Here is a 63,191-nt window from a genome sequence, read left to right as displayed (position 1 = left end):
GAAATTTTCAGCTTGATACTTTTGCTGCATAACCTATACTGCTGCATTTAATAGCACTACATGCAGCAAATGATGGCAAATAAATTGGGCATTGATATTTTATGGGACCCATTTAGTACTCTTTGAAGTGAAGCACAAGTTTTCCAGCTTGCTAATCAATTGGGCTGTAAGCAACTGATCACAGACACATTTTCTTCTTGCATCATTTATTTAAGCAAGCGTCTCACACGTCGCACTTCCATATGCTGCAAAGCATTGGCACGGGTTTTCAGCTTCATGTCTGCAATTAGTAAGCTATGATTTAGTAACAGTTCCAAAAAATACACTTTATGACATACTCTAAGAGAGCTGAAGCATCTTTCAGTCTTTATGTCCTAAGAAAGGCAGTTGTTTCACTCATTGAGGAAACAGCTTAAAGTTTATGTTTATCTCTGGCTTGACGGCAATGAGCACTAACGATGATAATGATAACAGCAGTAGTACCTGAGGAAAAAGCGGATGGCCGCGCTGGCACTGCCAGGCAAACGGATGGGTGCTGGGGGAAGCCGCGGAGCCACCCGCTTCCCCTCTGCCGCAGCAGCGGGGCGGGCGCGAGGCCGGGCCGGGCCGGTGGGCAGCGGGGCTGCGGCGCGGGGCACAGACACCCTCTGCTGTTGCTTCAGAAAACAGCGCTCAGCGGCAGAACCGACAGCTCTTTTGGGGTGACAAGGCAGCGGGAGGAGCCGGTAGCATAGCTGGAGCTTAGGTGTGCTTCCAGTCAGTATCGGATAACGTTTAGGAGCTTTGCTACGTTTCAGTGGCTCTCTGCTCTTGCTAGACGTAACCTCTCCGCGTGGCTTGCTTCCTCAGGCACCGCCGTTCTCCCAGGGCGGTGCTCAGCCCGTTTTTTTCCATGTGTCCCTCAGACTGCCGGCTTTTGGTGCCCTTTGGCATCTTTGGGCTTCCCCCAGGGCCTCGGGTTTGAGGAACTGCCTGTCAGCTCTTAATCCTTTGCTCGCTGATGCCCAAATAAATTCAAAAAATAACAAACCCTCAAGCAATTCAGGGTTTGCTGTGAATCTGTTTGTGCTTTAAACATTCCTTCTTTTCCTTCACTCTTGCTCCTGCACAGCTTTGCCTTCTGTGCCTGACTTTTCACCATACTCATTGCTCTCAGCATCGCTCTTTGTGTACTCTTCACTCCTACAGGCTCAAGCAGGAGCTCTGTCAGCTGGGTGATGAACAGAATTCGATAGGCGGGAAGAAGGGAACTGGAGATGATTTGCCTTCCCCACTCTGTCCTGGAGTCAGCAGAGACTGGCTTAGTCGGCTGGTGCAGGCAGAGCCTCTTATTCTGAGAGCTAAACTCCCCATTTTTCATCTCATTATTTAAACAATTAATTATGTGTGACTGAAGATACCAGAGGAGGTAGGAGAGGCAAGGTTCTGGAGTTATATATGTAAAATTTGCTTTATATGCTTTGCTTCAGCTGAATCTTTGTTTTCAGACCGATTCTTTTTATTCTGGGCATTTGAAAACTGAAAAAAAACCAGCCCAAATTCTGTTGCGAAAAGGATTAAGATTTGGATATCCAGAGGGGGTTGGATATTAAGAAAACTGTCTTTTCAGTGTGGTGAGGCAGTGACACAGGCTGCCCAGGGAGTGGTGGAGTCACCATCCCCAGAGGTGTTTAAGAAACACACAGCTGCAGCACTGAGGGATATAGTTTACTGACATAGTGGGGATGGGTTGATAGTTGGACTAGATATTCTTATTGATCTTTTCTGACCATAACCGTGATTCATATAATTGATAGTAGCTCTTGCTTTGGGGAAATGAGTTATTTTTTTTCATGTTGAAAAGGCAAAAAGATGTCTCTCCAGGATCTAGAGCCAGTATTTATCTGACACAATCCAATGGCATCATCCGCAAAAAACCACCAGTTTAATCTTAGTGACTTCTGTTTATTCCCATAAAGCTTATCAATGGCATCAAGAGCTTCTCATGCCTTGCAGCCGAAGTCTGGGTTGCGTTGGCTGATCCTCATTCCCTTCACAGAGCTGTGTGCCAGCTACCAATGCTTCAACATGCCAAATGATTAACTGATAGTGATCTACACATAGGAGGTCTAATTGTGAACGATCATTGCATAAACAGTTAGATAGACTTTAAGATTTAGGGGGTTTATTTTATTTTTAATTTTGAAGTAGGAACTGAAGTACAGACATGTGTGAAATACTACAGTTATTTCTTAAGAAGAGAAACACAGGTGCAGCCTGCTCTGGACAAGCAGGAAGACAGGAAACTTCCAGTTAGGGACCTTGATTAAGCAAAACAAAAGGAAGATGTCCAAGGGGTCACAAATTTCTGCCATCTGCAATTAAGAACTGAACTATGAATCTTATGCTGAATACTTACAGTCTCTGTGACTAAAATATAGGTATGAAAGTTGTTTAGGAGGAAGCATTCTTTATGCTTTCCTGCCTCTCTTTTTCCCCTTCCTCTGCCTCTGAAAAGGATGGATGAAATGCAACATTTCCCAAGGTGTGGGCTTATGCAGCCAGACGGCATTTCTGGATAAATGCAGACAGGAGAACTTTGTTTCCCTGGCAACTGGAGCCACAGAAAAGCTCTTCCAGCATCTCTTCCCTTTGTTCGGGTTCACCATGATTGTATCCATTGGTCAATCAGGTAGGAAAAACAATTATGGACTAAAAAAAGCATTCTGATAGTCTGCTCCACTTAACTCATCTTGCCGCCCTCACAATTTCTAGAATAAAAAGAGGCCTCTTCACATGATCTCGAAGTTCACAGCTGGATTTCAAGGTCTGCCCTGCTCTGAAAATTCACCTTAAACCTGGAATGTGTCACGATCTTCAGGGAGACAGTGTTGGAAGCTCAGCAACTTTCACACGGCACCTAAAACCATGCATGCTGCTGTGGTCCCCGAGTCGTGCCAATGACTCACTGAGCTTTGTTCTTACCTCTGAGTCAGGGCTGCATTAATATTCCAGTGCATTATGATGATTTTGAAGCACTGCGCTGATGGTGGTGGCTCTTTGAGCAATAAACGATTTTAGATTTTAGAGATAAAAAACCTGAAGACAATGTGGAAGCCCTTCCCACCTGCTATTGTTAAACATCACACATATCCCTGCCCTCGGTGTTCTTTATTCATTCAAATAATTTCACTAGAATTGTAAAAGAAAACACTTTACAGATACAAAATTTCCAGTTTATGTTTTTTTCCTCTGGCTTAAATGTTGCAATATTGTGTAGTTTATCTAAGAATGAGGCACAGAACCCCTAGTGTTTTGCTGCCTGGCTATCAGACAGCTGGCTGTGGTATTTCTTTAACTCTGAGGACTGGCATTCATGACTTAAATAGTGTTTCTTAAATATCAAATTTCATGTATGGTTTTCTGTTTTTAATGAAAAATAAGTCCAATTTATTCCTCTTCTTTCTCCTAAAGTCCTGAGAATTGAATGCTGAATCTATAGTGTTGTAATAAGAAGAAAATTGTGGCATTTAAGCCACAGATGTGCACAATCAGAGCTAGAGACAGACTGTAGCTGTGTGTTTGATATCGTGCTTTTATGCCCTTATCCTTTCCCAGATTTTTCCTTGCTTTCCCTGAGAAGAGTAAGGTCTCTTATCTAATAGAGTCCCTCAGGGGAACAGGGAGTTCTGGCAGAAATTTTGGTGTGGACCGGTTGGGCTGACCTCCTGCCAACCCTTTCTTTCCCTTCCTTTGTGACTTTGGGACACTCCTGTCCTTTTCTGCAGGACTATTGGAAAGGCCCAGTGGCAACCGAACAGTTATTTGCTGGAGGAGAGGGGGGTGTGACTGAGCATGGTTCTTCCTCTGTCCTCAGGCTTCCTTTAGCCACCACTGCAGAAGTTTCTAGGATATGCAGTGAGGCCAGTTATTCCTGGTAATCCAGCTATTGAAGTTTTCCTCAGAAAAGCAAACATGCAAAAGAGAAATATTATTTGTAACAGTTTATCTGAATTTGTCTAAAATTGCAGAAGAAAAAAGGCATTTCTTTATTCCTAATGCTTTCTTTCTACTGAGTTGTAAAGACCTGCAACAAGCAATAGCTAGAATAGAGCCCCTGAAGTGGAGCACATTCAGACAGAAGGCACCAGCCGATTAAATGTTGCCCCTCATATGCCTCACCATGCAGCTAGCAGTGCCATGGCTGAGCTCCACCTCAGTCCAGCTTCATGCAGATATAATGCATACTTACACCATTAAGGGTCAGTGACTGTTGCTGTAAACACATAGAGTGTGTGTGTGTGTGTGTGTGCTGACTTTAAGATGCCTGAAGAGTTTCAGCACAGAATGTAGCTAGAGAAAGAGGAGCTTACTGTCCAGCCCCTGATGCTTGAATATTCTTTGTCTGCTATTAACTAATCTTAGTGAATTTTTCACATTATCTTTGCTTTGGATTTATGCAGAGAGCAATAGTAAGCTTTTCTTCTCCATTTCTGATCCAACTGTAGCAATAGCAGAATGATGAACTGTTGCTTCTTCCTCAGTATCTCCAGCCTAACCCTTAGTGTTCACTTAATTATTTTGCAGCTGTATGTGCTCACACTTCAGATACTTATAAAAAAAAAATACCAAAAAAGCAACAACAAAACAAACACAAACACCCACAAAAAGCAAGCAAACAAACAAAAACCAATGCAACAAACAATTGTTGATAAGAGAGAATTTAGCAACGAATGCTAAATTATTAATTACAGAATGTGGAGAAGTTCAGTGAAGGTGTTCACAAGAAGTTAAAAATCTCCAAATAAATCTATGTAGGAGGTGAAGCAGCAGTAATAATTCCCTTTGGTACAATTATGTAGGCCCATGGATTGCAAAAGGAAAAAACAGGATCAGGGGGTATGTTATGTTAGGATCTCACTTTATCTTCCAAGTAACGGTTATTGTCCCAGGCGAGTTTTCCACCTTTAAAATATATTTGGTTGAGGGGATTTACTGTCATGTGTTTGTTGCCTTGCACTTTTGATGTTCTTATCAAGGGTGAAACTTCCAGACAGCACCAAGTAGGTGACAGTGAGCAGATGCTGATGTTTTCCAGTGAGCATAGTCATGGCCATCACTATGCTAGCGTGAGCCTTGATCTTTCAGAAAGGGATTCTGTACATTTTAAAACTCCTTCTAGACTTTTGAGTCTAAGGCTGATGCCATTTCTCATCTTGATTATAGATTTGGAAAGAAAAAAATGTTTTAAAAATGGAAACCTCAGCCTATCAGAAGAACTTGGAGTAAAGTTTCATAAGGATGAAGGAAACTCACAACCCTTTCCTGACCATCTGAGCTTCAGAAAATGTCCAGAGAGGCATGACACCCTGCAGGTGCTTGCGGAGACCTGCTGTCCTGCACAGCCTGCCTGGCCTATTCTCTGCTCCTTCCAAAGGAGACGCCACTTACTCAGGGAACTCTGGTTGGGATTTGGGATTTCAAACAAAGATTAGTGTGTTTTCAGCCCCACAGGATGGAGTGTTTAAGGGATTAAGCCTGAGGAATTTGATTTCTGCACACTCCTCCTCTCCATCCCTGACCACAGCAGGATATACTTGGCTTCTCACAGTGTGGCACAGTTGAATGAAAAATAGACAGCAATCAGGCTGTTCCCAGATGTTCCTGCCTCTCTGTGCTGTGGGATCCAGTTTCTGGCATTCCTCCAGGTTGCAGGCATAAAGGAAGAGGAGCACAGCTACCCAGTGAGAAGCATTTGGGATCCACAGTTGTGAAGCTGAGGCAGGAAAAGTCTGACAGGTCAGGAAAGAAATCTAAACTGAAAAATTCTGTTTTATTCAGCATCTACCAGCCTGTAAATGCATGCAGAATTCAGAAAGGCAAAGGGGATCTTTGCTTAAGGCCTGGGAGTGTGAGGGCAATGAGAAAAGTTGATTTGGAAAAGTGTACAAAACCAAGCACCCACTCACAGCAGAAGTTATTTCTTTTATTTTGTCTGCCTCTGAGCGCAGAGGCAGAAGTCATGTGAGCTTCTGAGCTGCAGGGACAGAGGCAGAGGAGAACGCGTGCATCAGAGCAGCGTGCTGCTGGAGCCCTGACGGAGAGAGGGAAGCAGAGAGAGCCTGGGAGGGAAAAGGTAAAGTGGTAGGAGCTGGAACAGCAGCAGCTGCTGCTACTATGCCATAGCTCATGCTCAGGAGTCAGCTCTGCTGCTAGCATGCATCTCTGAGGGCTCAGGTGCCTCGGGTTCAAAAGTCCTAGAAGATCTGTGATACTCCCAGGAGCCAAGTGGATGCTTTTTTTTCCCTGTTAATATCTGCCTGAGGACTCTGCTCCTTCTCCTGGATTGAGAGGTATTTCGTGTCATTTATTTGTCTCTTGTTTAGAAGCAAGCATGAGATCTAGAAAAAGATAAGGCAGGGCTTATGCCAAAGCAGGTATACAGAGAGGTGGTAGATTTTTTTTGTTGTTTATAGTAGAGTTTAGGGAGCAAGGAGCCCCTGTCACTAGGATGCTGTTTGACTTAAAAGATGGAGGATGGGAAAGAGAGAGTTAAAGAGTGGGGGTGGATCTGAACTGCTTCCCATCTGATTTGTTTCTCTGTAATTTCTGAAAGTGGAGGGAAACTTTCCTCGTGCACCTGGAGGAGAAACACTTATTACATACGGAGATGTAAAACTTATGTTTATATATTTTGAATGTGGTTTATTTAAATCCCTGCTTGGCAAGCTACAGTTCTTGCTACAGCAGTGTTCCCCTTAACAGGTACAAATTTTATAGCTCTTTATATCCAGTGGCTGTGATAGCACCTCTGTCTCATTCCCTCTTTTTCCCTTTTCTAGCATTCTTTCTCCTGCAGCCTCCTCCCAGTCTCTCTCTTGTCTGTGGGAGCCGTGGTCTCTATGGATGCCCCTGTACAGATTTTCCGGGAGGAGCTGGACTCCACCTGCATGCCGGGGCCCTGTCGCCCTCCCAGCACCAGCAGCAGCTGGCCCCTGGGCTGGGCAGACTATGACAGCAATGCCACTGGGACCTTTGGGGACACCCAGCACAACTACACCAGCATCTCCCCCTCCATTCCCATCATCATCACCGCTGTCTACTCGGTGGTCTTCGTTGTTGGCTTGGTGGGAAACTCTCTGGTGATGTTTGTCATCATAAGGTAAGGGGCTTTACTTGATGGAAGTGCAAATGGCTGTCCTGAAATTTGGCAGCTCGGGGGGAATTTATAGAAGCTGTCTGAGTCTGCATATATCAAGAACTGAACAAAAAAAAAGGAGCCAGAATGACCCCAAATCTTTTCAGTCACAGAACCTGCATGGAAGTGCAGTTACAGAGAGAAGGGAGGAACTGGATAAAGGTGATGAATCCTGCAGCCTGTGGGAAAGGTGCTTGGTGCCCCTGAGCTGTGTTCATCGGGTGCCCTCTAGGGATGAGAGGCTGCCTTTGACTGAGAGAAAGTGGGAGATAGAAACTTTTGCAGGGTACCTTCTTTTTGTGATTTTATTTTTTTCTCTGCCTGAGAGGAATCCTCTAGACATGGCTTATGTATCCAGCTGTGTGGACACTGATATTTTGCTGCCTCGTCACCTAGTAGCTCTCTTAATGAGGTAGGAGAAAAGGAAACAGTAAGAATCACATCCGTTTAATGTAAGCTAAGGGATGCTGTTTCTCTGCTTAGTGGTGTTTAACTCCAGTTGTTGGCATTGCCTTGAAGATAACAAATGCAGAGAAGGTTCTACTTTCCCTATTGTTTTTCAGGAAACAGGAGAAAACTGTGTATCTGTGTCAAATAGTTTTTCATATTGAAATACTTAGAGAAATGCATCAATATTGGTGTATTGTTATATTTTTTTTCCTGCGCTATGCTTTCTCTCTCTTTTTGTTCTTCCCATTTGTAATTTGTAGTAATTTCTGGACAGTGCAGCTCAGCAGGGTGATAATGACTAACCAAAGAAATTGAAATCATGAAACTTTTCAGTCTCTTCCATCATATTTTATATGAATCTTGCAAAAAACTCTGTTTTTTGTTTGTTTTTTTTTTTTTTTTTTGGTGAGCCTGTGGTGTATTTGATCAATAAATGAAATCACCTTGAACATAGGAAGAAAAATGGTGGGATTGCGGGTTGATCTTGTTAACAAAGTGTGCATGATAAATGTCAAGCAGTTGCAGAATGATGAAATAACTCTGCCAGACTTGGTATGGGAGGAGTTAACTGGAATCAGTGAAGTTATTGATGATGTACTTTATGAAAGATGTCTCAGAACCAGGTGAATATCTTGAAAAATGAAAGTGAAATCTCATTTAAAAGTCAGTTCAATAAATAAAGATTCCCGTGGTCAATGCAGGGTAACGGGTTTGCTCCATCTTTGTGATGCTGCAGTTTTTATATCTCATCAAGCTATTTTACTCTTCATCCAGAGTAAATATTTAATTTATTTTTGCAAGAAGAGAGACTCCAATCTTAACATGTACAGTGCCATAGGCAGAGGTTTTCTAAGCCATCAATCTTTTAACAGTACAGTGCTGATTTGCCAGTCCAAGCAATGGAAGAAAATTCAAACTTATCCAGAACCCTGCAAGTCAGCATGGATGGATCATATTGATTTGTATGTATTTCTTTTTCTATCTTCTTCTATTACCCTCCTAAGGTTATTTTTATGAAGGTCTAGCTAGCTTTGGCTTCCTCTCCGCCAGATCCTTCTTTAGTCTTAAATACATTGTATTTACATTACAAATTTAATTGTATTCAGTATGGAACATTTAAGATTCCAAATGTTCATGCAAGAGTGTATTTTCATTTCTGTCGTAATTTTTAATTTCCTTTCTCTTTCCCACTCATCCTCTCTCTTCACAAGTGCATCTCAAGATGAGTTTTCATAACCCATTGAAAAATGCAGATTGCACTGATGCTTTATGTGGAAAGCCAAGGTCTGCAAAGACAAAGCAGGAAGGGGGTAATTGTGTCCCCGAGCCATCCCAAATTGACTTTCCTGCAGCTAACAGAAATTTTAAGATGGAGCAATGGCTTGTCTTTACCACCAGGAACACTATATTTGTAGGAGTCTTCTCTTTACTGTTTCTCATGTCTCCAAACCCCAAATACTTCCTCCTGATACCTACTGGACTGGCAGGCAGCACAGGCCTGGCTCCTACTCCCTTTGCTGTTTTGACCAACACCCACTACTGGCACATGAATTTTCAGTTGTGATAAGGAAGCAAATTGTGTAATTACGTGGCTTACTAAAGATGAAAAGAATTCTTTCAAATAGCCGAAGTATGCTTCCTATGTGATCATAACAGCTCATTTATTGGAGGGATGGGCTGTGTCACAGACCTTTGCTCTTCCCCAGATTGGAGAGCTGGTGTTCATATATCTCCAGGGATGAGGGAGGAGTGAGATTTTTGTATCAGTATATCTCCTCATTTTGTATCATATATCTCCTCAGTGATAAGGAGACAACCCTCATGGTGATGCTGCAGACTTCTTGAGACAAATGGGTGTGTTTTCAGTGAGTGCAGAAATGGAAGCAGGAAGAAAATAAAAAAAAAAAATTGGTAAGAAGAGAAAGCCATGCAGATAAGGGAGACAGAGCTAAAAAGAAAGGGATAAGTTGAGACAGAGGTAGGTACATCTTTCCAACACTTGAGTGATGTAGAGAAAGAATATGAGTTGGAGAAAATTGGAAATGGCATTGTTCTGAAATCTCTTTAATGTGTTAAGAAATTCCTGTGATAGGAAAACATTCGAGCTGAAATAGGGTAATAGAGAGATCGGTGTATTTGTCACCTCATTTTGGTGACCAGTCATTCCAGCTCTTATTGAGAGCTGTGTTGAAGGCACAGTGGGAGTAGTACATTAGTACTGTGGTGCCAGTGTGGCCTGTTAAACCATGACTCAGGAAACCTGGATTCATTCTTCCCTTGGTTTTACTGCAGGGATACAAAGCGTTGTTCTTACCTATCAAAGTGATCAAGGTCAATTTGTGGCTCTGTGGCTCAGTTTCCTCTTGTAAAGTGCATATATTGATATTTACTGTCTTTAAACAAAAAACAACAGATTTATAAACCCAAATCCCATCACTCAAAATCCTAACAGAACAAGACCAGTTCTATTGTAAGCACTCCAGACAATTCAGACACATCAAAATTTTACTTTTAATGCGCTGAAAGAGGAATGAAACCTGCATCCTTGGCTCCCTCCTTGCAGTTGATATTAGTGCTGTGGATGGTTTGCAGGAGCTCTCCCAGTGTTCAGATCAGCTGCATGGTCCATGTGTAAGTACCAAGGGTCTGTTGTCAGACGAACAGCCAGTACGGCACAAGGGATGTAATGCTCACCTAAAGCTGCTTCTTTTCATTGGGAGACAGTAGGAGAGGAACAGGGAGTTTTACTACCTGCTGCAGTGGTAGAAAGTGCAAATGTTATGTGAGAAGCACGGTACAGAGGAGAAGAGGAGGCAAGAAATGGGTTTGTAGAAATCAGATAAAATTATCTGACCTCATCTGAGTGAAGTTGTACAGCTTTGTGTATTTTGACACGGTCAAAGCCTATCTCAAGCCCTCAGAACTATTAATCTCTGGAAGTAAAATAGTTGGCCAGTGTTGATAAATAAAATTGCTTGTCCTTGGAAACATGATAGTCCTTTTCCTTTCTTCTTCTCTTTCTCCCTCTCCTCTCCTCCTGACTTTATTTCTCTAAAATTTAGTTCTAGCTTAAAATAACATGGTGCTTTCTTGTGACAGCTGGATGGGAAGAAAAGTCCTCTGAATGAAAGCTGAGTTACAGCTTTGGCAATGGATTTGCTTTTACAAAAACCATAAACATACTCTGGTAAAAACTCTGTGGGAGCCATGTGGCTGTCTCTTGCCCACTTTTGAATCACTTTTTGCATGTGCCTTACCTCCATTGTTCCTGAAGTCATTTACTGAGAACAGTTGCTATCATCTAATTCTTAAATAGCCAATCCTGTTATTTCTTTTTAAATTACCATTGACGCTTCCAGTGAACTGAATAATTTTCTGCATGCAAAAGCACTTTTAACAGGAGTTTGTGTCACTGTTATCTATATTCATTCCTAGGGGAATAGAGAAAGCTTGTAGTTTGTTGTGATATTCGTAGAACTGAGTGGCATCTTATGCAACAGAAAGAATTTATAAAGAAATGTCAGCTAAATTCAACTCCTTTCCAGATTGTTTCTAAATCTTCTCCATGATGAGAGCTGGGCAGGAAAAAACCGAATGAGGATTAACAAAAGCAAGTGTAGAGTCTTGCATCTGGGGAGGAATAATTGCATGCACCAGTACAGGTTGGGGGATGACCTGCTGGAGAGGAGCTCTGCGGAGAGGGACCTGGGTGTCCTGGTGGACGACAGGTTGGCCATGAGCCAGCAGTGTGCCCTTGTGGCCAAGAGGGCCAATGGCATCCTGGGATGCATTAAAAAGAGCGTGGCCAGCAGGTCGAGGGAGGTGATCTTCTCCCTCTACTCTGCCCTGGTGAGGGCTCATCTGGAGTACTGCGTCCAGTTCTGGGCTCCCCAGTACAAAAAAGACAGAGATCTCTTGGAAGGCATCTAGCGGAGGGCCACAGAGATGGTGAAGGGCCTGGAGCATCTCTCCTATGAGGAAAGGTTGAGTGAACTGGGTCTGTTCAGCCTTGAGAAAAGAAGACTGAGAGAGGATCTGATCCAGGTCTATAAATATCCAAAGTGTGGGGAGCAGAATGGAGAGGCCGAACTCTTTTCAGTAGTGAGTGGAGACAGGACAAGGGGAAATGGCCGGAAACTGCAGCATAGGAAGTTCCACACAAATATGTGCAAGAACTTCTTTACAGTGAGGTGACGGAGCACTGGAACAGGCTGCCCAGGGAGGTGGTGGAGTCTCCTTCTCTGGAGATGTTCAAGACCTGCCTGGATGCCTACCTGTGCGACCTGCTGTAGGGAACCTGCTTTGGCAGGGGGGTTGGACTCGATGATCTCTGGAGGTCCCTTCCAACCCCTACAATTCTGTGATTTCTGTGATTCATTCTAAACAATAATAAAAGTATTAAAATACATATATATAAAAAATGAAATAGATTCAGTATACAAGTTTAAATTAATAACTAGATTTTGGCAACACAAAGATAGCACTTTAAATTATTGTCCTAATTTTATTAAATTACATTTTGAAGTAATATTCTGAAATGAAAAATTTCAGAAGCTGCGGAAGAGTCGACCTAACTGAATTGCCTGTTCTCTATTAATTGTAGCCAGCATGATTTCATTCTTTAATGAAATTATGGAATTGGCTGCTAAAAGTAAAGACCTAGCTGCAGCATACTTTATGAACTTTGTGTCTTTTAATCTGTTTTTACCTGATGAACAGGCAACATCTTACTATTAGCACAGAAGTATCAAATGGATTGATAGCAGTTCATCATGGGACCTGAGGGAATGTCTGGCCTCACCTCTCAGAGTGAAGGTTATTTTGGTGGATTCTTCAGGATCTGGCCTAGCATGGCACCATTTTCATAAAGACTTTGATTACTAATCACTATTGCCAGGTTTTACAGATGGCACAAAGACCAGGGTAGTAGAAAGAGAACCGGTTTATAAGTGAAAATATTGGTACCTTGAAAAACATCACTTATTTAAACAAAATCTGAATGTTTTTAATTTATTTAATACTCCACTAGACAATAAGTAAGCGAGACCTGGGATTTATAAGAGACAAGAAACTCAACATGAGTTCCCAAAAAGATGCTATGATAAGAAGAGCTGATACTGAGACACTAGAGAGAACACAGGAAGGGGTTGGAAGGAATATTTATTAGAGAAAATATTAGAAGGAAGCTATTGCTTATAATGTGTAATCTGTTTGGCTTGTGGAAAGATATTTGTTATCTTTCCAGACATTTCCACTGGGCTAGCAGCCAGGTGGTCATTTATTTCAGGGAAAGGCACAACTGATATTAATGACTAGAGCAAGAAAAATTATGGGGAGTCCTTTTGAGCTGACAGAAAGTGAAAACGTACAAGCACTTGCCAATTTGGCTGCTGGTGAGACAGCAAGTTTGAGACAGATGATCAGTCCTCAGCAGGGGGAATGCAAGATGCAAGCATGTCCCTGAGAAACATGTGGTGCAGCAGGGAGACAGTGGGGACAGACTGGCTTAGTCCTTGGTGAGGAGACAGAAAAAGGAAGACTGGGGACTTTTAATTTTGTTTTTCCCCAAAGAAGATTTGGAATTTGCTGGAAGGGTGTCATGGTGGGACATCTTTAACTTAGTGACTTTGTCCTGGGATGTGCTAAGGGTAGGGAGGGATAATCTTTACTGGCTACTTACTATCTATTCAAACTGTGATTAGTTGATTTCTATCTGAAATTCTCTGACACAGGTGAGTTGTCAAGGAGAAATTTAATTTCAGTTATATATTGCTTTCCAAAGGAAAAGCAACCTGGAAGACTTTGATAAAATCTACTTCTAGGAAGATTACCTCATGTTTATCTTTTGGTCCTTCCATCTGTAAGAACCAGATAAGTCTCAAAATGCAGACCCTGTGCTCTGTTCTTGAAGGCAGACTTTGTGCTTTGATCATTGCTATGCTCTTTTGTGGAGCCTGAAAGGCATTAGGAAATATTAGTATGAATGCCATCTTGTCTTCTGGTTGGCATGAGTGCACAAACTGAATTAACTTTGGGGAAGGAGTGTGTACAGATGGATAGAGGACGTGGAAAGAGGAGTGTCTGACCAGTGCTGGCATTCTCCGACCTATAAAATAGATATAAATAAGGAATATATGAAGATGCAAAGCATTTTTATGATCCTATTGGGAAGTTTGCATGCTAGTCTGTGTATCATCTTTGAAATATTTAATTATCCTAAAGCCAGAGGGTTCAGATCTCATTAGACTCAGCTTCTAATCCCTGGAGAAGTGAAAATTAATTCTAGGAAATTTGCTATTTTCAATTTTCAAGACATTGTTTAAAATGAAAGCTCTTTTTTTTTCTGTGTGAATATTGGAGCCCAACATATTTTTCTTCAATGCATGAGTTTCTGTTAATGCGTGGCAAGAGTGCATGGAGAACCTTTCTGTTTTCTGCATCCGTCAAACCACTAGTGCAGCACACAGCACTCTGCCTGGCTGCTCTTTGCTGCAGAGGTTAGTGCTACTCTGAAGCACACTGTGAGCAAACATCTAGGGTTCCCAAACCTAGCTACCATGCACCTGGAGGACAGGGGATTTCATATTTGCTGGTTGGCTGGATAGACAAGTGCATTTCCTAGTGCATTGTCAGTAGACTATCCACAATGTTTAACATAGGGCAGTTAAGGAAGTTCTACTTGAGAAATGGTAGATGAGAACCTGCATGTTTGAATTAGTTCAATTAAGCTATTCAATCCGTTAATTTACTGTTCACATGCAGAATTTTTTACCATGCTGCCGGCTGTTGGATAGCATTGCATCTTAATCTTAGATATGGCTCTCTGAATTATTGGTTTGTAAAGGTGCACTGGAAAAGAAAAATATTTTCATGGGAGCTATCAGCCGTGATTTTCAGTTGACTGTCTTAATATTTCCTGCATTTAACTTGCCTCATCTCCTATGGAAAATATGTGCTCATAAAATCATAGAATTACAAGGTTGGAAATGACCCGCAAGATCATCTACTCCAACCATCCTCCCATTACCATTGCTACCACAAGCACTAACCCATCTCTCACAGCTCCTCATCCAGACACCTCTTGAACACTGCCAGGGATGGCGACTCCACCACCTTCCTGGGCAGCCATTCCAGTGCCTGACCAATCTCTGAGAGAAAAAGATTTTTCCTTATGTCTATCCTAAGTTTCCTCTGGTACAACTTGTGGCCATTTCCTTGGGTCCTGTTTGTCGCCTGGGAGAAGAGGCCAAACTCCTCCTCATCACAGCCTCCCTTCAGGAAGTTGTAGCATGCAATGAGGTCTCCCCTGAGCCTCCTCTTCTCCAGACTAAACAATCCTCAGCTGGTATGCACAGTATTAATTCCCAGGACCTCCCTATGTGAGGGCCTTCTGAATTCTTTCTTTATTTCTTACCTGCAGAAACTTCTACTTAGGAGAAAATGTTCAACTATACCTGACTGCTTCCAGCCAATGTCTGCATGCATAGCTGCTTATGTAGCTGGAAAGAAAGGCCCTGAAAAATCTGCTATCCCTGATATCCTTTTCCTTCTGAGTAATGAGATTTGTTCTCTTTGCCAGCCAATCTCGGACCTACAGCAGAAAATTCATTTATTAAAATCATAGAATAACAAAATCATTAAGGAATGTGGAAATTACCATAGAGATCACCAAGTCCAACCGCCAATCCATTACAACCATGCCCACTAAATTCAGTGCCATATCTGCATGTTTCTTGAACACTTCAAGGGATGCTGATTTCATCACTATCCCTGGACAGCCTGTTCCAATAATCTCCCTCTTCCACATAGAAGAAGCATTTTTCTCTGCTTTTCTCTTTAAGTTGCCCAAAAATAAACACCTAGAGGTGTTTATTAATAAACAGAATTCCAATTCAGGATGTGATTTTGAAGGCAATATATACAACTTTTTTGTAGGCTTTTTGTGATTTTGATGTTAAAGACAGGCAACATTTAAGCATGTGTGATAATAACTTTCACCTTTAATTAAAATGTTTTTCTGACGCCTTCTCCACTGCTAACATCTGACTGTCGTTCAAAAAGTAGTAATTTTTGTGTTCCTCAAATGATTTCAATCTTAACTTCATATTATCATAAATCTCTTACATTGAGTTTGAAGATCCAAAAGATGGCTGAGTCATCCTTTTGAATTAATATGTTTGGAATATATCCTCCTCCTTTTTTTCTTTCCCCTACCCCTCCCCCCCCCCACCCCGTTCTGATGCAATATGATATTAAGCATGCCCTGAATACAGAGATTTAGAGCTTTCATGAATAAGCTTTTCAGCTGCTTGATCTCCATATACATCACCCAGAGGAACCTAGTGGAACAGTGCCTGCATTCTGGTGATAGGTGGTTTTGCAATTTGCTTTTAGACATGCTTAGCATTTCATTTACATTCACTGACTCAGGTATCTGCCAAAAATATGTTTGTTATAGCTTGTATTTTTCATGCTTTTGTATTTTCATTCTGGTATTGCAGCTTGTTGTTGTAGTATACCTGTTAGACTTGCTCCCCTTCCCCCTCCCCCCCCATTTCATACCACAGGGAAAATTTGAGCCTATTACAGCTGTATTCTTCTACCAGAGTCTCCTTTTCAGCTTGTATTAATTTTGTTAACGTTATGCTGTATGTTAGCATGTACGCTCCTCCCTTCTAGTTAAGATAATGCCTTTAAAGGGCTCTTCTAGTAGGTTTACTAATGCGTTTTTATTTTTTTCTGAAAGCATGCCAATTTCTTGCTAGCATGCTTCCTCCTTCCATAACCACAGTTTCACTGATTGGAGGTGCAATTTCTTTTTCCTGTTTAGTGTCTTAAAAAGATGCGCAAAGTAAATTCTGCGCCAAGAAGAAAAGTTCAGTAGTGATGGCTGAAGTGAGAGATGGGGAAAATTTTCTCAAGGTCAAGTCTAAAGCCAGCCTCAGAGAACTTTCCACTTTTGAAAAACATGCTTAGGCTAAGTTGTGATAGTTAAGAGAAATTTTCTTGTGATATGTATGTAGATATGATTTTAATGTTGCTTCTTAAAAAACACTGTCATATGTATATCCAAAAAATTACATCTAAAGCAGTGTTTTCTTTCTCATCTTGACTATTTTCTGCAGGTTTTTCACGTATTCCCTGATTATTTAAAGCATGCAGAGGATTGAGTCCTCCTAATAGCTTAACCAGTAGTCTCAAAATCTACCAACTCGCTTAAGTCAGTGAAGGATTGTCTGCTTCTTGAAATAAGATGCTAACACCTGATTTAGCTGTGAGACCTTCCATTCTTATGTTGTATCACTCTTGTTTACTCTGCTAGAGTAATTTAAGTGCGTTACAATATATTCCCCCTAAATAACATTCAACTATTTGAATCAATAATTTTGTTTATTTTTTAAATATGATTCCCTTACTCCCTTACTTCATGACTATTTTCATCTTCTTCTTGTGCAGATTTGGGCATAGGGGGAATGCTCAAACCATAAAAAATATTGCCTTCTATATTTCAGTGCAATAGAAAAGTGTTTAGAAAAGCAGACAATTTTCTCGTCTAGAATTAGACTCAAGACTCTATCAGCGTCCACTTCAAACTGTCTGACAGCCACAGTTCTTGCTCTATTACTTTAGCTGGACTTTTGATTAAGCCAGCAAACACATATCTTCAGAGACATCTAAGCATTTAATATTTTTTGAATGTTTAATTCCAAAAATTCGAAAGAAGTTTGGATGGTTGAGTTCAGACTCTCAAAGGATTTTCTGAATTTATGAACTCCTAAATTAATGTGTGATTTAATCCATATTGCCTACAGCTTAAAAGGCTAATATCTTACTGAAGTGAAGGCCAATGCTTCAAGCTTTCCATTATTATTGTGACATAAAAGAGATTTAGGATGTCATCAGTAAAATGTGTTTGTACTTAGCATTACAGAGGTTAACCAGTGAACTTGAGTTAGGTACCCATTACTGCTTGGCTGTACCTGGAAGAATTGATTGCCTAAATAAATAAAATAAAGTATTAATTGGAGCTGTATTTATTAGTCTCCCTCCTTCTTGTTCAAAGTTTGACAGAGAAGGGGTCAGAGTCTTTCAAGTGCCTGTTCTGACTGAGAGAGAAAGGTGCAAGCAGCACCTGCCCGTGGTTTCTGAACTGGGAGGGAATTGGGCAAGGCCAACTGTCATGGGCCTGCCAGGGCAGTGAGCTATGGGGAAGCACTGGGCACTCAGGAAGTAAGGCTATCAAAGCCAGCACTATTATGTGCATGTGCCAAGGAAATGAATCAAAGCTTTCCACAGAATTTTATAAGTGGAATGGCACACTGTTTTATATAAGCATGTATGTGCATATCAATTTCATCTGCTTACATTGGAGGTCGTATAAATTCTGATGCTTGGATGACTCTGAATTTCTTAATACCTGTACATAACAAGACATCCTTGTTGTTAGATCAGTGCAGTGAGGAGTATTATTTTACTTATATGTGCATGTAATATAGAGTCTAAAAAATTAAAATTGCTCACTTTATGTTTATAATATCACACACAATGTGTATACAGAGAACACTATTCATGTTCCAGCTTCAGAATTTTGAATTTTGAAGCTAATTTAAAAATTACTTCTATTTTACAGGGGATCTTTTCTGTGCAAGAGAGCACAGGGTGCTAGGATGAGGGTGCAAGCGTGAGGGTGAGGGAAAATAAAATGTACATTGACACATAATTAAACTATGTCATACACGCACATAAGAAAAGTTTGCAAGGAACAAGAGATTTTAGAGATAAAGGCTTTCAGAGATTTGATTTTTTAACACTAATGAAATCCTCTTAGATATTTCTTATTAAAAATTTCTGGTTTTCTTTAAAGGGTAAAGATCAAGGAATTTCTTCCATTTGTGAAAGCAAATTTTTCCTATCCAAATGCTTGGGGGAATTTTTGAATATCCACAAAAGTAGTGATTCAGAAGAGCTAGCAGTAATTTCACATCTGCTTACCACAGGCTATTACATTTAATTTAAATATTCCTGTATTGAGCCTAGTAACTTGTCTTTGACTGAAGCACAGCTACTTGAAAAACTGCAGACATTGATTTGAAGGCATAAAAGAAGGAAAAATTACTCCTCTTTTTTTTGTGAAATTTATTTCCCATAATAACCACTTCAGTTTTTGAGATATATCTGTCGTTCTTTATAAGCTGAGTTTCTGTGGCTGTGACTCTTATGTATTTGTTCTGGTTATATTTTTCTTTCCAGTCTGAAAGAGCTCTTCAGACCTTGATATTTTCTCCTTGTGAAGAACTCCAGACTCTCCAATCAGGCCAGCTCTCAGTGTTCTTTTTGATCAGCTAGCTGTTTTGCGCTCTCTATGTTAAACACAGTAACAATTTTCTCCACTTAATTGACTTTTTTTTGTGGTACATTAAGGTGTGTTTTCTGTATTTTCATAATCCTCTTTTTTTTTTTTTTTTTTTTTTTTTTACTGTGAACCACGCAGTAATTCCAAATTTCAGTATTCAGTGATATCTTCAGAACTAAAATCACCATTTTACTACTCCTTTACAGTCAGCTAAAAAGATCAGTCCATTTTAGCACAGATTTGCTATCTGAGTGTTTAGTGAGTTTTTCTTCAGTCTTATAACACATCTACGTTCAGAAGTGCTTTTTCTTTTTTCCCAAGGGAGAAAATTCTTAGTCTGTTAATGTGTCTTGTATTTGTTTTTCCTCACCTTGTCTTCTCGTATTTCTGTTTCCACTGTGTCTTATGGGCTGTAATATGGCCTACAAGACAAATAAACTCCTCTACTTGAGGACATGTTTAAGGAGGTTAGTTGTAGATAAGCCCAGCTCTGACTGGTGGGTTCTTTCCCATCTTTATTCTGCCTTTGATCTTGGAGAATCTCACATGAGCGCAGAGGGAGACCAGAGTAAGGGGTAGAGCACTCACGGCTGTAGAGCACTATCCCAAGAAGCAAGTACCAAGAATCTTTGCAGTCATGTCAGCAATTGCTGCAGACTGTTGGCATCTCAGTTGGGAGGTTTTTTACCTTCTATTCCCATTCAGTTCTTGTTTCTGTGCTTTGAACCAGCAATTCTGCTTTATTTTCTCAATTAATTCTAGTAAGAGTAGCATAGAAGAATGAACGCTATTTTTCACCCTTCAAGTTGGTCATTAATTACATACTGGCCTATATTTTAATTAATATTTGACTTACTGACTAGGCATATTTTGACAGCACTTTCAAGCTCTGCTAGATATAGTTTTTTCAAATTAATTTTGATTTTACATGTCACAGTTTTAAAGACAAATAGACACATTAAACAACATGTTTTTAAGCTGAACAGATTAGATCTAATATTTCCTTTGTAAGCTCATTAACAATGAATAACAATATCTAGCTGGATGTGTTTCTGTGTGTGTTGGATGTATGCGTTTTAGTTTGGGCACACATTCAAAATATGAGAGTGAAATAATTTTGAGAAGGAAAATCTGTCATTGAATCTTGTAATAAATTGATGGCAATGAGCAAAAGTAACTTTCACTACACAGTGAAAGGGGAAAAGCATTTCAGAGAGGAGAGTTAAGTATATTCCTATGTTAATAATGGAAATGAGAGAGGCTCTCCTTCATGGTTTAGGTTAGACATAAGGAAGAACTTTTCTCTCAGAGAGTGGTCAAACATTGGAATGGCCTGCCCAGGGAGGTGGTGGAGTCACCATCCCTGGCAGTGTTCAAGAGACGTCTGGATGAGATATGGCTTAGTGCTTGTGGTAGCAATGGTAATGGGAGGACGGTTGGACTAGATGATCTTGCAAGTCGTTTCCAACCTTGTGATTCTATGATTCTCTGATTGATGCTTTGTGTCCATAGTAGAGCTGGCAGCAGTCCTCTTCACCCTGGTACAGAACCTGTGCCCACAGAGTTAAAGTTAGCATTATACAGAAGAAAGCATGGTCCTGTTTAAGATCATATTTCTCTGTGTAGGTTAAGGTTCTCGCTACATGGAAAAAACAAATGCTTCATTTTGGTGAAATTAAAGGATGCAGAGAAGTCATTGCTATGATACTTTTTTCCATTGAGATATCCTGCTTAAATAGTTATCAGCTTTTATAATAGAAGTTGTGGAAGAGTAGGCAGGGAAAATCTGGAGATGAAGGAGGGGAAATTGGAAATGTGGGAGAAAAGAAGATAAATTGCTAGAACTTGTACAAGATGGCAATCTAGCCCAGCAAAAGTAACTATTAACAGAGATTCCTACATCCATGAAATGTCTATTGCTACAACAAAACAAACAATACATTTGTAAATACTGACAGTTAGCAATAAGAAAAGGAAACACAAAACAATTTTGTCACTTGCAAATGTAACGATGATATTTGCTTGTAGATGTAGTTGAGAAGATAGCATGGAAATCATTGTTTGGATTATTAGATTAAATTTATTCATTATCTGGTTTTATGCGTACTGGATAGCTGTAACTGATCATGCAGGTTGAGGGACTGAATGAAAGGTGTTTACTGTTAATTCAAGGGTCCTGAATATGTGCACTTCTGTCACAAATTAGGAATGATAGCCAAAAAATGACTGCAGATTGTCTGAAAAACTGTTACGCATTTGAATGTCCTCAGTCATATAAACCTTACTTTTTTGTCTTTCAGATATACAAAGATGAAGACAGCAACCAACATCTACATTTTCAATCTGGCTATGGCAGATGCACTAGTTACCACGACTATGCCTTTCCAAAGCACAGAGTACCTGATGAACTCTTGGCCATTTGGGGATGTGCTGTGTAAAATAGTTATTTCGATCGACTATTATAACATGTTTACCAGCATATTCACACTGACCATGATGAGCGTTGATCGATACATTGCTGTATGTCACCCTGTGAAGGCTCTGGACTTCCGTACTCCTCTCAAGGCAAAGATAATCAACATCTGTATCTGGCTGTTGTCCTCATCTGTTGGCATATCTGCCATAGTTCTCGGAGGTACCAAAGTCAGGGAAGGTGAGTGTGAGCATGCAAAGCGGAGACTTCATTTTATTTGAATGATGTAAAACATTGCTTGGAATATTGACTAAACCTGATTGATTTTGACTTTGGTAATTTGTGCAAACTCTACACATAGAAGATCATTCACATTCCTTGTTTCAAAAAGTGTGCCTAAATTTCTGACATTTTGAAATATGGCGTATAAAGAATTTAAGCTCAGATATCCTTGCCAACTTAAAGAATCAAGTGCACTTTGAAGCACTATATGTGCTAGACTGAGACCATAAGAAAATAACAACAGACAGCAGGGGGAAGTAGTCAGGTATTTGAACATGGCTGAAAATTCAAAGACCAGATGAAACTTGAAATGTAGGCTGAGAGTTCTTTCTGTAGGCATTGTGAGAGTAGTTCTGATGAGGTTTCAAGAGCAGAAACTAGTTTGCTTCTCATTAGCATTACTATTAAAGCTTGGGAGCTTTTTGTCAGCAACCATTTCACAGAACTTAAAGATTTGGTGAAAAAAGGAAGAAAGACAGTAGCTGGAGAGAAAAAAGGTAAGCTAAATGCTAAGAAAATGACAGTGTCAGAAATTCTTATTTAAAAAGGAGTAGGACATGTATGTAGACTTGGAAAGGCTGAGAAGCATCAGCAGAGGAACCAGGAACACAGAGCATGGCAGGGAAGCAACTACAGAACATGAAGTCAATGAATGTGACCATGGAGTGCTGTAGGCTCTGTTGAAATTTGCAATCTGTGAAGGACTGCAGATTTAACCCCTATATCCAGTGACTCTTTACTATGTTCTGCTAGGGAGTTAATCTTATTCTGAAATCCTTGAAAAGAAAAGGGGTGATATGTACTTCCTACCAGCAGGTATAGCAGCAATATGGGTGCAATACTGTGTCTTCAAAACCTCTAATGTATGTCCTGGTGTTGAGGACATTCTGTTATGGATGGCTCTATGAAATACAAGGCATACATATTTATTTGGTAGTAGTGTTGTCTGGGATGTTACTTTTCTTTTGACAAATGATTAACAAATTGCTCATTTAGCTGCCTATTCCAGTAGAAAGTTTTCACTCCTCCCAGGAGAACTGGTAAACTTTACATAAGGGCACAGTTTTATCCGGGAGAGAAAATAAATGCAGTGTGTTTAACTCTTTGGCATAGATCAGTGCAAACAAAACAATGGTGTTCATTAATAAAATAGCTGCTCAAGTGCTGTTTTATTTGATTGAGGATATTCAAATTCTTTTTTTTCTGTTGGTCTTACAGTAGGTATGTGAAAGGAGAGCATCTCTGGAAACATCTTTCAGACATTTGGGAGTTCAAGTTTCCCAATTTGCAGTGCTGTAACTCTTCTTCCCTATCAAGTTCTTACAGGCTATATAAAGCCATGTGCAGCTCAGGAAAAAAACACTTCAGAACATCTGTGAGAAGAATTTTTGTCTGTCTACTTAAGAAATTCTGAAGGTTATAAAACATTGGCCAAGTGTTTTGTTTGAAGCATGCTTAACTACCAGAATGTTCTTTTCATTTTGTAATCATCATATTTGGATCAAGGGGCTGCTCTGAGGCCAGAAACGATTAAATGCCTTTTTCACACCTCGTGGCAGGTAGATATTTTTTCCTGCAGAAACACCTATTAGAAATACAGCTGGGCCAAATGAGCTTGGAAATCACTGGTAAATGTTTGTCAGTCCCTACTGTTCAGCCCTGCTTGTCTGATCTACAGTGCCTCTTGAGCGTTTATTACCAGTTATTTTTTCTGGTGTGTTCATGAATTGTGCTGTGGCAAAGGGGAGAATACTAAGATACTCCTTACAGCAGGAGCTCAGGACAGAAACTTTATTTTACATTGGTGATAATAGTTGCTGTTTATATGCTACAGGGCCTCTGTTGGGTTTGGATTTAAACAACATCAAACAGAAACTGACTATATTTAAAGCTACAAACCCATGCTCAATTAGTCCTTTTTATTCTCACAATGCAGGATTTCTCCCTGCAGTGTCCTTCCAGATGCATTTTCCTTATATCTGTATAAATTTTCACTCTCTGGACTTAATGGAGCCTTTATTGCTGAAGAAGCATTTGCTTTAGAAAAGAAAAGGCTCCAGTTTAATAACTCAGTTGAGTAGAGAGAAGTATGAATGCCTGAAGGCAGTAGGTTACTAAGACATTTAACAGAAATAGATATCCTGTACAAGGATTGAGATGAATCTTAAGCGGTAGCTTATCAAATATTTTAATATACCTTTATACAAAAGTACCATCCGAAGTGAAGTACTTTTCTTTAAGTACATTGAAATATTGGAATAGCTGGCTTCAGAGTGGGACAAGACACTGAAATTTTAAATGCTCATTTTGTGACACTGTACTCTACTTAGTTCTGAACTTCTTCAGGCAGAAAGTAGCCCAAAAGAACCCTGCATTTTATTCTTTCCTCAAACACCTGAATATGATTGTGATATTGTGTATCTCTGACAGGGATATTTGTTGGCCATCAATGTAAACCACGAAAAAGTAAATGGATTCCATATGGCATCCATGTCATTGGGAGAGACAACACTATGAATTTAGGATAAGACTTAAGTAAATTGTTATGAATCTTGAACAGCCATTACGTTTATATTCAATAATTTATTGGCTCCTGAAATACCATTGTCATTTACAAAATTATATAAAGTGTAGCAGGCATAACTGTATTTAGGGGTCATGGACCAGCATGATTTTTTTTCTGTCTTCTTCTGAAGGAGATAAAGCATTTCTTTTGAGAATTTGGATTTTGTGTTGAAGGATATGGTTTAGTGAGAACTATTGGTGATAGGTGGATGGTTGGACTGGATGATCTTGTAGGTTTTTTCCAACGTTGGTGTTTCTGTGATTCTGTGAATATTCTTATTAAAAAAGCTTCCAGAATTAAAATTGAATCAAGTATACTAATGCTTTTTTTTTTTTTTTTAACCTTCTCAGAGTATATTTATGCCTATATTTTATTTTTATTTTTGTGTATATTCAATTTAATATTGTATTAGTATTTTTAGTACTATTATTATATTATATTTAGTATTATTATATTTGTACTTATTTAGTATATTAGTATATCAATACTTATTTTAATACTAAAATATTTGCTTATATTTATAATACAATTAATTACACATTTTTTATCTCAGTAATTAAGTGCAGTTTAAATATCTTTCACTGTAAAATTAAAAGATTTTTTTCAATGAAAAGCAATGTCAAAATTATCTGTTCAAATTCACAGGATGTGAAACATTGTAAACCTTTTTTTTCCAGATGGTTTTGATTAGGATAGAATAATGTTGGCACAATAAAATTTCTAAGTCGTTTCTGATTTTTCCTTTTCTATTACTGGAAGGGCTGCCTGGATTCTGAGCCCTTTGCTGGGGGATGGTGGCTAGGCTATACTTGCTCTTCCACCTGCATCTGAAGGTTGCAGGCTTTCATTTCAGCGTGACTCCAGATGTTCAGCAACACCTACCCTCTCAGAAGTGGCAGCAAAACGCATGGATTCCTCTGGCTTTCTCAGGAAGATTTGATTTGAATAAACATCTTAATCAGCAGGAGCTTTTTCTAACCTAATAATTTGGATAAATCCCTGAAATTAGCTGTGAAGAGGGACAGTTTCAGTGAGTGAATGGATGTGGCGTAGAGCAGTCATCCCTGATCAACCACAGCTCACAATTATCTCAGCTGCACATCTTACTGGTCTAACTGTTGTACCCTCATCCTGTTTTGATTGCTGCAGCTAGGCTGTGGTCTACTACAAATAACAGTAGTAATCAATGTGGAAGTTTCCTTGAAGATCATTATTAAAGTTTCTAGAATAAAATATCAGAAGAGCAGCTTACTTTGTCAACATATAATCACAGAGGATTAAGAGAAGTTGATTGAAAGCTTCAGGCCTATGACATTATAATTGTGTTATCAGTTTATCATTCTGCGTCAGTCTTGAAAGATGTCTTTTCACTTTTCAGCTTTCAGAATCATCCATTAGTTATTATATTCTCTGAAACAAAATTTCAAAATATTTAGCTTCATTTTCAACTTCTTATTTGTTATTTTAGAATTTAACTCATCCAGTGACACCTTTCTGATATCTATCCATGGACATGTCTGTATGATACCATAAGGATAGCTTCACACGCAGGCACACGCAAACAGCCCTTCTTCACAACAATATCAGCAACATCAGCTTGGTTTGTGAAACATTTTGATAGCAAGGAAATACAGTTTGATGGATTTTTTTTCTGACTAGTCTTACGGAGACATATAAAAAAGTGATATGCAACAGTGTATTGAAGCTTTCCACCCTTTGGTCTGATTCAACATAGCCAGTAGATACCAGTTTGCAGAGGAGTGATGAATTCCCTAGGGGAAAAAACAAAACAAAAGCAAACCAAAGAATAATGCAGATTTGGCAGGAGAAAATATAAGATACAATTCAGAGTGAAATACCTTGTGTTACCTTGGCTTGTCTTCAGTGAATTTTAACTGCTGATAGTAGTTATAAATTTACCCCTTGTTTTGCTTTGCTATTTATCTTATCTCTTGTTTTGCTATGTGGTTTATATGCTGGAAGGTGGCCATGAGGTCAGAAAATGAAACCTCAAATATTTCACACCTTAGCAGCCTCCTGTCAGATGGAATATTTCTGGGACATAAAATAATGTGACAGCTCGTGACTTTGAATCCTAGCATAGGCAAGGAGAAAGGAAGTGGGATGGCACCGGTGGTTCAGATCCCACAGTTGCTGCGCAGTCTGAATTTTCAGTGATGTGATCTGCAAAAAGAGCAGCTTCCATTTGACTCTGCACACAAACTTATTTTGTTTGCTTCTATGTGACTGAAAAGAATCTGTTGCCAGGAATTAATTTTTTCTGAATGCAAGAATTTCCGTGTATTCAATTTACTCTGAAGAAAACACATGGGAAAAGATTACTACTCAATTATCGCACATTGGCAAAATCTTCCTACAATCAAAAGCTCATTGCACTGCACCATTCATAATATGAAAAATCTGCCTCCTTACGCAGACAAAATCTTGTATAGTTTGATAGTAATTATGAGTTTTCCACTCCATTAAACCTGGTATACTCTTCTTGGCTTTAAATCTCAGTGAAATTCAAATGGAAAAAAATTGTTCATCCTATTTTATAAATTTTAATTTTTCTGTCTGTGTTCTTAGCTCCTCCTGTGGGAAATTACATTTATACAATGTTATGCAGTTTAAAAAACCCATCTCTGTGTAAGTAATTTCCAGAGAAAGCTGTGTAAAACCAATTTCAGTGGTAATGTAAAGCTTTTCATTGAGTGATTTAATGATAACTTCCTTTATTAGTATCACAATGCAAGATAATCACTTTCTCTAGCTTACACCATGATAATTATATTATTTAGAATATCTAATAATAAAGCAATTTTCTTTTTCTTGCTTCTTTCTCTCCTAGATACTGCTAGCACTGAATGCTCCTTGCAGTTCCCAGACAGAGACTATGTGTGGTGGGACATCTTCATGAAAATCTGTGTCTTTGTCTTTGCATTTGTTATTCCAGTGCTCATTATAATTGTTTGCTATACTCTGATGATCCTGCGCCTTAAAAGCGTACGACTTCTCTCAGGGTCTCGAGAAAAAGATCGAAACCTGCGCCGCATCACCAGGTTGGTTCTTGTGGTTGTGGCAGTTTTTATTATCTGTTGGACTCCTATTCACATTTTTGTGCTGGTTGAAGCATTGGGGGATGTGTCCCACAGTACTGCTGCTGTATCCAGCTATTATTTCTGTATTGCTTTGGGGTACACCAACAGCAGCCTCAATCCTATCCTTTATGCCTTTTTGGATGAAAACTTCAAGAGATGTTTCAAAGACTTCTGCTTCCCCTTTAAGATGAGGATGGACAGGCAGAGTACCAGCAGAGTTCGAAACACCGTGCAAGACCCAGCTTATAGGAGGGAAGCAGATGGGACAAACAAACCTGTATGACTAGTCGTGGAAATGTCGTCTTACTGTCCGCAAGAGAGAGAAGAGTCCAATGATCTTGGACTGACGCAGGTTACCACTGCAGTTTGAACTAGACTCACACAGACATTTCTGGAACATTTAAGAAGTCCTAGTGGGTTGAACCAAGCCAATTACTAACACACAAAGACATTCGGAAAATAAGTTCAAGTGTAGAGGACCTGATTAGTGGTCAGATTTTGGCACCATAATTACGGTAGTTGACCAGGTGCTACTACACATTTCTTGGGAAAGAGGAGAAACTTATTATTGTGTTAGGTAAAGAAAGTTCTGGGTTTTCTCTTTACACTGTAAGATTATCTTAACTGACATTAAATTATAACAGTAAGTTATGCCAAAAGCATAGATTTACTCAAATATTGATTGCTTCTGAAGTATACAGGTTGACAACATGATTTGTCATATTCTTTTAAAGTGAAAAGTGTTATTTATATTTCAGCAGAACACTACCGCATTCCCCTCAACTAATGTATTTGTAACATTTGTCTGTTCTGTGAAAATGCAGCTTTAGCATGAACTGCCTACGTATCAAAATGACTTTATTATGTCTGTGTATGGTAAAGCATTGCAGTGTTTAAAAATACTGGGACTTAAGGAAAATTGTTAGTATATCTTTTGCACGTGATTAATCACCTGTATGTAATGTTTTCTGTGCGGTTTTCCAAGATGTTTGTATACATCTGGATAATATAATATTCATTTTCAGAGTGTATTTTCATCAAGAGACTAGAAAGCTTCACATTCATAACTTGTTAAAAGTCTGATGGAAAACTGTGCCACATTCTTTATATGGGAATAAATAGTTCAATTTCATTTTCAGTAAATGGAACATACATAAAAATAGAGCTGTTCTCATTTTCCTGAAGAAATTAGCAGATTCAAAATAAATATTCAAACAGCTGTTGATAGAAACTAGTGAATTAGTAAATAGATTAACTAGACTGATACAAAGGAGATGAAGACTAAATATATTGTCTGGTTTCTTATAGAGTAATAGAATCATTTGAGTTTGAAAGCTCCCTTACAGGTCATCTAGTCCAACTCCCCTGCAGTGAACGGGAGCATCTACAGCAAGAACAGGTTGCTCAAAGCCCTGTCCAGCCTGACCTTGAGTGTCTCCAGACATGGGTGCATTCACATCTCTGGGGCAACCTGTTCCAGTGCCTCACTATTCTTACTGTGACAAACTTCTTTTTAGATAGCCAATCTAAATCTCCCTCTATTAGTTTGAAACCATTTCTCCTCATCTTGTCCTATCACAACAGACCCTGCTAAAGAGTCAGTCCCATTCCTTCTTACAGCTCCCCTTTAGATACTGAAAGGCCACTACCAGGTCTCCTCAGAGCCTTGTCTTCTCCAGGTTGAACAGCCCCAGCTCTCTCAGTCTGTCCTCATAGGAGAGGTGTTCCATCCCTTGGGTCATTTGTGTGGCCCTCTTCTGGATGCACTCCAACAGGTCAATGCCTTTCCTGTACTGAGGACTCTACATCTGGATGCAGCATTCCAAGTGAGGTCTCATGAGCACAGATCAGAGGGGCAGAAACACCTCCCTCACCCTGTTGGCCATGCTTCTTTTGATGCAGACCATGCTTCTTTTGATGGTTCTCTTTTTTTAAATTTTTTGATAATTACATATTTTCTTTGATGCAGTCCTATGAAGCATTTGTTTTCCTATGAAGATGGAGAAACTAAAGCACAACAACACTAATTATCAACCTGCTGAGGATAATCTGAGGTAAAACTGAACCTAAACTTCAACTTGTAGTTTTTCATCTTGGCCACCAGATATCTTTCTGGTACCTTTAGTCCTTATGCAAAATCATGTTCGGTGTGGGTATCCTCACTGCATAGCAAATTTTCTGAGAAACACAGACTGATTTGGTCCTACTGGAGCAACCAACAAAAAATCCTTTATGCACACAGGTATAAATAATGAAATTTGTTCTTGTAGCTGACAGTATAGTGGAAATTTAATCCTCTGGATAACTTCATCATCTTTTACTATTAATTCAGTCACATATGTAACATATTTTTGTTATCAAGCAGATAAGTGTAGTGCTTCTACATTGTCAGACCAGTGCTGAACAATCACTGGCGTCTACTCCCATGCTTTTGCTCTGGGAAGCAGAGGCTTGAAATTCTGGCTCTGGAGTTTAAGTACTTGGGAACTAACTGCACTCATGCAATTATCTTTGTTAACAAAAATAGTGAAGATAATTATTTTTTGACAAGTCTAGCACTTCCTGACAGTGTATGCATAATAAGTGAATAGCTGACCTCAGGATACTTGATTTGCCCAAGGAAATGAATGATGCTCAGAAATCTGATTGTATAACTCTATCTTCCTACTCTATCTCCATCTTTTTTTTTTTTTTTTTAATTTAATTTAATTTTTTTGTATTTTTCTCTGCAACATACATACATAATAATAAATAAAGTTCTGACTTTTAAATAGTCACAAAAAAAAAGAATGCTTGCGGTAAAAATTGACAGTCAGAGGTATTTATCAAATTACCAGTAAATGTACTGTGAAAGAACTAGGGCTTAATTAATTATTTGCACTCCAAATCATGTGTTTTTTTCATATTATATTATTTTGCTGCATGCGTATATCTGTCTTACAATAGAATTATTACTCTTCACATCATGTACCCTGATCTGAATTGCAATGAAAAATCGATGTTCTTAGCGTGTAAGAAAGAAGCATTCTAACTGTTGATTTTTTAATGAGTATGTTTTGAGTAATAAGAGCATCTTCCCTATAATAGGTGGAGGAAAGAATGAGATCTTAACATTTTTTTCTGTGTTATGGATATACAAGGCTTTTACAGCCATATGATCTGTGTTCTAAAGATCTCTTTCCATGGAAGATTAACAGTCAGATTAGTCCAGATGTAGCTGAAGGGCGTCTTGGAGGATTTATTGCAAAATTAGGTGCTGTTCATTGAACAGTGAGGGAAAGTTGCCCAAGGTTTCTTCCTTTCTTTTTTTTCTTAATAGATACAATTGATGAGATTGAAGATATAATAAATAGAATAATATTATGGTTTTGCTCACTGGGCCTGTTTCCATATGATTAAATTTCCGTTTTTCATTCAGAAGTTCTCAGACTGGAATGACCAACTGACAAAAACAATTATTCTCAAAGTCATGCATGCTGACTTTGGAAACCTGTACTGAAGCCTTGTAAAATACCTTAATTTCTGTGTGATTCTGGATGAATATTTTGCCTTCACTGTTGTGTAGTCTCCTACTTCCAGTCCTTGTGGTGGGCAAGGGACAGGGCAGTGGGGAAGGGGTTTGCTGCCCCACAGCTGCTGGAGAAAAACAAGATGGGATAGATGTGCGCAGGCAGCCTGGCAATCAGCCTTTCCCACTGCAGCTGGCCTCAACTCTCTTCCTTGACAGGTTCCAAAAATTTGGTGTTGCAGATGTATAGTACAAGGTCATTTGACCTTTTAGTGGGGTCATCTCCGTATTGTCTAGAGGGAGTGTTAGGGAATCACCTTCTCTATTCCCTGATTCATTCAATTCCAGAATCTTCTACATGAGAAACAGTATTCTTCTTCAGTGCTTTTGTCAGTGCTTCAGAAAGCACAGCAGAAGAGCATTACTGCTGAGTTACTGCAGGCTAAATGTCTTCTCCATAATTTCAGACTTCTGCTGTGTAGAGGTACAGGATTAATTAGAGAATGGAGGGCTGTTTCATGTCTCTTTCCATTTCAAATTTAGCTAACTGCTTTGCACTTGCTGTTAGACAAGCCCTATGGTTAATTTTGTTCATCTTTTAATGTAGATTGAAAAGGTGTTAAAAATAACTGGAATTCTTACTCAAATGTCTCTGAACCTGGGGATTTAACTGAGTCCATGGATGTTGGTGTATTAGAGTTGCTCCTCAAGGAAAAACAGTGGTTTTATTCTTCTATTATTTATTTAAGCTGGGAAAAATACCAGTAAAATCCTTGTGCGTCAAATGTCCTTCACATTTCTTATCTTCTACACATTGAAAATGTCTCTTCAAATATGAAAGCTATTGCCTAGGTTTGACATTACCCTCTAAAAACCAAGCTGGTCCCAAGGTTTTCCCTCAGCTACAGCTCAGTAATGCATTTTTAATTACGGTACAAGACTATATTACATTATTATTACTATATACATTATTATTATTACTATATTACATCAGATTTTTTGTTTGTTTTGTTTTGTTTAATGGAAGTCATGATTTACTCATAATCAAGTGAAAAGACACAGAAAGAGAGACAAAATATGTAACTAATTTCCAAGAGAGAGACAATCTAGAAATTGGAAGAAAGTATGGTTACTGCCATGCAAATGCAGAAGATCTTACCTACAGTGATGACAACATGAAGGATGGGACGCTTGCAACATGAGAAACGATTTTGCATTGCACGTGCACACTTGTGTGTGTGGAAAATTGTTCAGTGTCACAGTGCTACATTCAGCATACATCAAACTGAAAAGAAATATTTATCACATAGTTTTCTATCTACATGGATAAATGAAATATTAGAAGAAGATTATGTATCATTACTATAAAACAAATAAAGGAGATGTTCTGATGCTGAGTGTGAAGAGAAGCAGATAACACCTCAGGCAGTTTCTGCTTCAGTTTGAGGTGATTAATGCTGAATCTTCTTTTGGATTGCGTTTTTGTTCAGCATCTGCCAAAGTACCTAACTTAAGCTGCTGCTCACACTGTCTTACATTGAAAAACCGGGCAGAGAAGGAATCTTCAGATTTGCATAGATTATGCTCTTTTCCATGTTTTTCTGTGCTGATACCAGATGGAACCAAAAGAGCAAACTTTAACATACTATGAGAATAGTATTATTTCCCGTAGTCTCAGAGAAAATGTGGTTTGTGTTGTTCACTGTCACAAATCTAAGAGAATTGACTGTTCAGTGTCCTAGGGGAAAAAAATTGTCATACAATCTACGTCCCATGGGTCAAAGAAAAGCTTTCAGAAATGCTCATGAAATGATGTATAGAGCTTCTAGTAGGCCTTGCTTATGTTATTTCATTTGTGCCTTTAAATACCTCTTTCCTACAGTGATGTAACACTTTATTTTAAAGATACTCGCTGTTAATTAATTCAAAGGAAGACAGGTTCTATTAATTTATTAACAGAATCTTACTCTTGGAAAAACAAAGATGTCAATTAAATGTTGTCACCACAACAGCTCCTGATGGGATGTCCAACATGCCAAACTGCTTTTCAACTTCAAAGAGAATGTTCTTTAAAAGCAGTCACTTGTCAGGGAACAGAACTTTTCCTAGAATTTCAGACCTGTTTGGTTCTGCCAAGTTATGGTCAATGTAAAAAGACCACTACTGAAATGATACAATTGCTTGTTGTAGCATATTTGACAGACTCCATATGAAAACAATGTACTGACAATATATCCTTTATGTATAAAACCAATGGCTAAGACAAAGTCCAAAAAAATTACTTATGTAGTTGAATTTTAAAGTTAGGAGGATGTTTGACATTATGCCAATATGAAGCAGGCCAGGGATATAACACAAATTCTGGTTTATAGGATACATAGCAGGTGCTACCACCGGGGAAGTTGGTGTCCAGCTTTGTTCCAAATCCATACTCAGAACATCACGGCACTTTTATGGATGTCTCTGTGTGAAGGATATCCAGGGATTTTAGGCTGAATCGTTGTGTGATGGGAAAGGAAATGAGCTTAAGCAGCAGCTTTTCTCAGTAAGAGTGATAAATTAAAATTTTAAAATGGAACCATTTTGGTCTACACCCAAATTTTAAACATTTTCTTACCCTAATGTCAATATTCTACTGTGTGTTAATTGATCTAATTTTGAAAAACAGAAGAGATGAAAGATGAAATTATTCTGTTATTCTGTGATTTTGTGATTCTGATTCTGTGTTTTCTTCTTCATTATCTGAAACAGTGCTCTGCATGTGTGATATCAGGATAATAAACAAAATAATCCTGTTTTCAAAAAGCACACATTTTTTCCTCATCTCGAAAATCAATGCAAATACTTGCCTGAAAGTATCCATGACTAATCATAAGGTAACTGGGAAAGTAAACACTTTCCTCCATTCTGCCGTGTCTATACCACATGCAAGCAGGCTATGTTACTCAGCATTACTTAATACCATACTTCAGGAATTATCTCCAGAGGCAAGTCTGTTTTATTGTGATTGCAAATAAAAAGCTAAAGAAACTTTTCCAGAGAACTGGTAGTTAGAAAATTTTACATGAAGGAGGGAAAAATATCTTTTTTTTTTATTTTTAATCTGCATGATTGATTGTAATTTCAGATTGATTGTATTTAGAAATTCTGGGAAAATTGCTTCCTATGGCTCTAAGTGGAAATCTGTCAGCTTTGAGCATACCCTTGGAGTAGATCAGAACTGTGTGACAGCTGATAATTAGAAAGCTGAGATTTAACATCATCTTCAAACTCTTCTATCCATTATAATGTTTGGTCTGAGACCTCCTGCTTTTTTCAGAAGGTAGCAAATATTCTCTTCTGAGGGAAAATATAAAATTTTGAGCCAATATACAGCTGTTTTGGTAATTCATAGATGTAGAGGTACATTTCTTCATAAATGATTAGTTGTGGTGGCAAGTATCTGCATTCATTTAGTAATTTAATGTTGTGAGACTAGATGTTCAGGGAGAATATAAAAATTAGAAGATAGGAGCAATAGGTTGTGTAAGTATGCATATATCTATGTGTAAACATAAGATCTCTCTTTTTTCTTTTTCCCTCTGTCTATTTTACAAAGGTTACCTCAAAGAAACAGCTGACTTTCTCATTTGTTTCTTCTCAGAAATGAAACAACCCACAGGGCTCCAGAATTAAAAATGGATTTAGTTTTGCTGTAGTCCAGAAATGATGACTGAAAGTAGATCCAGATTTCACAAATCATGGAAGTTAAAAGGTGTTCAGTTTTCATGGGGTGAAATAGAATTTTATTCTCCTAATGCTTGTTCTAAATATTTAGCTTTATATCTTTCTTCATATATGGCAGCTTGATTGCCTCGTCACCTTAAAGCGAGATTCTGTGAATATGGTAACGGGAAGATATAGAACCCTGTTAGATGTGATGTGGTGGAAAAGAGGTAGAATTAAAAAGAGAGTTTGGAGACTTCGGTGAAATACTGAAGAATTTCTTGGAAGAGATCATTGTGTCTTGAGGGGCTGCTTATTACTGCTGATGCATTTTGTTCCAGACTGTTTCCTGTCAAAGCAAATACTTAACTGTCTCTCTCCAAAGAAGCCATGACCTTTCTTTGAGTGTTTTACTGTATTAGAAGGTTTTCAAAAAGCAGCATGAAAGCATTCATGAAGGCAGTTTGATGATAGATCTGGGTTGATCTTTAGCTATTGCTGCATACTATGGACAAGAGCCCTACTGAATGTATTTATTTTCTGTTTCTAAAGATCTGAAATCCAGCACTGAAATTCTCTGCCTGTTGGACAATTGGTTGATTGATTTGTGAAAATACTTTTGTACAGTGAAATTGTAATGTGCTTGCCAAAGGCACTGTTAGTCAGTCAAGGAAATGTCAGGAAGCATTTTAGGGATGCTTATACACATCCTTCCTGTGTTTTCTTCCATCCAGAAGAACAATTTTGCATGACCAAAAATACCCTTATTTAAAAATGGCCTAATTCAATTCAAAAGCAGCATTAATACCCTGTCTTCTGTAGCAGGTAAGCTGATGTTTTGTGCTTTCAGGGCACCATTTCCCCCTCAGCCTGGAGATGCTTCTTATCTCCAGCTTGTCTCAGGGTTTGAAAAACATCCGGGACGGGAGAGGGGGAAGCACAGGCTGTGTGGTGCTCAGAGATGGGCCACTGTAAGTACTAAAAGAGGTGCTGCTGGTCCTGCCATAAGCATTAGATCTATCTTGTGCATCTTACCTCTCCTGTTCCACTTTCAGGCTTTGTCTTCTTGACTGAAAACAGAGATTTAGATGTTTTATGCTTAGGCATAGAACTGCTATGTGTACATTATCAGCTTTGTGTTTCTGTTATCTTCTTAAATTGTTATTCCTATTATTTTTTTTTTTTAATTTTAATTCTTCTGATCTTAACAACTCCTTTAAATCCCCCAAACTCAGTGGTTACCTGCAGTTATATGTGTCATCAAAAATATAGTTTTTGGGCCCTATGTGAATCATGGCAAATGCTACAGTTCTGCCCAATGTGTGAATGCACACTCTGAGTTTTCCCCTGGCAGTTGTCTCCTTTCTGACAGGGCGAAGTGAAATTTAATCACTCTACTGCACACTGTAGGTATTAAGAACATGGATGATTTTTACATGCATTTATGTTTTCTTTAAAAATACTTATTTAGTGTTATTTCTGCAACCCAGAAATACTTACACACTGATTCCTTGGTTTGGCAGCCATAAGAATGAGTAATAACAGTAATAATAATAGCATAATAAATTATTCATATAAAATATTATGAAGGTAGTTGAAATTCTTTTTGATAAAATGAAGCATTTTGTGACATTGCATTTTTTGAATGCAAAAATGCATATCATATCTCTGAGATCAAGAAGATAACAGGAGGAATCCTCATCCCAGGAGAAGTCTTCAATTCTGGCCATTGTGTTTTACTATTATTATTATTATTATTATTATTATTATTATACTGCAGATTAGATTTGGATTTCTCTCTATAAAGTCTTCTACAACTGTCAGGAAATTTTGAAAACTCTTTTATGTTTGAAGTGCATTGTTGGGGTTTGTTCAGCAGTGATACAAGCATAAACTCCATGAGCTGGGTTTCAGCATAGCATGGAGTACCCTGCCATCAAGTTAGTGCTCTTACTACAGTGTTATTTTCACCTATTTGAACACCATATTGTGAAAGCTACAACTGCACTCTATGTTGAACTTGAATAGGCATAAGGGAGACATTTCCAAGCTGCAACTGTCAGGTGAAGGCATGATCTAGGCAAGGAGTTGCTTGGCTTGGGCACAGGGTAGACAAACTGAAGGTCTGGATACGTAGAAACATTCAAGAAAACATATTAGCCTTTGGACTTCTGTAGAGTTAGGTGGTAGATGGGCAGGAAATCTCAAATGCACTGTTGATGTATAAAATTCTGTTAAATTCCACTTAATAGTTAAAGTAGATTTTTCTCATCTCATGTTTTGTATTGAACGTAACAGTTCTGTGTGTGACAGAAATCACATTTCTGATTTCACCCTGATAAGTGATTTTGAAGCAGAAAAGAAAATACCATTAGGTCTGTGTGACCTAATGGTAACCTCATGAACATCAGAGCTGTAAATAAAACCTTATTAATATCAGGTGACTAAGACAGAACTCTTTTTATCATCTTACAAGCTTACCTATGTGTACCAGGTCTGGCCAGGAGCATACAAATGTTGAATGCACAATGATTTTGAATATAATTTATTCAAATAATATCAACTGTTGTCACATATGCCACATGTCAGATAGGTTTTCCTCTGTACAACAAATGTGAAGTTATTTGTGTTCATTTCTTAACTAGGGTTGAAAAATACACAAGGATTTTTATATAGGGATATATAACATCTATACGGCTTGAAAAATAAATCAGTCAGGATAAGCAGTGTGTTGTTCTGTGGCAGACATTTTTGTGAAGTCTCAGATTTGGAAATAAAATAATGAGACTGTATCTTTTTATAGGCTTTTCATTTGCCCCAAGATAGATTACAAAATTGTCCCAAGGTACTTTACAAAATATATATGACAAATAGAAATATCTTTACTGAAGAAATGCAGCAACCTTTTTAGTTATGGTGAGAAGTGGGAAGATCTTTCTTTAAATGCCAGTTTGTAGAAAATGCTACGATTTTGCAGAATCACTGAACTGTAGGCATTGGAAGGGACCTCTGCTAGATCATTAAGTCTAACATCCTGCTAAAGCAGGTTACATATAGTAGGTTGCACAAGAACACATCCAGAAGAGTTTTGAATATCTCCAGAGAAGGAGACTGCACTACCTCTCTTGGAAGCCTGTTCCAGTGCCCTGTCACCCTCAAATAAGTTCCTTCGTATGTTCACAGCGAACCTCCTGTGCCCATTGTCCTTCCTCCTGTCTCTGGGTACCATTGAAAAAACCTGGCCACATACACTTGATTCCCACCCGTTAGATATTTATAAGCTTGCCTCTTAGTCTTCTCTGGGATGAACAGACCCAGATGTCTCAGCCCTTCCTCACACAGGAGATGCTCCAAGTCCTGAATCCTCTTTGTAGCCTTCTGTTGGACTCTCTCAGAAGTTCCCTGTCTTTCTAATGCTCTTTACAGCAGAGAAGTCCCCAGAGAGCAGTTGCTGATAGCAAGGGAAATCAATTGATTTAAATAAGTATAAGAAAGCACAGAGGAAACAGGGCTGGAGTTAGCACTGGAGAAAAGGCATGAGTAGAGCTGAAAGAGAAGAATCACTGTTAGAGCCTGCAGCTCCAAAGCAGGGCTTTCCTTCAAAGGATATCACCCATCTGAACAGCTGTTTTCAGAAGATTTTTAGTCCCTTTGATGGTACTTTAGGGATCCTATTTCTGGAGTGGCATCTTATGGCCCTGTAACATCAGAGGCAGCGCAATGGAAAGCTTAGGTTTGCTCTTCTTCTCTCTTGGAAAGCTTTAATTCTTATGCTCTACCTCAGTGAGAATGACTTTGAAGAAGCTGAAATTAGGAACACATAGGTGAATAAATGTTTCCAGTCTCGAGTGAGAATATGGATTAACACCACTTGTATCCTAACTATCATCAGGTCCAACTCCTTTCACCAGCCTCAGTGCAAACATGCATATTAGTTACATACATTAATCTACCTTGTCTTCTCCTTTTTCACCACATTATTCATAGATGCTATAAATCTGTTTTTAAGCTCGCTTAATTACAAGAAGGAAGGACTTTTTTTTTTTTTTTTTTTTTTTTTTTTTTTTTTTTTTTTTCTGTTAGGGAAGGAAAATTACAGAGGTCATGTTTTCAGTTGATCCAATCTGGCAGCACATCTGACATAAATCTTTAATAAATGGAGAAAAGAAATTAGAATTTACTGTTTAGTAGGCAAGAAGTTGTTAGATAGAGAAAGTTGTTGTATTTATTAATGCAGCTATTTTGAATATAGAATTCATTTTGGAAAAACATTATGGCAAACTGGGGAAAATGTGAGATAAAAACAGATACTTTTTTCTTCTTTGCTGGGGAGAAAAAGCATACTGCATGTGGCCTTGCCAATCTCATCACCAGCTTGTGACAGGTATCCAGTAGTTGCTAAAGGAGCTGGACTGACATCCTGAGCAGATTTTTGCTTGTGGCACCTGGCAGTGGCCTAAGAGCACAGGCTTTTTTGTTAGCTCAAGGGCAACAATTAGGTAAGCAGGTTGAATTTTAAAATTTGTGGCCTTTGCAAGGTAAGGTGAATGCAAAAATACTGCATTTGATTTGCATTCTGTATTAGTTTCTGCATGTTGCATTCACAGTAGTTACTTATAAAGATAGGAGAAACTGAAGAGCTGGGCCTTTTCAGCCTGGAGAAAATGAAGGTCAGGGGATCTCATGAGTGTGGATAAATACCTAAAGAGAGGATACAAAAACGTACAAAAACGTGGTGTTTTTGTTCTCCTTGACCTTCCCCCACTTCTCTCCCAGACCCTTCCAGCTGCTGGCCATTCATTCGTGGGCAGCTGGAGATGGTGGGGAGTATCTACCCTGTTAATTTGTCCTTTAGAGTGACACCTGTCCTCAGTGTACCATTGGGAATTTTCAATTTTGTCAGTGTGTTCAGAATTAAATCTGAGAAGCCACATGATCTTGCCTGGGAGAAGTTGCAATATTATTTTGAAGGCTGGAGGGAGCAGACATGCTAGCAGGGTGTGGGTTAGATAGATTATCACTCTTCTCCCTGATGCTGTTTTCTGAGACTATTACACCCACACTGCAAACAGAAATTTTACTACTTAAGTAATTTTTCTTTATGGAGTTACTTTGGCATGAATTTTCCTCCTTGCTTTAGGCTTCCATGAAGACTCATGCATGTTTCCTCACTTTGTGAGGAAAATTTACCTACTGAAGTTTGGTGAAGGCTGTTAGAGCATTTAATAATAAAAGAAAAGAATTAAAGCTATTTAAGTAGTTATCTTTTAAACTGGGCTTGCTGACTTTCAATTCAAGATTTCCAAACATTCCATCTTCTAATCACAAATATCAGCTGCAGACAGCCCACCAACAATAAGCAGAGCTTTTCCATGGGTTCAGATCTGTGTTCGCTTGTAAGCACACATCTATCTTTTACATAATCTAATGTCACTGTGTCTAATGTTTCTGTGGGCTGCACCCTCACAGAAATTGCATATAGCTCAACAGAAAAAGCTGCATCATATACCCTTGGTGCCTGTGGTGCCTGAGGATAGCTGTAATGAGGGGCTTCACTGGGTCTGCAATGGGGGGGGTTTCTTTATCCTCCACACGATCTCTTCAGTATTCCTCTGGAATCCCTTCTCCCTCACCTCAGGACATGCCTTGTGAACAACTCTGCCAATAATAAAGGGAAAGTCATGTATCCCTGAAGTGGCATAGGTTGGCTTTCATCTGCATCATTATTTTTTATCTTTATGTATATTCTTAACAAGTCCTAACGCCCTCAGTTTGATGGCTCATTTTAACTGTTTTCCTCATTAACACATTCTTGTTGTAGTTACATATGGAAAAACTGTATCAGATGTCATGTTTCAAAACATTTATTAGCGGTATTAAAAATCAATGAGAAACCAGATGGTTAAATGCAAGTGTTGTATGCAGCTATTCTGTTTAACCTGGATTGAGATGCATTGTGCATTTCCCTCTGCAGAATAATTTATCTGTGCTGCAGAAGTACTCTGATCTTTCTAGAGTAACAGACTCAGCTGACACGGTGAATCCTGCAAATTTTTACTGCTATTGATTAAGCATTTCCCCTTTCAGCATTCTTATTCTTCATTGCTATCAGTGGAGACAAAAGAACTTGAGGAACGAGTGAAAGGTGGATTTCTTCTGTAGATACACAAAAGGGGAAAAATAAAGAAGGGCTTCTACTACAAACTATTTCTAGAAATTTCCAGTAAAGAAGATAAAATCGTTTTTATCTCCCTACAAATTCCTGTAATAATTTTCCCCTTGTCAGCTAATCTCTTCCCTTCCCTCTCTCTCAACAGATACCTCCTTCTGTTTGTTTCCACTCTACATACAATGGCTGTACAGAGTAAAACCAAACCTTGCTTCACATATGCTTAAATGCCATGCTTATTTTCAAGTCTGATAAATGCTCTTGCTTTGATTTTCAATTTTCTGGTTGACAGCTTTCTAGAAGCTTTCTTCAGCTAACACTAACTTACGGCTAATTATGACAGCTGACAAGAAAAGTTCATGCCTATGCCCTCATTACTGTAAACAGTGCACAAAGCTCACCACATCCCAGTAGTCAGCATACATTGATGTGTCAGCTGGGATGCAACCAGGGAAGCTGTACTTATCTCTAGAAGTATTGTTTAATCAAACCCAAATTTCTCTGTAGTTTTTTTTTTTTTTTTTTTTAATTTGTTTGTTTTTTTCCTGATAAAACTTTTCTAGGGGAAATGTCACCAAAATCATTTTTAGTGAAAACAAACACAGCATCCTCCAGAAGGGCTGCAATTCAGGCTGCTTGTGTACTGACGATGTGGGGGATGTGAGGGTTGGGGTTCAGTACAGCTGAAAATATAGAGGCTCAGGGCCTCAGACAGGGATCTCTTCCCTCTTAGAAAAAAAGGATTCGTCACTAAACATGATTTTTTTCCCAGTCACTTTCCAGTTGTGCAGATGTCTTCTCTGGAGATATGAGACCCAGGAACAACTGATTCCAACGCAGAAATGATCTGCACGGGTGTTCCCAGACAAGCTACATTATCTGGAGGAGCTGTAAGGGATATGATGCTTGACTTCTTGGCTGGCCTTAGAAAGTGAACTGTGTGCAGGCTGAGCCAGTGCAGCTCTGTGAGACCCAGATCGAGAGGCTGTGATACTGTGCTGCAGAGAAGTGAGACAACTCCGCTTAGGGAGGAGCAGGAGATGGGCCAGCTGCACCAGTGTGGGAGGCTTGTCATGTTTGCATCTGAGATTTTTCTCTTCCCCTTAAACATTTTCAAGTGTCTCACTTTTGCCTCTTGTTACCAATTGAATTATTGTCTTTCTGACAGTCTGAGCAGCTGCTCTCAGTTAAAAGTGTTCTCTTTTTCAGTTCTTTTTCCTTTCTCCCTCTTTCATTACTCAGCTCATGACGGTAACATTTTGATTGATTTGAGATTTTATCAGGTTTGGGCCTTTGTATGCCAAAGCACAGAGGGTGTTGCGTGTAAGTGAGAGCACATCTGTCAGCTCTGTTCAGCACCACACTGCTAATTTGTTTTCAACAAGTGGAGCTAAATAGCATCCATGGGAAACTAGCTCTGATGGAAACTGGCAGCCCAGAGAAGCTGTAGAAGCTCCATCCTTGGAAGCATTCGAGACCAGAATGGTTGGGGTCCTGGGCAACCTGATCTGATGGGTGGCAACCCTGCTAACGGCAGAGGGGTTGGAATTGGATTGTCTTTAAGGTCCCTTACAAGCAAAGCGATTCCACGATTCTATGAAGTACAGCTGAGATTGTCTGCCCTTCATTAATCTCTGGGATGGAAATGGTGCCTGAAAATAACAACAGCTTACATAATTTTGGTGATAGTTCAAGAAAAACAACACAAATATAATTTTATTCTAAGAAATGATAGAAATAAAATGACAGCGTATTTAACATGGAAGTCAACTACCTTGATATTTGTTTTAAATGTAGTAGGCCACTGTATGGGAACAGTTGAGTCACCGCCTGAACCACTGATTGATCACCGAGGCAAGGACTGAGTCAGCCCTGGGAGCACAGGTGAAGGAGATTCACCTGCGTGAATGGAAGGGGTGGAGGCTGGCTGTGCCTCTCCTAGATCGCATTTAAGGGCTGACTGCCACTGAGGAGGGATCTTTTTCTGGAGATTCCACCCCATGGAGTCTTTCCTGTGAATCTGCATCTTTGGCTGTAGGTGAGTGTTCCTTCCCCGTTTGTTTCTTCTTCTATTTTCACCACAGTAATCTTTCCAGCTATAACACCAACTGTAACAGGTGCACATCTTCCTGAGGACTATCTCTATGATATTTTTAGGTTTTTCTATTTTTTTTATTTTTTATTTTTTTTAACATAGAGCTTCAGAATTGCAGTCTTATTGACTTCTTGCTGTTGTTATTTGACTTTGAGAGGTTTTCTGATGAATGTTGTAGGAATGTGAAAATACTCATATAGTTAATACCTGTGACCCTTAAACTACCCTGTCACTGAGATAACCCTAGGCATATCCTATGTTACCTTGAAGGCTTGTCAGACATGCTGTGAAACTTCACTGTCAAATCTGATATCAACTCTTGCCCTTGGCACTTCTCTTTATCTGTTCCCAACTTGGTCACTATTTCTTTACACTTCACTATCAGTATCCTCCTGTTTTATGATGTTGGTCCATATCAGAGGCAATGGTGGTAGTATGGCAGTAGAGGTTAAACATTCCCACTACATTTTGTTGCTGTGTGACAGATGGCAGCAGAGGGGCACTCGCAAAAAAAAAAATGGTGTCAGACATGGAAGTGTGGGTGAGGCAAAGGAATATTGTTCCTTTATAATATGAATTCTTCCATGCAAAATAAATGGCATCCATTAATGTTATTGATGCTGGCTGAATGTTTGTGGAGACAAAATTGTAATTTTCATGGAAATAAAAAGCATGTGTTACTTTTGGAGCAACCTGTGTACATAAATGTACTCCATTCCTTCTGAAAATTGGTGTATCTGTGCAAGAATGAAGGTAAGAGGCTATGTAGGTTAATGCCACACAGAAGACTAAGTTTCATTAATAAATATAGTTCAGGGTGGTAAATTAGCTGGTGGTCAAATTTTTACCTGAACTCTCCTCAGATTGGCTTGTTTGGTAGCTGTATGTTTTTGTCACCATTGTGATTGATGCGTGGAATTATTTTTAGTGTTGAGTTTAGCCTTTAGTTAAAAATGACACAGCATGAAATCAAGTATGTCTACTTACTTCTAATTATTAGCAGGGCTAGACACATTATTTGTTTTGCATATCAAGTGTTTAATTTACATTGCATCAGTGAATATGAAGCTGCACAGAACTAACTACTATGAGACTTCAGAAAAAACTTGTAATTAAAAGTTAGACAACCAAATTATTGGTTTTGCTATCAGCAGTTGCTGAATTGAGTGAACTTTTGCAAAGGGCTGAATCTGTCAAGAAAAATTTCATTGGAGTAAGATATGGATCATGGGGTTTCAACATAACATGCATGAATGGAGACTAGGATCCACATTTTTTATCTTCAGTCTATTTGAGCTCTCTGCCTCCAGTTCCCTCCAGAAACAATGGAGGCAGGGGCACTTTCACCTATCTTTCAGAGGAACTTGCCTTCCTCCTTTGCCTGCAAGGTCAGCCTAAGGAAGGTAAGCCCACAAACCTAATGCTAGCCTTGGCTGGCTCTTGTACACAGGATGAAAGTGAGGGAAATAGCTGCCATCTCTAGAGAAGGTGACATACTGCACAAATGCAAGTCTAAGCACTGCTCTTGACTGAAGAAGAAAACGATTAAGTACAAGCTGTCAGAAACAATATTACTGGAGGATGTTAATGGGCCAAGAAGTTATGCAGGTTGCCTGGGTAATTTTCAATTATTATATACATAAGAACAGCTGGCATATCCCTGAGATAAAATATTCCATCTTAAATTATGTGGTTTTCCTTATTAAAACCAAGAAACTGTGAGTGAGAAAACATACTTCTATCAAGTTCTAAGTGAAAATAAGTTCTTAGAAAAAACTGAACATGGGGGGGGGGGGGGGGGGGGGGGAAGAAGCTGAGCATAGTTTTCTGAGCCAAGTACGTTAGTTTCTTCCCCCTCCCCCCTCCCTTGTAAGGAAAATATCTCAAGAGAAGGTAAGTCTTCCCCATTAAGCATAGGGTACATCAGATAGTTCTAAAAAGTTTCATCTGCCATGCTGTGATTTTTATGGTCCAGTACATTCTGCTGCATGTGTGCAAAGTGAGAGGTGTAAGTAAAAAGCCCCTGATAGAGGTGCTAATGAGTTATTGATCCCTCTGAGACTGGCAGTGATGGCAATGATGTTACTGTAATTGGTTTGCTGAGGTACTTCATGTGCAATATACTTCTACCTGGGAAATTTGATGTCTATATTTCTAACTTTCTAACTTCAACAAAAGTTAGAAAATTGCTTACTGAACTCAAATATAACTCAATACTGTAGACTTGTCTGGGAGAAAATATTAGCCAATTTCCCTTTTAACAATTGCATATCCATCTTTTATAGAAAAGTGTGTGTGGCAAAGTGTATAGAACTAGCCCAAGATTTTTCTGAAGAAAGGTGAGTTTTCTAAATAACTGTAGTTTTATTCTTACAGTATTTGAATATGAAGAATCCTTGCATAAGATAAGTAAAACAAAATCATACTCTAGGCCAGATTATTTTCCTAGCTCTTGTTCCTAAGTGAAGCAATTACCTATGTGAGTATTTTGCACATTTAAGCTCACATCATTAACAAAGTCAGAGCTGGAAAATGACAGCCTCAGAGGCTTTGCTGAAGGAAGCTCTACAGGAGTAATGTGTCATTCGCACTACTTCACTCAGTGATGGCAGTGTTACAAAAGCCCTGATATCATCCAAACCAACTTTTTTCCTCCAATGGTGGCAAAGTTTCTGCTGAGGACAGGATCCAATTTTGGACCAAGGGAGATGTGAGCCAACAGGTACAAGCCCAGATAACAGTGTAAGTGATTATCAAATGAATTTTGCTCGTTCACTAAGATGAAAGACTGGAAAATGTAATAGTACTGGCATTTGTATGGGGCTTCAAAAAGAAAATGTCAAATTTCATGTGAACTTCGTAACTGTAAGATAAATTTCTGAGCTGCAGTAGGAAGATTAGTGAGGATGTGGAGCCCACACCATTGGACTTCTTGAGGACCAAGCATTCAGTGAGCAGTGGCCTAGATCCTACTTGCTCCTGCCCCACAGAGAAAGCTGAATGAGGTCATTCCCAGTTTACTGTTCAATGATTTCTATGCAACAAACTGTTACACATTAAGTAGCATTATCGTTTTTAAAATTATATAGTGTCACACTGAATTTACGGAAAAGCTAAGAGGATAGTTATCTGTTAAAAATAGAAGCACATTAGAGCTGTATCGATTCATAGGAAGAAATGATAGGAAAGAATTATATTTTAAAAAGGACCAAGTACAGTTATTGTATTTTTTTTAATGAAAAATTGGTCAAACGCTGCCAGATGAGCAAAAGTGGTTAGTTTGCAATGTTCAACAGTGATGTTCTCTGATTTGTTTGCTATGCCCTTAACATGCAAAGTAAGCCTCTCATTAAATTCTTCTTGTTAAATTGATTTACACACTTAATTTTTTTTTCTCTTAATTTCCATTTGTGAGTGACTCACTTGTGAGTATGTTAATTATTCATAAGAACCTTTTGACATACTGGAGCAGCATTTGTTACATTACAGACAAGTCAGTCTGAGTCTAATCTCACCTAAAGTGCTGTAAATAGGCTTTGCTATTGTGCACTAAGTAAGAGAAATAAAAATCAATTGAATGGCTTTGTGTATTCAGTAGATTATTAAAATACTCAAACTTCAAAAGAATGAAGTAAAAGGAAGGTGAAGTTCCCCAGGGAAAGCTGTCTGTCTGCTCTTTAATTTCCTTCTTACATTAATGGAGGACTAGGGTTGAAAAATCTTATAGTAGGTAAAAGGCTGTATTCTAATTTTAACTGCTAATAAACAGACGTTTGTCAGAACTGCTGTCTTAATAATTCTGAGACTTTTGCTTCTGAATCTTTTCATTAGCTAGTAATCATTATTTTATTTGTCGATATGGGGAGAAATTGTTGCAAAAGTTTGTTTTTCTCTGGAGAAGGAAGATCAGAAGTCAAATATACTTCATGATTTTTTTGTTATAATTTATTAATTTGCTGGGAATTTGCCTTAGATAAATCCCATTGGGATGAACTAAAGGTTTTTCATATATTATTACAATTATTTCTAGGTTCATTCAGGCAAGTCCAGAGAATAAACCAGAAGCTGACACTAAGAAAGTAACCTTTGATTTAGATTGCTTAGTGACAAAGAATATCAACCATGCTTTTTTTTTATTTACTTTTGTTGGAACCGAGACATAATTTGGTTTTACTTTGTTCATTTTGAAAATGAATTATTCCACACTATATTGATTTCAATTTAATTTTGAATGAAACTGTCCACTCAGATATTGAATTATGTTCAATGAATTTTAACTTGTTAATTTATCTAACAAGATTAAATTGGATTTATTTATGTAGACCAACTCCATGTAAAGCTGACTGTGGAAAGTCAGCAAATATTTCTGCAGAAATTACTAAGACTACTGTATATTCTCTTAGAGGACCTTGAAAAACTTTGTTATTTCTAGTACCTGCTGTGATATCTGCAGACTTCATTTTGTCAGCTTTCATCCTTGTTTCTAGCATGAATAGCATTCATAGCATGAATAGCATTCACCTTGACAAGAATGTGAATTACAATATTTATTGCCAGTGCATTATGTTCTTATGAAGCCTATAAACACAAGCTCTCTTTGTAGACCCTGACCTCCTTTGTGGCTGCAATGAGTTGCAGGAGGAACAAGATACATATATTTCTGGAGTCTATTAGTCTTCTAGACTTTTTTTTTTTCTTCCTTTCCATCATTTTTTATCTTTTGAAGATGAATTTTATCTTCCTGCAGTTTATGGTTTCACATTGAATTATGAAGAGTTATAAGCAATTAGAACTCCACCTATATTTTGTCCGCAATACTGTGCCATTTCCATTAGGACTCCTTCAGGTCCTTAAACATATCTCATAACTTCAGAATGTTTGCTGTGTAAATGCTGAAATTAGTTGTGAAACAGAAGCTCTGTAGTGCAGTGAAAGAACAAGAAGTTTGGAACAAATTGAATTCCACTGACTTTTTGAATACAGTAGTACACAAGAAACTGGCTTCCAGAACTAGGAAAATGAGGAACTCCTTTTATGTAAGAGGGGAAACCTTTGAGGAGTGATTCCAGCATGGGAGAGAATGTAGGGATGGTGGAAAGGCTCATGTATGAGGGAGGCATACTGCACATGCATACTGGAGCAAAGGTATAAAACAAAGTCGTGTGAAAATCATAAAAGACTTTGCAAAGATATGAGATAAGTAAATAGGTGAGAACATAGCAGGAAACTTGACGCGGGTAACTGCAAAATACTGGAAATCATGTACAAATTTTAGTATCCTCATGTTGATTTGTTTTACATTAAGATTGTAACACTTTGTTAAAGATATCCAGCAGCTGTTTATAATTGAAAGTAGTTTGTAGTATGTTGTGATTTCTAGTTCCATTAAAGTCACCAGAAGTATATAGGTTATACAGGGCTTGGGAATCTCCTCATTGCTTGCTTTTTTTTTTTTTTTTTTTTTCTCCTTAAGTGGAACATCTTGAATGGCCAAATGTGAAACACATCTTGTATTTCATTCCTGGAATCTCTGTTTGCAAAAGCAAAGTCTGTTTTTGCATGGACCTCTGTGAATGTCATTATTCAGTTGTGTGTTTTAAAAATGTGAACATTCAGTAGGCAGTGGCCCCACAGAGTTGACACCAACACAACTGCCATACTGGAGAGCCTGTGGCCAACCGTCGTTCCTGTGAGCATGCCAGGATTCACTCACATTCCCTGAAAGCGTCTAACTCAATTTATTTTCAGGAATGTGCTGAAGTGGTTCACTTGGACAAATTATTGCAAATCATTGTAGGAGTGCAAGTATTTACCATAATGTAAAACTCCCAGTTTTACACTTTGCTGTTGCCTGTGGACTCTGGAGCAGCTCTCAGCTCTTAAGGTAATGCAATAAACAGTAGGCCGTACAGATACCTTCTCAGCTATTGGTTGAGTAATACAAGGACAGAAATAAATTTTAAAATATGGTTGCAAAAGAGGGTTTTCATTTTCCCAAGAGAGCTGTCTGAGAAGTAATGATAGTCACAGTTTTTTCCTTTTATTTTTCCTGACCCTTTCTGGCAGCATCTTTAAATTGTAACAGCTTTGGTTTTGTTGGGATAGAGAAAAACCCCGCTGTATGCTTGAGATCTCGGATCAGAAAGCTGTTGAAGAAAATTTATGGGAAGAGAGTGCCATTCTGTGTGAAAGCCGGTACTTCCTTTCTTTTTGAAAACAACAATAACCATCTGTTTTTCAAGTGAGCTGCTAAGGTTGGCTGGATATTTGAACCCTCTGAATAGAAGTCTTGGCTGAAAGCATGAGGTAGCAGATGAGAGTGAAGTGTGGGCATGTTCACAAGCAGTGCTTGTGCACTTTGGTGACTTACCTATCAAAGTAGAAGTCCTGATGACTGGTTTGGCTTGCATTTCAGAATCTAAATTATGCCTTCATTAATTGTTGGATCCCATCTGTGGATGTTAGAGCTCATATAGTATGTGAAGCTTAAGAAGGTAATGCAACATTACCTTCAGCTGCATCTTGTATTTATTAGTGTTGCTGTTGGTGATTTTTCTCTTCTTTAACTTGGTACCTTACCTCATGAACTCTGTGGAAATTTCATATGCTTGGGAAGCCAATCATTCTGACAATTTTGATTGGCATTTGGTCACAGGGTTTAAAAGCGATTACTAAGAAATTATACTCAGAGGCACATGTGCAATGATTTCCTTCTTTTCTTGGGGTATTATTACTGGGAAAAAAATGCTGGTCTTCTGATCTGTCTTGTAACAAATGAATAATGGCACAGTACTGAGTTCTATTAAGTTACCCGGAGTTTTTCATCAGCAAGTCCAAGATACTAGCATAGAAAGCATCTGTAAATATGGAAGATGCTTCATAAAACATATGCATGACTATTAAATACATTTTCTTTCAATTCAGATTTTTTACCAGGAAAAAAAAAGAATATTTCAGCTAAGTGCACTCAAAGTCTCACTTATAGCTGAGGAACTCAGTGACTAATAATGGCACTTGAGACCATTAGGCTCCATGTAAAATAGGATGATTGGCAGCTAATGAAAGAGAATACAGTAAGATAAGAGTCTACAGTCTAAGAATAATGGAGGTCTGAAATGAACAATGTGTAATAGTAATGAAAAGAGTCACGGTGTTCATCTCCTAATAAAGACACGAAAGAGTGACCTCATGTCTAGCAGAAATGAATTAACCGTAATCTGAACTTGGCCTCTTATCATCTGTTTGGAAAATGTCTTCATGTAAGTATGGGTGTGATGATAATGAAAAAGGTTACAGGCAGGAAGAAAATGGTTGCTTGTACCTTAATGGACAGACAAAATTACAGTTAATAACTAAGAACTTGAATGTTCTGAATTCCTAATTGGATTGTGGGAACTGGCAAGATTGGAAAAGGAAAAAAAGAGGGGGAGGGAAAAAAAAAAAAACAAACAAAAAACAGCACAATTTAAACACTTAATAGCATATATACAGAGAATTCAGTGCTTTTCTTTCTCTTGCACTTACACATTAGACTTCCAATAAGTAATTTTGGCAAGTTGGTGCTTTGCAGCATCTTGTGCAGCAAACAACATAAGGGAAGCAAAAAGTGAAATCTGACTTCTAACTTTGCAACGCAGCACATGAATTGTGAATTCCTCCAGCCAAAGCACTACCACTCAGGTACTTTGTGGTGATTAATCTAAATTTAAATATTCTGGAACTTGATGAAGGCTTTTGTCTAGTAATGTTCTGATTATTTATCTTTAAGTTCCTCTTGTATTTGGTAAATAGAAGGAAAGTGCTTGGGTTTCCTGACTTATGCTGGGTATACCACCGTTCTCATTAGACTTATGCTGGGTATAACACTGTTCTCTCTCTAATGTGCTCATTAGAGCACAGTGGAGTCTGACTTCTACCTTTAGTAAGTATGTCCTTGTATTTGAGTGTCTTCTGCCACGTCTCAACTGGACTAATTATACGCTCTGAGAAAAAATGTTTAAGTGCACTCACTTATACAAGTTCTGATCTATGCATTGTATATAATTTTTTTCATTCTTGTTTTTTTTTTGCACATTTTCTGTATTTGTTGCTATATTTAGAGGAAAAGTCATTTCTGCTAAGAATGATAGAGATGGTAGGATCAAATAAATGGATCCTGACGTGTGTTTTAGAAATGCCGAGTGTCAGTTCAGTGCTTGATTTCTGATGTACTGCATAAAAAAATCACCTGTCAAATTTCCAAGATTTGGTCTGATGTGAAATGCAGTTGCATGTCTGCTATGGTTATCTTTAGCAACTACAGCACATAGTAATAGGACAAGGGTGGTGGTTTTAAACTGAGACTGGAGGTTTAGATTGGATATTAGGAGGAAGTTTTTCACTCAGAGGGTGTTGATGCACTGGAACAGGTTGCCCAAGGAGGTTGTGGATGCCCCATCCTGGAGGCATTCAAGACTAGGCTGGATGTGGTTCTGGGCAGACTGATCTAGTGTTTGGCAAGCCTGAACATAGCAGAGGGGTTGCAACTAGGTGATCTTCATGGTCCTTTTCAACTGAGACCATTTTATGATTCTATGAACTCCAGTTAAAATACCTTCTATCTGTAACTACTTTACAGTGTATGTGAAGCAAAGACTAAGATTAGAAAAACATTTAAACATCTTAAAAATTACATGGCAATTTCTCAACAATTCAATAAGAATGTACACAGAAGGGAAATTAGAACAAAAAATTTTTTTGATAATTAGATATCAAATCAGATTATTACTCTGTTGCACAAAGTGCATTTATGAGAATGTTAAAAACTATTTCATTTGTTGTATACTGTATTGATAGACAATTAATGCATTTTTCTCTGGGGCTTGCACTATCCCAAATAGGTATTTTTTGAGATGGAGTCATTGTTCAAGCAATTCACTAGTGGATAATAGCTATTCCATGTTGTCATCATTTTTCACACAGTCTTGAATAATATGGTTGATACTGTGTAGGCTGTTTAGCTCTTTCCTTCCTCACAATGAGTTGATGTGGGAACTGGTTATGGCTGTTCTAAAAATGCGGGAATATGTGGGCACTAATATAAAATATGTTCTACGTGTGGTGATGGGAGTGAAAGTGGCATTTCCCTAGGAACATGCTCCAGGTCGTTTGGCAGTAAAGGTGTAAAAAGGTTAAGGTTGTATGTACCTACTTTTGTCTCTTATGTATTCACAAAGAAAGAAAACTTGCTATGTGGCTGTCTTCTGATTTCTATTAGAACATATGCAATAATCAAACTTGAAGTCTAACACAGTTATGAACTACAAGGTAGGTCAGCATATATGTTAGGACGTTCTCGAGGGGTTCAGAGCTGTCTTTCCTCCTGTCCTGGATGGGTGTGAGGATCAGATGGCTGAGGTCGTGCCAATTCCAGGAGAATGCTGTAAAGCAAAGATGGAACTGAGGGGTGGTAGAAGCCTACAGGCAACTTTGCAGCTCAGTATTGATCCCACAGGGTTTGTCACTATCACTTCTGTCCTCCTACAGTTCAGACCTTCCCACACACTGTCGGCTGCAATTAAATATATATGCCAGGCATGACAAACAGAGGGTTTATCATACTGTGTGAGAAACAGATTTTGTGTACTTCTTCAAGTGACTGAAATACTGGAGGCATAATAAGCCATGTAATACTGTGGTCTGGTATAAATAAACAAAAAGTCACTTTCAAAGCAATAAATCTTACACCAGCAAATCTCACAATCTCCAGAAAACTGGATCCTGACACAAAAGGTCTAGAAATGCAACATGTCAGAATTCAGCAATAAGAGATGAGTTTTTGATGTATTATATAAAAGTCTCCAACATTCAAGTTTTCAGGCTTGGGCCTGCATTCAAATGCAGTTGGGTGATTGCTGAGCAACTGGGAAGGATTGATGTTACAAGATTTGCCACTTTGAGAAACTAGGTCTGGTAAGAAAAAATAATGATGTAGTTTACATTTTCGTCACCTTAGTGGAATCAGGCTAAGAAAATAAATTAAGATTCCCTTTTTTTTTTTCTTTTCCTTAAAGGTATACTGAATAGAACAACAACAAAAATGAAATTCAGATATCAATTTTTTCTACAGCTTTTTTGCTTTTGGAGTAAGACTTTAAAGCAGTTTCTTAAATTCCAAAGGCAATTCCAAAAATTAAATTCCAAAAGCAATTAAGTATTGCTGTGACATCAGTGTGTATCTTAAGACAAAGCCTAAACTTAGTGTTTCACTATTTTGACTAAGCTCAAATCTGTTGCAGAAACAGAGATAAGCCTTTTTGCTTTTAACTGATTCAAAGGTGTTGATATCCTAGATTATGTTTCTGGAGACTAGAAGGAGAAATTTGCCACAAAGTGGAAAGAAAAGGCCAAAAGAACTCCTGCCTGCTGCAAATTGATGTGCAGGTGGAGCATGTGCAGGACAGATATTTCTTCCTGGCTATTGTTAATCATTCCATAGTAAGGATTTTAAAAAATCCTATATAATCTAGGGTTATAAATTGAGTGAATTTTTAAGTTACATTTAATACAGAAGTTACAAAATATTAATCTGCATCTGTAAAGAAAAGCAGTATAGCATTCTACTTGGAAGGATGAACTTTGCACAGCAAGTTGTCCTAACAATCCTAAGAATTTTATTTGTTATGGAATCCTACAGTATGCTTTAAATGAAGAAAAAAAAAAAACTCACAGATGTTCTATATTTTCCTTCTGGCAAAGATGTTCTGCAATGAGAAATCTTGAAATTGCATACCTTCTGTTTCCACTGATTTAGGGAAACTATTTCAGAAATTTGTGCAACCCAAGAGCTAACAGGCTTAATTTATAGACTAAAAACCACTGAAGTTAAAAGCTCGTTCAATTTAAAGCTACAGTAATACAAAAACAAATAGAGAAATCTTGGGGAAAGAAAATCAAATGTTATGTACACATATTGGGAAGGACTTAATGATTTTAGAATCTGAAAGTACTGCAAATGTACTGAAATCAAAATGGCAAACGAGTCTTGCTTGGGAAAGTGACAAATTTTCTTTTAACGTAATTATTTGTGTGCTTTTCTAAAGACATCAGGTATTCACAAGAGGTTTCTGAAGATGCCAGACAAAGAATTGAATGGAGAGAATTGTAGACATCATCTTTCTAAAAAGTAAGATGCTCACAGGGTGAAGATAAAGAAGAAAATGGGAGAGAAACAAAATAGAAACCCAAAGAGGTGAAGGGTCCTCTAAAAGCTGTGGGGAAATAAACAAGCAAGCCATTGCTGGCTCTATTTAGTAGTATTGCCAGGAAAAGTCATTTTGGTGAGCAGAAGAGGAATGGTTTGGTGTTTTGAACAAATATTAAATGCTACTCAAATTAAAAACAAACAACACGATGTTGAGATACCTTTTAATTTTGGAATATGAAAATCTCAGAAGAAGAAGGTTTGGAAGAGAATTCTTAATTGTTGTCATGGAAAATGTTTAGTGGACTTTTACTGGTATTGGACTACTATTGGGTCATAACATTATTAATGGTAGGTTTAAAATTAAAATGTTTTATGTTTATATTTTTATTGGCTTTTAAGGATAACTTAATTTTCTTGAATTCTAGTGCAGAGTGTTGTAAGCAGAAATTTAACTTTGACTGAAAAGATTAATCTCTAGAAACATTAATATTTATTTTTTAAGAACAGCTGTTTTGTGAATTGAACAATTTATTTGATAATACTGGAATACCATTCAGTGGCATGAAATTGATACGGCTTTCTCTTTCAAAATCTCATGTTTTCTTGTATCTGGAAGAGGTCAGCTTGTTCTCTCAAAGTTTCATCTTCAACAATAGAAACAATGTTTTGCTGAATTTCTTGGGATCGTGGGAGGATCAAATGACATTAGTGACAGAGGAACCACATCCTTTAGATTCACTTTCATTAATTCCTTTTCTGCCATACTTCTGATCTATTTTAGAAAAAAAAACAAAACCTCCTACTCTGCTTTAATCCTGACTGACTTGTTTCCCATTCACAAGTTTATCTTTCTTGCTCTCTTTTCTCTCCTTCATATTTCTCAATCCTTTTTCACTCCCACCCATTTCTGTCTTATCATGCAGATGTTTTACTTGACATTACTAGCAAGGTCTATTTATCCAAGAGAAATAATTCCTTCTTTACCTACTTTTCACTTCAGAACCATTCTAAGCGTCTTTTTCTTCTAACTACTGCTCTTCAGTTTCAAGGAAAGGAATTATAATTGCTACTGCCATTGGCAAATAAATACTGATGGTGTCTACTCTTTATCTAATCTATAATTCCAGATCCTTGGCCCAGAAAGACTTTTGCTACAATGAAAACACTACAGAAATGAATAAAAACTGCTACATGGGGATCGAAAGCATGTAAACTTATTGCAGACCTGATGAACAAGCAAATTTTACATTTTTTTTTAAATGCACAAAGAATTCTCATGTCCATTCATATTGGACAGTCATTTTTAGGATATGAAATGGTACTTCAATTCTGGGAAAGTTTAAGATGTTCTCTGGTACACTTTTATTGCAAGGCAGAAGCAATAGCCTGAAGGTAATATATATGATATAGGAGACAGATCTACTTAATACTGCTGATGTAAAGGCCCATTCAGCAGTTTTGTGATCACCGTTTATCGCCTTGCTTTTGGGATGCTCTGATAATTTAGTACAATATGTTACTCATTTCAAGTGAAGGAAGTTGAACTTCCAATTTGTTAAAGTCCAGAAATCAAATGCATATCAGAAAGAAGATATTTTTTAGTGAAGAATTGTACTCTCACTCACCAGGAGTTGAGAGTAATTATTTAAAACTGCATTAGTAAGCTAAATAAATCTTCAGTAACAGTCAGTGTATCTGAAAACTTTTTGGCTATGATGTTCAGTATTTCAATACAACTACAAAAAAAGGTTAGTTGCTCATTTTTAAAGAATATTTTGTCTGTTTCTATGTAGTCTTCTACGTTAAATGTTTAAGCTGGGTCTATTGGTTATTTATAATGAAAGAGCTGATATAGAGTTTGGATTCAGGCTTTATTATTTATGTTAGTTCAACTACTGAAATTAGATTGTTTGGAATTTTCCCTCCTGCTTATTTTCTTTTTTTCTGCTCTAGCCTTTGTGTTTTTCTTATGCCATTAGCAACACTCTCTTTAGAATTCACTCATTCTACCAAAGCTTCTTTCTTTATAACTTTTGAAAATAAAAACAGTTGAAGATTAGAGAGACTAAATCTCTTTAACATCTTTTAATATTCATTGAGTTCACTGAAGGATAAACTGTTCTGGCCCTTCAGATTAACACTGAACACCCTGTAGGCAAGCTGAAGAATGCATTGTCTAAAACCAATTAGTAAAGCACAAATTGTTATCAGCATCTGTCAAACGGCTGTTCTAATTTTTGATGCCTTTGGAGATATTGTTTTGAGACAGAGTTGTGAGTGTTTGAGGAGGTAGTGTTAATATCTGCTGGGCATGTTAAGTACACCAGGTTTCAAGCTGCCTGTAACAAAGCCTTTCTCCCAGGCTAAGAACAAATAAAATAGATAAGCTTCTCTGCTCAGGATATTTACATTAGAGTGGCCGGGGCATGACAGTTAAAATGAGCTTTGTCTTTTTCAGGTAAAAAGGACAAGCAGTTAAAGTGAAATCAAATGAAATAAAATAAAACAATACAATTTTTAAGGGGAAAAAGTTCAAGCAGTAAATACAAAAATTATGACACTTTCTGGCCAGAATTTGCAAGGAAAATTAAAAAAAAAAAAAAAAAATGGAATGAAAAGATCAGGCAACAAATGCTCTGTCATAGAAGAGCAGCTGCAGTTTGTTGGAAGTTTATATAGGTGGTATTATTCAGTATCAGTAATATGGAACTGTAGTAACTTACATCTGAACTGAGCTAATTCTCATGGCAATTCTGATGTAGACGAGTGTGTAACACTTTCATTTTATGACAACTTTGTGGTCAGGAAAAGAATGTGCTATAATTACCATAAGTGTTATGAAAGAGATTGTAAATAGGGACTTCTACAGTCTAAGACAAAATATTCCATCTGTGGAAAAAGAAAAAAAACTGATTCTGTCAATATTAAGTAAAAGACAGATCTCCTAAGTGATGGGGATTTCTAAAGATTATGTTCTCTTTAACTCTATTGAGGCGATGTTTAAGTCTGGGGAGAAATATGGCTCCCAGAAAGAATAAGACATGAGACTGGATTATATCAGTTAGATATTTAAAGAAAGTATTCTTTAAGTCAGAGCAAGATATTTTGTTATGATTAATATAACCATGAGCAACCTTCACAATTTGCTCAAATTACTTTCCCAAGTTACCATCGTGATGAATGTGATCTGTGCGTAGTATGAGCACGGATACACTTGGCTGATCCAGGTACAGGAGTGTACACACAAGCACTGTGCCCTGGGTCTGACCTGGGTCAGTCCTCCCGCTGGCTGTGGGTCAGGAATCTTAGCATCCCGCCTACCAACAAGGGACCCAATGTGCTGCTGGCCTTGCTCCTCTCACCATGCCATTATCCTGGTAACAGTAGTGCACTGCTAGTGATGTGTGCAGCTTACGTTGCTTGGATAGAAAGAGGAAGGAATTTTAATATTACTGTCATGTGCATCTGTGAATGATGAGAGACTTCTGAAACATCTGCAGGAATGGCTTATTCAGTTGCTTTCAATTAGAAACTGTTATTTTGTGCTGCATATAGAAATCCTTTTAAAAGACACAAGCCGTCCCCTTGCTTCTAGCTTTTCACCTCACCCTCACTCTTGTGAGCATGCAACAGAAGTGGAAGTGCAGCAGTGAGGAGGCAAAGCAGCAATACACTCAGACTGGATCTGTTCCAGGGAATAATAATAGTGGTTGAGGTAAGAAAACAGAAAGCCTCATCCCAGAACAAGTCTGCTTTGCTCTGCTGTGTAATTTAAAAGAGAAAAATGACCCAAGGGTTCCATTTTGCAGAGATTATATATTCAATAATAACAAGTGATGACTTGAGCAATTTTCAGCCTCTAAAGAAAAACAGAAGGCACAGACGGATTTGGGGAGAGGACAGCTAGCATTAGGACCTTTAGCTTCCTCTGCCAGGTAATATGAGAGGTGTGCCTTGTCCTAACCCCAGATGCTTTCTCTAGCAATCAGTTAAGAACACTCTTCCTTTGAGAAGGAAGATGGAATTTTGTTAAAGAAGAGAACTACTAGTGTAAATTATTAAGCTTTTGCCTTCTAAACCCATCAGTTTGGGAAAATGAAGCAATTGCAAAGTAAAATAGGAAAGTCAGCATGACAAAAGACAAATACTTCATTAAACCAGAAAAAAGTCAGCAGTGTTATTCAAGATTAAAATGGTTAAAATGAATTTCAGCATGCAAATGAACGGTGAACTCTAATCTAGTTTACAACTCATTGTAGTAATGTTCTTATTTAGAAAATGGGGAGGAGAATGAGAGGTAATTAATTTTTTACAAAGTAACTTATTTGATGATCACTGAGATTTTACTTGTATATTTCTCTTCCTATTTTCTTACTGGCGTTATACGAATATGTGAAGTTTTGTGGCATTTCCTGGCTCAGTAGAAAATGGGTTACAGGTATTGTTCTAACTGAAAATAAAAATAGAGTTGTTTTTTTTAACAGAAACTGTCATTACAAATATATATTTGTATGTATATTTGTTATCTTAAAGAAAAACAAAGTTTTCATAATGTCAATAATTTTTGGGTTTGAGTAATTTTTTCAGTTGAGATGGTTTGATTGAGGCAGTGAGAATCCATTATGATTTCTAGTCACTACAGTATATCTTGGCAGTGAATTTATTTTTGCCCCTAATTATTTTTATATCAATGAAAGACCTGTTATATGATATGGTTTGAGAAAATTGAAAATGTGTTACCGAAAGTGTTTAGTATCCTCAGGCTCACTGCATAGTTTGAAGGAGATCGTTCCAGCTGGAGGAGGGAGGTAGAAAGTCTTAAAATGAACTTTCTGTGTACGTTTGTGAACATGGGCGTGCAAACAATGAAATCAGTGGAGCTAACATGACACTTGGATTTAGCTCAGAGCATTTGATGCTCCCAACATAAACGCAAGTGTCGTATATTCTGCCTAACGCTGCACGTTGCGCTCCCACGCCATGAAAATGTTGATAAGTACCTTGAAAAGCTCAGGAACAAAGTGTGTGGGAGTTCTCAACAGATAGGATTGAAACAGTGTGCGGAGAAGGAAAGAGCACAGAAGGGTAAAATTGTCATGGTGCCTTCCTTCAGTCAGAAGTGCTGTTTCTCTGAGTCACTGCTGTCACATAACATCGGCACCTATTGCAGCAATTTCACAGGCAGCAGGAATTTCTAGGCGTGGAAAAAGAGCTGTTCTTGCCTATGAAATGGGAATAGTGTTTCTTCTGCCAAAATACAGTGTTGGAATAAAGTTATGGCAGAAATGAAAGGAAAAGATGCAGTCTTACCATTGGCCGACACTTCCAAAATAAGCTTTAGCAACAAGCCAGAATATGCAAAAGATTGTATAGAAAGATGAATTTCTGAGTCATTTTTGCACCAAAGTGAAATTTAAAAAGTTAAGTGAGAAAACAAAATTAAATCAGCTCTGATGGGCTGTTATATAGATGAGAACCTATCAACATGAACTGAATATATACTGAATATTCAGGACTACTCATAAACTGTGAGTGCTTACTTTAATTACTTTAAAATTATAAATAAATTTAGATTGGGGACACGGGGGGACACTTATGTAGATCTATTTCTGCTTGTTTTTTGAAGCTGATGAAACTATTACTTTTAAAAGCGTCAAATTGAAAGTACCTTCCACTTTGTGGATTTGGCAAAATTGTTACAACTGCTGTGCATCTTCCTGCATAGGACAATATCCAGAGCACTGAAACATTTCTTGGTGTGGACAGACACATTGTATGTTAACCTTCGTGTTCTTAAAGTTGAATCTTATGAGGATTTTTAAGGCAATTTTTTTCTGACCGATTTCTGAGCAATTTTTTTCTTGAGCAACATTCCTCAAAATCAGATTTAAACACAATGCAGGGTAACAATGTCTGCATTGGCACTTAGTGAGGCACAACAAAAGCAGTTCATAGAGTGAAATGGCAGTGAGTGCTTATTTTGGTACATCATGGTGTAGTTCCTGCAGGTTAAGCATGGTACGTGGGCTAGATCTGGACTAGGGAACCCACTATCACTCTTAAATGTGCTCCTTACCTTCATCTGAAGGGGATACAGCTGACAGGTGCTGAGACTGCATTATGAACCTAAGCCTAGTAAATGGGGGCAACCAGGATGTTAGTTTCAAAACTGATATTGTAATTGCACTGTGATGGGTAACTGTGCTATTTGATTGCAGAAAATGCATTATCTGTTGCAGTGAACCTGTAAAAAATTGCTGGACCTGTGGAAAAGTTTCTTTAAGTCTGGATAGCTAAAAAAAACTTCCCATCACTCAGGCTTTTATGTCTGCTTTTTCAATATAGGTGATACGTGATGTGGTGAGATGTGGTAATACTGTCCTTTGCTGCTGTTTCAATGCTCACTCCCTCTAATGAAGGAGGGCAGCTTTTTTTTTTTTTTTTTTTTTTTTTAATCAAGGGAAAGAGGCTTTCCAAAGCTGAGGAGCCAGTACTCAGTGTTGGTCCTCTGAGAGGAGATTGCAGGGAAGGCCACCTACTGAAGACTGCTTATGTTCTGAGAAAAATAATCCTCTTGGATCAGAATTTCCAAGATGTTTATCAGAGATTTTGCCTGTAAGAGGAGATGGATATCCCTCTCTCTTTTACAGTGACATCTTTAGGATCTTTTTATCTCTGCTCTCTGGGTATACAAGAATATGAGGATCTGTTTTCAGAAGACATAAGGACTAAAGTCCTCAGATCTATAGCTATTCCCTTTACCATAAGGGGGATAATTAGATCTTTATACAACTGAAATCATTGGACAAGAGTAAAAGCACACTTGCAATTTATAAGCAATGAATCTCCTATTGGTGAGAAGAAGGGGGCACTTCAGTAGACTGTGAAGCAGAGTCCTACAGCCTTCTCTGGGAAGAAGGATCTGGCCTCATCTTGACTTTGAAAACTAGGAACTGTTAGCTGATCTTACTGAGCTATGAATGGAACAGTGTGAGTTCCTTTGTAGTGGACCAGAATAAGCACTAAGTTCCCTTTTCCTCAAGGACTTATGTTAGTGTCCCAACCCCATCTTCTTTGTATCGCCAGATCTGGCTGCAAGTGTGTAGTCTGTGTGCAAGCAGATTTCCTGAAGGATGAGAAATGTAAAGGCCAAGTGTAGCAACAATGATTATAAAGCCCCTTAAAGATCTAACTTCAGGCTGTCTTGAGTTTAACGTAAATACTGTTGATATCAGTAGGATTTGAAAGAGAGCTTAGGGGTGTCTCTTCAAATCTGTGAGTATGTGGGGGATTAAGCCAAACGGAACAACTGAGGCAAATTTACAACAGGATCAGGTTATTGGTATATGAAAAAAAAATATGCAGGATTTGTTCCTTTTCTTTAAATGCCTGGTTTGTGGTAGGGTAGAAGCATCTCTATTTACTTAACTCTAGCTTTGCCTGCATTTCATAAAGGGTATTTACAAAAATATGAATATATTATCTTAGCCAAGAAAAGTTGAACTTTATTATCTGACAGTTAAGACTGCAGAACTTGAGACTGGAAACATTAGGCTATCTCATCCTTCATTGTATTTAGTTCAATTTTCCTGTCAAACTGAAGAAATTCTCCTTGGAGAGTCAAAAATCATTCTTTTTCTTTTTCACATTCAGCTTTAAAAAAAAAATAAAAAAAAAAAGATGCTGTTTTACTTCTATGATTTTTGGGAAAATGCAAAAATACCAATTAAGCTGTAATTTTAACTCACAGCTGTCTTTCAATGCCAGTGAAAAAGGTAATATCAAAACCACTCTATGGCATTTAGCTTTCTTGAAATTCTGAATTGTGCATAGCACTTGTTTGTACTTCATAGCTTGTCTGCCTGCCATATTTAGTTGAAAATAAGCTAAATGTAAATTGCATGAATCCGTGTTTTTCCAATCTCTTCACAAACAAAATTATTCAGTGCTTCACCATATCAACAGAAAGACTTTCAGGATGAATTTAATCACATTTTTAGCCTTTTGTTCTGGCTTATAAAAAGCTTTTCTAGTCTCCGAAAATGCAATATATATGTATATGTAAATATCACATTGAGAAACAGATTGTGTGCATTGGCTAGGCACAAATTTAATATCTACTGGCTTCCATCCAAGAATTCATTTACTTACTCATGTGCTGATGACTAGATAAATGTTTAGTGGTTTGGGGCCTAGAAAGGGAATGTATTTTTTCCTTTTTTTTTTTTTTTTCTCCTTTTCCCCAGTCTTAAACTTGCAATGCTTGCCTAGTTTTTATAAGTCTGAAAGTTGTGTGAGGAAATGTAATTTACCTTTTAATTTTTTTCTTTGCTCAGCAGAGCAGGACAAAGCAGTAAAAATAAAAATGTGGTACAACATATTAAGATGAAGCTAAATTAATTACAAAAAATACAATTCAGCCAGTTAGAAGGCATTTCTTTTTCCTCACTGAAAAAAAGAAAAAAAAAAAATTATGATCAGGATCTCTTGAGTTCCCTAAACAGAATTTATTTAACACAACGCAAAATAATTCAGAGTAACCTGATATGAATGTTCCAGTGTACTGCATCCTTCCATAAGCAGCCATATGAAAGTTTTCTGATGAGATGATTGTTTGATGTTCCTTAAGAGCATTTTAAACAATAAAACCCAAGAACGATTAGTAGAGTCCCCTACCTCTGTTTTTTTCCCCTTCTACAGTTTGCTTTTTTATATATACATATATATATGGTGGTATTTTTAACCTCTTGTCCTTGAATTTACCAGGCAATATAGGCATATATAAGTCTCTCAAAAGGAAGGGAAGAAATTTAAAACTAGAGCTAATCATTATCTTGTTTCCTGTTTCTGCATCTACTTTTTTTTTTTCCAGTTGACTATCTTGAGACAGAGGCATCTGTGTCCTGTATCTTGTTAGAAAGCTGTTAGGGTTGGTTGAAATGCTCCACTAACATAGAATTGTAGAATGGCTTGGATTGGAAGGGGCATTAAAGCCCACACGGTTCCAGCCCCTGTGGGCAGGGCTGCCACCCACCATCTCAGGCTGCCCAGGGCCCCATCCAACCTGGCCTTGAATGCCTCCAGGGATGAGGCACCCACAGCTTCTCTGTGCAGTCTATGCCAGTGCCTCACCACCCTCTCAGTGAAAAACTTCCCTCTTACCCTTAACCTAGATCACCCCTATTTT

The 63,191-nt window shown here is 38.1% G+C and overlaps 1 protein-coding gene across 2 annotated transcripts; it reads left to right on the top strand.

The window, feature by feature from the left end:
• Positions 1-5,212: 5,212 nt before the first annotated feature.
• On the top strand, positions 5,213-30,065 carry OPRK1 (opioid receptor kappa 1). 2 transcript variants are annotated; one of them, XM_052703192.1, is made up of 5 exons: positions 5,213-6,332; positions 6,822-7,141; positions 8,500-8,589; positions 21,281-21,633; positions 27,093-30,065. In XM_052703192.1, exons 2-5 carry the CDS (start codon positions 6,882-6,884, stop codon positions 27,623-27,625), a joined length of 1,236 nt encoding a protein of 411 aa, XP_052559152.1. In that variant the 5' UTR covers positions 5,213-6,332; positions 6,822-6,881; the 3' UTR covers positions 27,626-30,065. The 2 variants fall into 2 exon arrangements, with proteins under 2 accessions (XP_052559152.1, XP_052559151.1); XM_052703191.1 differs by lacking the exon at positions 8,500-8,589.
• Positions 30,066-63,191: the final 33,126 nt, after the last annotated feature.

Source organism: Tympanuchus pallidicinctus, unplaced genomic scaffold (assembly GCF_026119805.1).
Source record: "Tympanuchus pallidicinctus isolate F22 unplaced genomic scaffold, pur_lepc_1.0 scaffold5, whole genome shotgun sequence".
Lineage (NCBI taxonomy): Eukaryota > Metazoa > Chordata > Aves > Galliformes > Phasianidae > Tympanuchus > Tympanuchus pallidicinctus.
This window is presented reverse-complemented; position numbering and strand designations above follow the sequence as displayed.

Coding starts and splice junctions, on each gene's coding strand:
- OPRK1 (XM_052703192.1), top strand. CDS start 6,882: ATGGATGCCCCTGTACAGATTTTCCGGGAGGAGCTGGACTCCACCTGC. Junction 7,142..8,499: donor GTGATGTTTGTCATCATAAG/GTAAGGGGCTTT, acceptor ATCTTTTAACAG/TACAGTGCTGATTTGCCAGT. Junction 21,634..27,092: donor AGGTACCAAAGTCAGGGAAG/GTGAGTGTGAGC, acceptor TTTCTCTCCTAG/ATACTGCTAGCACTGAATGC.